Source organism: Prosopis cineraria, unplaced genomic scaffold, assembly GCF_029017545.1.
Source record: "Prosopis cineraria cultivar Desert tree isolate PC_DT_omini unplaced genomic scaffold, ASM2901754v1 PC12, whole genome shotgun sequence".
Classification (NCBI taxonomy): Eukaryota; Viridiplantae; Streptophyta; class Magnoliopsida; order Fabales; family Fabaceae; genus Prosopis; species Prosopis cineraria.
In genome coordinates, this window is record NW_026555343.1 from 1,453,896 (window position 1) to 1,516,661 (window position 62,766).

Below are 62,766 nucleotides of genomic sequence, written 5' to 3' on the forward strand. Positions count from 1 at the left end.
CTGTTGGATGCTTCGACAAATCCAACCATACGTTGCTGACAGATCATGTGATGTATTATAGGATCTGCACAGATAAAAAAAAAAAAAAAGAATAATAGAGTAGAGACAGGCAGAAAAATTTAAACACACTGAACCCAAACATTCCATTTTAATTTTAAAAAAATATTAAATGCATATGAATTCAATTCAAGCATATCTACAACATAATTCGACAAAGAAAGTATAATAAAATATAGAGAGCATTTGATCATTTGTTCAGACAGACGTTCGATGGAGATTTTGCAGCCATATATTCCTCATTTATATACAACTTACGAAGCTTGTATCCAAGCTCCTTTCTGTTTAGTAACTTCATGTCCCCTCCTCCTCCTCCCTCTCTCTTCAATATTATAAAGTATTTTTTAATATATTTAAAAATATAAAATATTTTACATTTTTCAAATACAATTCACAAGATTTTTTTAAAAATATTATTAATTAAAGAGTGTAATTAATAACGTTTTCAAATTGAGGTGTCTTATTAAATAATAAGGATAGGCATATTAATAGTGCATAATTTGAAAAAAAATTAACTAACTCATTATTAGAAATGTCTTATAATACATAATGGACAGAATATATACACTTCTACCATTGAAAAATGTAAATTATTTTTAATTGAATCTCACCTCAATCATCTTTTCATACTTATTTCTATTTAATATAATATCTTACTTTAAAATAAATATTATATGATTTATTTATTATGAACTTTTTTTGAAAAAAATACAATAATTACACATTGAAATACTTAAAATATCTTACATTTTTAAATATACAACCTCTCAAAAAATATATTTAACATATACACACTTTATGCGAGTAATACAATTTTTGTAAATTTTATGTTTGGCCCGACAAAAAAATATTTGTTGAAGAGATTTTATCACTAATACTTAATTTTGGTCTATTTTTGTTTTGATTAAGCTTCTATTAAAGATTGGGAGTGACTTATTTCGCCGGTGCTGAAATGATATAAAAAACAATGTAAGGGGAACTAATTCTAGAGCAATATTTAATTTGAAATCGAACTTAATTTCAAATTTTTCTGCTTTTTTTTGATAAATTTATTAGCTTAAAATCCATAAAATAAACCATATGAAATGAAATGTACCTAATTTCCACCCAACACGCAAGATAATGGTAAAATATGGGAGAAAAATCATGAAAGAGTGGATTTTAATTTTTTGGACGAGAAAATAGAGTGATTTTTAACAACTTAGTCATGGTGCAATGTAAGCCAAACATAAAGTGAAGACCAAGGCAATTCCTAAAAGACTTTAAAGTGAACCACAGAGAAGAGTACGTACCTTGAGGAATTGAGCAACACCACGTCGTGGTCCTTGTGATTGTGAAGTGAAACTGGGCAGGCCTCTCAAAATCATTAGTGTGTGTGTGTGTGTGTTTAAACACACGTGCGCATATATAGGCCACGGTTCAATTCTTCCCACTCAAATTAAAGCTTCTTTCTCCTTTCCAATATTTGTGCTGAGGTGGCTGTACAAGGTCATGTACTTCATTCTACAAGATATTTTTTCTAGGTAACTATTCAATGAATAGTGTCGTTAGAGTAGATGTCTTAAATTAATTCAATTTTAATATGTTTTATTGATATCAATGATAATTTTAAATCTTATTAATTCTACCTAAAAATTTAATAAATTTTTAATTTTAACCTTATTAAATATGTATATTTTAATAATATTTTTTTTTAACATTTCATGAAAGATAAAATGAAAAGTTTATAATGAAAATTCAATAATGTGATTTATGAATGAGACTGAACAAAATTCTTCTCTTTGCCTTACAATAGAATGGGAGGGAGTATCAAGTTTCTGTATGATGTTGTGTTAAAAATTTGTTCGGATAGCTCTATTATTTCTGTAGACTTAATGATTAACTCAATATGAACGATATTGGTCTTCAGAGTTTAATGTTCATCATTCAATCTTTAATCGATTATAATGAATTACTCTTCCTTAATTTCTTTTTTATCATTGTCTTCCTCGCTTTTGTCTATCACTTATGATGGCACTATCAGGATATCGAAGCTATAGTTTCGTGTATTTTGATTGTCCTTTTTAAGAGAAACATATACATTTAAATAATCTTCCGCTTTTACAAATAATGATAATATAATGTTTGAAGTATTTAAATCAATAATTTTAGGATTTGAGTTGGGTAATTTTCCCCTTATTTTGCGTGCCATGCATGTTTGTTTCTCCTGACTCCCCTCGATTTCCAGGAAGCTTCCTACGAATGCCGTACTATACATACGTACGTTTTCTGACTTCCTGATAAGCTCACAAAATAAGTGAAAGCATATCCGACTTTAGATAAGCTTTCATATAATAATTGGCATGAAATTTAAACAATACATCATATCATTCATAAATTATAATTTTAAATATATTATCATTTATGAAAAAACATGACTTTAGGTCCTTACACTTTACTCGAGTTCTGCTATAGCTCTATGCACTTTTTTTATGCATTGTAGGTTTTTATATTTTTATTTTTCAGTATTCTAAAGAGACTTGAAATATATAAAAATAAAAGTGTAGGGATGTAAAATATTAAAAAAAATGTAAAAACTTATAATAAAACTTGAACAAAATGCAGGGACCCAAAGTCATATTTTTTCTTATAAAATTTATAGTTTTAACCTTTAACCAAGAGTAATTTTTATAACAAGTAAATTTTTGGAAAAATGAAAATTAAGAATTCCATATAAAAATATTAATGATATTTACAAATTTTAAATTATTAAAATTTTAATAATAATTGATGGTCCTTACTTGCAATTAAAGAATGTGAATAGTCATCTAGAAAATAAACAAAATAAACTTGAGATTATTTGTAATGATAGTTGAAAATGTACGAGAATCAATTGTAAATCTTAATTTTTTGCTATCAACATACAAATAGAAATAAAGAAAATACATTTGAGATTATTTATAATGTTAGTTAAAAGTTTGTGAATCACAAAAATCACTTGTAAATTTTTGTTGTCAACATATATATAATTCACCTGAGAAATTTACAAACTACACTTGAAATTACTTGTAACATTAGTTGAGAATTTACATGAATCAATTGTGTATCACAAGCTAATTACTCGTGATTTTTTGCTATCACGTGGAAAATCAATAAAAAATACTTGGAAGTCTTTGTAGCATTAGTTGAAAATTTATACAAGTTTGTAGTGAATTTCAAGTTAAGCAACTAAAGATAATTTATTGCAAGTGAGAATCATGGTTTGTTATTAAAATGTTAATAATTTTGGGTTTTTAATGTTTTTATAGAATCCCTAATTATCATTTTTCCTAAATTTAATTTTTTTAATTGTTTCAAATCTTAATATTGCGGTTCTGTGGCATATTTGGACTTCCCAATGGAGTATCTGTCTTTGTTTCTTTGAAGAATGATTTTGGAGCCAATATTGAGTCCGTACAAGGCCTTTTGTGGTCTTCAAGTGTTTCAAAGCTTCCTTCGAAGTGTTCAATAGCTTTCAGTGTTTCAATGATTGCCATTTATATACTTCCTCCATCTGCTTGATTGATTTAAGTCCTAATTATTTTTAAAAAACGCAACAACAAAAAAACAAAAATCTATATATTTTATATTTAAAAATTAGTTTTTACTTTTCAATATCACCCTCAATTAATTGCCATGAGAATGGAGATTGGAGCGTGTGTGTGTATAAGGTACGGGTATAAATTAATTTAATGATTATTTTTAATATAAAAATATCAAGCTTTGAACCCTTACTATAGTTGATGAAAATGCATCTGTCACTGACGATTTAATAATAATAATAATAATAATAATAATAATAATAAGTGATGTTAATGCATTATACATCCCTCCAAAGTTGTTGTACACAGTTCACAAACTCACAAGTTCTGTACCATAGGAAGATCATTCTGCAAGACTGTAACTATATAATAGATAAAATGCATCACAGAATATTATGATAATTAAAAGTTTTGAATTATTAAAATTAAATTAAATTTAAAATAAAAATTGTGCGGATTAAAATTAATTTTTTTAGTAAAAAAAATAAGTTCAAATAATAGGAAGCTTCCTCGAAGCTGCACACTTCGTCGCGTATATAACTTGAGTACATGGCACACATCACGGTACGCCCCCAGCTCCTCCTACCTCGAGAGTCACGGGAAATACATGCAAGCCTCTCCCGCCTTCTTCAACAATAACAAAACAGCCAATCTTCCACTCACTCTTCTCAGTCTTTTCTTTCTCTGAAACCAACCAAGAAGCTTGAAAATGGCGTCTCACCAAGAAGCAATCAGGCTCATGGAGAACGGAAACTTCAAGGGATTATCGGCCGGAAAGGAGATCATGAGGCATGGCCGTTCCGCTCGCAAAATGTCCTCTTCCTCCTTGCGCAAGAAATCTGACCCCAGGCTTGTCTCCAAAGTTCGCTGCGCCTTGCTCCGAAATTTGCTGGCCAATCTGCAAGAGGTCATTCTGGGGACTAAGCTTTCCGTCCTTTTCCCTGCGATTCCTCTCGCCATTGCTGCTGATTGCTATGGATTCTCACAAGTGAGTACTCCTGTTGCTTTTCCTTGTTGAATCATCATCACGGCATTTTTAGGTTTTGTTTTGCAGGCGGACGGATGTAATGGGAGGGTTGAAAACCGGTAATGAAATGGATTCTCACGGATTTCATTCCAATCATGGCAAAATAATGATTTGCCTCATTGCGTGTTGAATTATGCTCATACCGATTATAACCAAAATATATCATTAAATTTCTCGACGCACTGGTTAAATGATTTACCAGTTCAATCAGTATTACTTGAAATTTAATACTATATTGAAAACTATAGTTGTCTTATTATTATAAGGCTAACCGCTTAATCACGCGAGAGCACAAGAGCTCTTGGATGGAAGTCTAATTACATGCCAAATATATATATATATATATATATATATATATCCGTCTTAGAGAAAAACAGTCTTAAATATTTGATATTATATACTTTTATAGATATACATATACAAATATATACTCCCTCTACTTTTAATATAAGACCAAACTTGGGGAAAAAATTTTAATTCTTAATATTAGACAAAGAGCAATTACTGTTTTTTTTAATTTTATCCCTTAATTTATTTATTGTTATTTGAATTTCCAGAATATAATTTATTATGGTTATTAATTGCAAAAAAGATAAAATTAAAATTATATGTCTTTTAATAATTTCAAGAATATAACTGCCTTTTTTCAATAAGCTTGAAGTTGGTTAACTCTGTATTATATTAAGAATTGGAGTAGTACATAACACAACCTGATACAACAATAAATGACACGAAAAGAATGGAGTGTTTGAAAATATTAAAAACCATGGCTTTGAATTCTAAAATTAAGTATTAAATTTATTCAAACAGGCACCATCATATTGAAACTTCGTGAAGCGTGCCTCTTTTACAATTCCAATAATATATACAACGTATAAAAAATTTAATTTAATACTGATGGGGTATCTTAGGATTTTGATGAATGGCAATTATGCTTTTTTTTTTTTTGTTTGCCAGAAATGAATGGCAAGTATGCTGGGTATTGAAAATCTGCTGGAATTAATATTTAGTAATTTGCACATGAAAATGATACTTGTAGTAATTTGCTAGTTTTATGGCTCACTATCTGCAGCCCTGGGTTTTTGCGTTGAGCTTGCTAGGACTTACACCCCTTGCTGAACGAATCAGCTTCCTGACTGAGTAAGGAAATAAATTCCATCAATTTTTTATTATTCTCTTCATTCAATGTCTAATATCTCTGCATGGAATTAATGCTGATTATATTTAATTTTCTGTTCCATAATTATCATGCGCAGGCAAGTTGCTTATTACACAGGCCCCACAGGTATGATCCTTCTTGAAATATAATTAAATCTAATCCTTCTTCAGTCTCTCAAAATAAGTCTTGATTTTTACTTTTTCTTAAATATAAATCTTAATAATACAAATTTTTATTTATAATTAATTAGTATTTAATATGTTTTCAAAAAGAATTCTGGATAGAAAATATACTATCCACCCTTAAATTTTTATTAGTACATGCACTCTTACCTATAATAGATGGTAGAAATGTCAAAAACTATTATATATATATATAAAGTATTATGTAAGGTAAAAAAATTAACTCTTAAGCTATATATTTAGAAGTGTCTATAATTCTAAACTTATTTTTTGTATAATTTTTTCTTTTAACATTTGAAAATATCATAATCGAATCCTTACTATTAATAAAAAATTTTGATCATTTATTAATTAAAAAAATACCAAAATGGACCAATAAATTTTTTTATTCTTTTCTATAATTTTTGAGTTATTTTTTATAATTTTTAATATTTTTCTGGTATTTTTTGGCCTAATGATTAAAGTTAGTTTTTATTAATCATAGAAATCAGATTATTGAAAAAGAATACGGTACCCAAAAATAAATGTACAATGGAGACAAGGACCGATAATTTAGAGCTCAATTTGTTCATTTATGTACTCCAGACGATAGAAATTACTAGTACGATTCCAGGGCAGTGTTTGAAGTTCTCGTCATTTCATCATTTGTTAGTTATCACAAATTCGTGTGGCAGCAGCAGCAGGCAATCCATATATATATATATATATATATATATATATTTTTTAGCCGAAAATCTCGTTCCTTCTTTTAAAGAGAAAAAATGAAGATAATTTTCAACAAATTGAGTTCTCGACCAAAAATTAATTTAAAAACAATTATTATTTTCTTATATATAACTTTAATTTTTATAAATGAGAAAAACATAAATCAACATTTCAATTTTTATAAAAAAATATTTAGAAATTATTTAATATATTTTTAGTTAAGAGTATATATGGGATTATTATGGTTATTTAATAATTTTTCTTTCTATTTTGCTATTATTTTCATTCTACCAAATTCTAAAAAGTTGAATTTTTATAATATACTGAATATTATTTCATTCTATTTATTTTTATTTTTGTTCACAACTTTATTTTCGTAAAAATTAATTCACAAACTAAATAAGGTGAAGCGTTTGTCATTATTTCGGTTTTTTTTTTTGGTCATCACATTTTATCTAATACCATGTTTTTGGAATTTGTCAAATCAATGAATCCGCAGGATTAGAAATAAAAGGAAAAAAAAAAAAGAAGGTTGCCTCCAAATCCACGAAAAAATTAGCATTAGCAAAGCAATGCTCTAACATATTTTGGGTGCGACTGATTATCATTGTTTTGGAAAGTACTAGTAAATATAGTGTCAAAATTATTGAAATTGGTCCTCTATGTTGCTGATTTACAGTGGGAGGGCTTCTGAATGCGACATGCGGAAATGCGACAGAGCTGATAATAGCAATATTTGCTCTCAACAACAACAAAATAGCTGTGGTCAAGTATTCTCTCTTAGGTTCCATCCTTTCAAACCTTCTCTTAGTCCTTGGAACCTCTCTTTTCTGTGGTGGCATAGCAAACCTTTCACAGCCACAAAAATATGACAGAGTAAGTCCATGCATCCCATTTTAGCTTTATAAATATAACAGTAAAAATGTGACAATTAACTGCATCTTTTAAGGGCTTTTTTTTTTTTTTAATCAGAGAATGTAGGTTATTTAGGGTAGGGGAAAAAGCACTCATTTTTCTTAGACCTGGTGAAATGATGACAATAACTTATGGTAACCATTGAAATGTGTGTTTTGGTTATCTATTATTTTGCAGAGACAAGCAGACGTGAACTCACTCATGCTTCTGCTGGCATTATTGTGCCACTTGCTGCCAATGTTATTCAGATATGCTACTTCCTCAACTGCTCTCGCTTCAGACCCATCTCTCCAATTATCAAGAGCTGCAAGTATTGTCATGCTGGTTGCATATTTTGCTTACCTTATATTTCAACTCTGGACACATCGCCAATTATTCGAAGCCCCGGATGTAAGCGATCGACTTCCTAAACTATGAAATATATATGAAGCTGCCTGTTATTCTAAGATGTACTGTTATGGCAATATCTAACCAGAAATAGTCATCTCAGGAGGACCAAGATAGCGACAATGTTTCAGAAGAAGCGGCAGTGATAGGATTCTGGAGTGGGTTTGCCTGGCTGGTAGGGATGACTGTGATCATAGCATTGTTGTCTGAGTATGTGGTAAAGACGATAGAGGTAATTAAACATCATTTTGAATTTGTTCTAAAATGCATGATTATATTAGGCATCTTTTGAATGGAGACGTGTTAGGTAGGAATGACCTCAACCCCATGCATGTGAGAGAGAGGAAATGTGAAACATTTAAGTCCCACATGGGTCATGTTTTGTGCTATCTTCAAGAGCATCTGGAATGATCTTTCAACATAATAAAGGATCAAGTAGTGGACAGACCCACCTAATAATATGGCTGAAAGCTGTACATTTTATCCATGATTTAGCACTTTTTGAGTCTTGGCTATTGTAATTACTGATAACTACGATTCCTTCTCTGAACAGGATGCGTCAGACTCGTGGGGTCTGTCTGTCAGCTTCCTCAGCATAATTTTACTACCAATAGTGGGCAATGCAGCTGAACATGCAGGAGCAATCATTTTTGCTTTCAAGAACAAGCTGGTAAGAACTTGAAGACTTTGGGAAATTCCAACCTCAATTTTAAGATAAGGTTCTAAACTCTAACCTATTTGCAATTCATGGCTTTATAGGACATCTCTTTGGGTGTTGCTTTGGGCTCTGCAACTCAAATTAGCTTGTTTGTGGTAAGAATTCACCTACATACATAAATTAATGAAGTTTTTTCATTCAGATTTCCTTCGTGGGTTGGTAAAAGACAGAGAAATGTGATCACAATGTAGGTTCCCTTTTGTGTGATTGTTTCTTGGATAATGGGCAACAAAATGGATCTTAACTTCAACGTCATTGAAACGGGTTCACTTGCTTTGGCCATTATAGCAACTGCCTTCACTTTACAGGTAAAAGTTACTCTCATGTTTTGACTCTTTTAATCTCATTCTATCTTTTGAATATTCAAACTGATTCTTCTTCTCTCTGAAATTTGAATAGGATGGAACGTCCCATTACATGAAAGGTTTTATTCTCCTGCTCTGCTACGTTGTCATTGGGACATGCTTTTTTCTGCAGAGATCACCATTCAGTAAGTTTCATTAGCCTATGCCTTTCTTGTGCATGATTAGAAGTAAATGTTGGTTGGTGCTATGTGTAAGGAAAGAGTGAAAGGATATATATCCCATTGAATCAGTAAAGATGTTGATGAACTCAACGAGTTAAAGTTGTTTTTTAGATCAGAAAATGGTTGATGAAAAGAAAGGTCTCATAAATCTCCTTGATACCTCAAGCTATTCGGAATCTAAACAGTAATTTATATCTAAAATTTAATCTCATTTCTGCGACAGACCAAGCTCATCTTGGAAACATGGTACCTAAATCAACAACCGATGCAGTTTTCACAGCTTAATTTGTGGTAAGTCCATGTTCTTTACCGTAAGTAGTCATTATTATCAATGTGACTCTTCAACTCACACAAACAATTTACATTATTCTATCATTTTCTTTTATTTGAGTCTTGTCCTATATGTCCCATTCCGCAATGTGGATCTCAATGGAGGAATTTGATAGCAGGCTCATGGTGATCTCTTTGGATTGCCTCCTTGAGGATGAGGTGAAGGGAAAAGCAGAATCTAAACTCACAACAGATTCAATGGATTGGTTATTCTTTGATTCCAATTCGTATCTTTCATTGTCTCTAGATAGAATTGCTTTGCGAGGAGCTACTTCATTGCGGGCTGTGTAGAGATCCCCTCGAGCTAGTATTTGGTTGGCGTGATATTAATTTTCATCTTTATATTATCACAGGGTTGTATCTATATATATATCTAAGGGGTGTTTGCCTCATGTATTGCTATGTATCAGATCTCAATAATTGAAAGTTGTTCTTCGGCGTTCTATACCAAGTTTTGAAGCTTTATTCATTTTGATCCCTACAGTCTACATTCTTGAGCTTTGCTGAATCTCTTGAAGCGGCAAAAAATTTGGGTGATAATTGATTATGAAACAAAAACTGAAAACGAATTATTAAGAGCCTATTTATTTACTCTTCTTAAAAACTGTTTTTTTATTTTAATATTTTTAAAACAAAAAACTTGTTTGGTTAATGATTCTTTAATTTTTGTCTTGAAAACAGTTTTTAATTTTTTGTTTTTAAGTACAAGAAAACCAAAACAATTTTTAGCTGTTTCTATTCTTTTTTTTTTTTTAAGTTTCACAGAGAAAAAGCAGGAAACAAGAAATGAGAATTGTTCCATTAATGGCAAACGTTGTATCTTTGTCCTGATAAAAAAGAATCACCTATCTCACAAATTTATAAAACTGTTTTTGGATTACTATTACCAAACAAGTTTTTCTTTATTTGTTCTCAAAAGCAGTTTTTAAAATTGTTTTATAAAACAACTTTTGAAAAAAAAAATGAAAACAACAACAACCAAACAAGCCCTAAATCATTTGATAGTTCAGCTACTGAAATAAATAAAAAAAGTTATTGGAAATGATTGTTTTGATCTTTAAAACTTGACAAAAGGACTTCTCTGAAACTTTTAAATTCGTTTTCCTGATAGAAAAGAGTGAAATATAATAGATTAAAAAAATAAAGATAAAAATAAAATGATCAAATAAAATATGTGAACATAATTATAAAGATAAGAGATAATTTTATTTATGAAGTTGGAAATTATAATTCATAAAATTTTTAGAGGGTATAATAATTTTTACATTTAAAGTATATATTAATGAATTTTATTAGGTTTGTTATAAAGGAAAGAGTAATTTACTTTATTGTTGTCTTGATTTTTTAATTTAATTTATTTTATTCTTTTCTAAAAACCAAACAGAATCTTTTGGTAAGGATAACCTTTTGCCGTTAATTATTTTATTTTACTAACAAAACATAATATTTGACTAATTAAATATCTCATCTTATCAAACAAAAACTATACCTCCCTGGAATTGTTTCTTAGAACAGAATAGAGAAAATTGTATCTAATGAGCTTCCAAGAATGTTAGAACTTGTGTGGCAACCTCTTTTAAAAATATTTTTTTTAAGCCAAAAACCAAAAAAATTATTTGACGTGTTTTTAAAAAAGATTTTAAAAAATAAAAAAACTAAATATTCTTTTAAAAAATAGAAAAATGAAAAAATATTTTAAGTACTTTGAAACTATTGTTATTGAAAATAAAAAAATGCAAAAAATATTTTTTATTATTATTTTATTTTCAAGACATGTTCTATAAAATGTTAATTTTTAAAATATAAAACAAAAAGTTTCAAACAAGCTTTTGATTCTATTATAATTTTAAATTAAAAAACATGATTTTTACACAATATTTTATTTTAATTTCTTAAATTTATAAAATATTTTTTTAATTCTTTAATTTTAGTATTATTAATTTTATCACAATAAATTTTTACATAAAATTTTTAAATATTAACAAAACATTATCAAATATTAATATATTAAGTTTAATTTTAAAAAAAAATAATAAAGATTGACACATACAAAATTATTTGCAACAAATAATTTTAAGGTTAGAGGATTAAAAAGATACTTTACAAAATTAAAGAATCAAATTAAAACCTTATATAAAGTTAGAGAATTAAAAAAATACTTTAATCTTTTTATATTTATTTATTACATTTTTAATTCTCATTTTTACATTTCCAATATTTAGGCTTTTAATTTTTGAATAGTTATCACAAATGTTTTTAATTTCAATTTTTTATGTTTTTAATACTTATCTTTAATTTTTTTTTGCAGTATTGACAATATAAAAATAATATTGCAAGTATAAGCTATTACTACCAATAAATTACAAAATTGACTACTAAATCTAATGAAAAATGTTTACTAAAAATTAGAAAAAAACGAGTGCTAAAAAATCTGAAAGATAAATACTGAAAAATTAACATTCAAAATTTCAATTCTCACATGACATTTTGTTTTAATTTCAAAATTTGAAAATAATTAATATTTTCAGATGGTCCTTAAATATCGTTTTTACAAATGTGTCGTAGGCGTAAAGTGGAAAACAGAGTTGCCTAGTTGTTGCTCCTTCCGGGGCGATCATTTCCCATCTCAGACGAGGAAGCTTTCGACTTTCTTCTGCTTCGTTGTCGATCATCTTTTATTATAATCCTGTGGTTGTGTTTGTCGTTAGTTAACAATTTTCTGGTAAGTGTAATCGAGAATTTTTGCAAATTTCGTTTATTTTTCAATCTTGCTGTGGGGTTTGCTAGAACCTAGAGCTTTGTAGGTTTTTCATTTTATTTTTCGATATTGCTGAAGTCCTGTAATTTTCATGTCGTTGGATTATTGTGCCTGTACTATGGATGTTTTCGTTTTTGTTCATGTTACCTGATTGAGCTCCTGGGATAATGTAACTGGTAGATGGGAAAGGTCAAATTTGTGGAACCTGAGTGTAATGTAGACTAGTAGAGCCATTTCTTAGAAGTTTTCAAGGCAAATATTGTCTTAAGGAGATGGGTTTACCGCGTTGGAACAAGATATTCGAGGCTCGACCAAGCTTTACCCTTGATGAGAATCAGGAAAACTGAAAGAGTTAATAGAGAGGGATCATTTGCTTACCTTCTTGAATTCTTCCTCGATCACTGAACACTTTTAAAGTAAAATTTTATTAGTTTCATTAGCAGAACTTACATAGTAGTTAATGCTAACCAACTCTGCGACTGGAATGGTTTTAGTGAACTGTTAAATTTCTGTTTTCACTAATGTGTTTGTAAAAGATTAATCATGAGTTATAAGCTTCTTTCTTTATCTTCTTTCATTTCCTTTAGATTGTGATTCCGCAGGATGCAACTTTCTTTTAATCATATGTAATAGTTGGGTCCTTTTGGACCTTTTCTATAACAACTTATTTAAGAGGGATGGGACTTTAAGAAGCCAGATCCAGCTTCCTCCAGTGGCTTCAGCCATGGTATTGATACTGAAAGACTTGAATAATTGAAGTAGTTTTTTGAAATCTTGCTTGAGTGCTTCCACCATCGCTTTCTTCTTCCTTAAGATTGAGAAGCAGAATTGTGATCTTTTGATGAAAAGGAGTTGAAGACTTGAAGTTTATGACCTTGTATTTCCCCAGGGATCTCTGTTTGAATCATAACAAAGGATGGCTATTCTCCTTAGGGTAACCCTAGGGAGGTTTCATTCAAGACACTCAGAAAATATTGCTTGAACAAGAGCTCCATTTTGATCCTTTACTTCCTTTGCATTGCATGTTTGCTTGTCTAAACAATGGTTGACCATCCCTCTTGAATTGACTTGTTATGCCCTGTACAGGGAGTCTTCTTTGGAGTCGGGTTTTGTTGGGTTAGGAAGCTAGCATATGTAGATTCTTGTTACAAGAAATTGTTAAGCTCTCACCCTGCCAGATCCCTGTTATTGGGTCTTGTTCAATAAGATTGATTTTAAACCACTGTCAAGATTTTATCTTGTCTTATTTTCTTAGCCTTCCAATTACATCTAAGCAGTGCCTTTATATTCTTTTACCATTAAATTCCTATTATCATTTAATTTGGTTGACCTCGAATTAAGGTATTTTTTATTTATAAAGTCTCAGTACTCATGAATACCGGCAGCTCTTAAGTTTAAACAAACATTCATAATCTCAGGCGTTATTCCTGAACTTTTTTAGATGTGTATGTTTCTTAGACTCATTTGGTTTATGGAGTCTTTAAATTTCTTTTTGTGTAAATCCACATTAAAAATATTGAGGTTGGGTGGCTCTGATTTGTCAGTGCTTTTAGTTTCTCTAGCTTGACCTGAATTATTTTCCTTGATCTTTAACCATGAACATCTATCCTCTACTTTCTTGGTGTTGCTTGTATTTATAGTGTGATTAAGCCTTGTGCTTCAGTAAAATGATTTTCTGTCTATCTCTGATGAATTTTTATTGACTCTTAGAGTTAGGACTGATGTTTGCCCAGAAGAAGGGTCGGGAGACTTCATAGTAGCATTTTTTTAATGCTGTGTTTTTCTTGCTATAACTTTTTAATTCAGTTTATAACTTTTTTCCCCTTAGCTGACAGTATATCATATAGATATATCAATTTTTTTAATGTTAACCTAAGATCCGTTTACAAGGAAATATTTTTAATTCCTATATTTCTCCTTTTGCTTTGAATTAATTGCCAGATATCAATATGTCTCGAAGATATGATAGCCGTACAACCATCTTCTCCCCTGAAGGTCGTCTTTACCAAGTTGAGTATGCAATGGAGGCCATTGGCAACGCAGGTACTGCCATAGGGATCTTATCAAAAGATGGGGTTGTCTTGGTTGGTGAGAAAAAGGTAACATCTAAGCTTCTGCAAACCTCAACCTCAACGGAGAAGATGTATAAGATTGATGATCATGTTGCTTGTGCTGTGGCTGGTATAATGTCGGATGCCAATATCCTAATCAATACTGCTAGGGTCCAAGCACAACGCTATACTTATGCTTACCAAGAGCCTATGCCAGTAGAACAATTGGTTCAATCCCTCTGTGATACTAAACAAGGGTACACACAATTTGGTGGTCTTCGGCCATTTGGAGTCTCATTCCTTTTTGCAGGATGGGACAAAAATTTTGGTTTTCAACTTTACATGAGTGACCCTAGTGGAAATTATGGTGGTTGGAAAGCTGCAGCTATTGGTGCGAACAATCAGGCAGCTCAATCAATACTTAAACAAGATTACAAGGATGATATCACAAGGGAAGAAGCTGTGCAACTTGCTCTTAAAGTACTCAGTAAAACTATGGACAGCACAAGTTTGACATCAGATAAGCTCGAATTAGCTGAGGTTTTCCTGTCACCTTCTGGAAAGGTTAAGTATCAAGTTTGCTCGCCTGAGACGCTGACTAAGCTTTTGGTGAAGTCTGGGGTTACACAGCCAGCAACGGACACTGCCTAGTTGGCAGATCCATTGTTGATGCAGCTCAAACCATCCATTTGGTTTGAAATCTGGATTACCTAAGCCTTTCTGTAATGTTCTTTACAAAATAGGCCATAAACTGTTCGAATGATGTTTCAGAATTGTTTAAACTAATGGTTTTCGATATCACGTTTATTTTATCATATTCTCAAAACTCAGCATTTTAGATTAGATCTATTTAATCTATTACGCTTTGGTTTACTTATTTATTTGGTGCGTTGTAGTTCCTAAGAATCAAGACTTTGAAGGTAGCCTATTTTTCTTGGGATGGCAGCTCCGAAATGTGAGGGCTGGAGGCATCGGCTTTAGGAGTGTTCATCAGCTTGGTTTGGCCACTTGCATTGGGTCCAGTCACTTTGAGTTGAGCTTGATTGGGCCAATTCTTTAAAAAGGACCGAAATTGGGCCAACTTAGTTGTGACGCTTGGCCTGGTTTGGGGGTCCTCCCCTCTGAGAAAAAAAAGAAATTGTTTGATTTGTCCTTGTACTTCTTTATATCTCAAGTTATATTTTTACCAAAACTTATAATTGAATAGCGACTGCTTAGTTATTTTTTATCTTTTAATTTTATTTACAATTACAATCATAATTATAGCTATAATTTTTAACTTGGATGGTATTAAAACAATAATATTTGAATTCATATTACACCACATAAACAATCTTAATTTTTTCATAAAAAATTATGGGACCCAGTGAGAGAGGCTTGCGTTTATCTGTATGCAGTTCCCCAGCCACCATGAGTCCCTCATTACCCTTCGAGAGTTCTGTTGACCTCACGGGGATTAAGAAACACTGCTCTAGCAAACACGGCGAGAAGAAATGGAAGTGCGGGAAGGATTGAAAGAAATACGCCGTTCAATCTGGTTGGAAAGCACATTCCAAGACTTGTGTTACCAGAGAATACAGATGCTCGGTGGCACTCTTTTCTCCAGGTAATTAATACTCGATTGATTCATCAATAATTTTCCCTCGCCGTCTCTCCAAGTTCTCGAGTAGCCGCCTTGCGTAGTTGCCTTTTGCCATCGCCACTCGTCTGATTCGTCCTGCCCTTGCCTGTCTGTCCTCAGCCTCTCACGGCGAAGCGAGAGCATCCCCTACCTGCAGTCTGCCCACTCAAAGTCTCACACTAAGCGAAGCGAAGTTCGAAGCTCAGACCTCATTGCAGTCAGCCCATCGTCGACTGGAAGTTCAGGTAATCAGGTCCTTCCTCCTCCTCCCCCCCCCCCCGGGTACCTTTCTCTTTCCTCTTTGTTTGTTTCTTCGGTTTTCCTCTTTGAAGCTTTGTTCCAATCTGAAAAATATGCTGTTAGTTATTAATTTACTGAAATATGCTGTTACTGGAATCCCCGATTGAAAATATGCTGTTAGAAATTAGAAAATACCCTTGCTCTGGCTCTATCATTATCATCCTTGACATTAGTTGGCAGTCATGCATTATTTTTGTGGAAGCTAAGGCTCTGATTGACGCAGGTCTTAGTTTTGAAGAATTGAAAATGAGACTGGGATCAATGGTAAAGGTTTTAAAAATAATTTGGTACGTAGGAATATTGTCAAGAATTTTTTTTTTCATTTTTTTAATTAAATATAAATTATAAAATGATAAAGATGCCTTTAAAATAATAAAAACATTAAAAAAAACCCTAAAAAACATGCGATCACTCCTTCAGCCGTTCATTTCTTCTTCCCGCCAGATGAACTTCTGCGACAGCGAACTCGAGAGATCTCCGGCTTCTATTTCCGATCGTCGAGCTCCATATTGCGAAGGGGTTCTGGTTTGCTCTGTGAAACAATCTATAAAATCCCTCGGTTCAGGGTTTCGTTCGCGCCGTTCTGATTTTTCTCAGCTCCATCAACTCGTAAGCGCCTCCAAGACGAAAATGAAGAGCCAAGGAGAGCGTGTCAGGTATGCTTTGAAGCCTTCGAACGAAGCCTTTCATTTACTTTACTTTCCCTTATTGTTTGTGTACTTTGGGATCTCAGTAGGGCTTCGTTCATAAGCAGGTGCAATTTTTAGCACTGTCAAGAGTATTGATCATTAGAAATGTCTTTTTTTTTTTTTTGAATTTCAACCAAGAACCTCTCCATATTGATTCGCATTTGAAATGCTCAGAAATATTTCTGCCTTGCACTTTTCAATTCTGCCACTTTCTCGTTTATCCCTTACCTATTGCGAAGTACAGACTCCTCATAATGCGATGATTGTATTTTATGTCTTTAGGAGATAGGTTTGCTGCATTGGAATAATACATTTGAGGCCTAGACTTGTTGGCAATCATATTTGAAGTATGTCAATTTGGGTATAACATTCGAAACATGTAAGAATTCCAGTATTTGGTATGACATAATCTAACTAAAGTATCCTAAATTTGTCATATATGACTCATTCTCAAATATCTTAGTCAAAGGATTTGGGTAATTCGATGCCCACTGAGGCACTGACCAAGTTCTGCCGTTTTTTTTTTTTTTAAAACTGAGGCCCGATTTTGCTTCGTCGATCCTCCCCTTTCATTCTTCGTCTCTACCCCTAAGGCCAAATCCGTCATGTCACTATGTCTCTCCTCCATTGCCGCCGGTGGCGCCTCCTTAGTCACAGTTTTGGCGTCTTCTTCTCCCACGATTTAGTCTTCTTCTTCTTCTCATATGCACCCACCCGTGTTGCTGAGTTTCGTTTCCTTATTTTATATGCATATGCACAAGGCTAGAGGTTCCGTTCTACACCGTCTCTTCAATTTGAATGAGTGGCTCTTTATGCTTTATATTTATTTATATAGTAAGTATTCTTATTGCCTTGAGGCGGACCCTGCTTTAAAGGATGCTTTTTGAGGTTATTCAGCTATGTTAGGGTCAAGTAATTTATTGATGAAGCCGACTTTCTTGATGATAGGAATAGCCGTTCTCTTAGTTCAATCCTGTCTTATCTGCTGAGCCTAGCGAAATTGGCTGTGTCCTGTATGTTATGTTAATGTTACTGATTTAATAATTTTTTTTTTCATTTCAATGGCTTGGTTACTGATTTACTATTATGGGCATTTAGATAATATATTTTTAGTTTTTAGATTTAGATGTTTGAGTGTGACTGTTATGGTGCTCTGTTTGCCCCCTGCACAGTTGAACACTTGTTTTGTTTTAAATTTTTGTTAGCTCTCCTCATATTAAAATTGTAGGAAATTGTTCACAATTTTTCTATATAAATTAGATCGGCATCGGCTTCTAATTCTAAATAAGGTAGTAGCTCAAGGAATGTGAATTCTTGGTATTAATCTAGTAATGAAAGACCGAAAGAGGGTGTTCCTTTGTGGGCTTATGTGACTTTGGTACCTTGAGAAAATAAAGGGGAGGTGGAAATAGAACTTGGAAGCATAACTATTGTAATAAGCAATATAATGGCTCTTATTTTAGAGTTAAATTTCATTTGTTGAGGATCTCTCTTTCAAGAAAGAGTAAGAAAAGTTAGTTTTTGTTCATTAAAATATTTGTCTTCTTTCAAGAAAGAGTGAGAAGTGTTCCATTGGAGAAAGTAGATTGTAGGAAATCAGTGGAGATTGTTGGGAAATAGATGATGTTGGAAGTCTTGAAGTTGCAAATTTGTCTCTAGATGAGCCAAATTTGGGGAGAGAACTTATAGGAGAAAGTAGTGGTGTCAATGAAGCACATAATAATTAATTTGAGTTGATTATTATCTTTTTTTCATTTGATATTGCTTAGTTGCTTAACTGCTTATTGCATTGTATTATTTTTGACTTTATACATGAAATTATGAAAATATGCGTGTGTATCTAAATATTTAATATTTAATTATTTCTATAGCCATACTTGTCTCTTAAATTTTTGGAAATTGCCGTATCCATGTATCATGCTGTATTGTAGCCAATACTCATACCCGTATTGGTGGTTCATACTTCTCTCACTTGATGAGATATCAGAAAAGCCAGAGAAAGTTAATGAAGAAATATGATTTGTTTACCAACTTGAATTCTTCTCAGCACTTTCAGAGTTGCTTAAAGATGACAAACTCTGGGACTATCATGGTTGTGGTAAACTATCCTAAGCTTCTGTTCTTTTACACTTGTGGGCTGATCAATGATTAAGCCTGAGCAGTAAGCTAGTTTCTTTGTCTTATTTCATTTCCTTTTTAGGTTGTGTTCTCATGGAAGCAATGTCTTTTTACGATCTGTAATTGTGGGTCATTTTCAACCTGACTTAAGTGAGGATGGCATAACTTTTGGGCTGACTTATATCTCAGATGTACTAAACCATTATTTTATTTTTTTACAACAGGAAAAAACTGAAACCTTTTTTCACTTCTCCATTAATTGGCAAATCATGAACCAATGCTTGTACTAGTTCAATAATTACTTTGGTTTTAAAGGGAAAATTGATTTTTAGTTCTTCAATTTTTAACTCACTTGTAATTCTGTCCTTCAACTATAATTTATTGCGACTCAATCTCTCAATTTTTGACTCGCCTATGACTCAGTTCTTCAGTTTTTGACTCGTTAATGACTCAATCTCTCAACTTTTGTTAGTTCTCTTTTTTCATGTTAGCTTAGATCCCACAATCAAAGAGCAAGAGGAGGGTATTTTAGAGCAAGATGTGAGCATTTTTTGTATCCCTCTTATTTGATGAGGATAATTTTTTTAAAAAATAAAAAATAAGGATTGAGTTATAAGTGATTCAAAAGTTGAGGAATTGAGTTGCAAATCATAGTTGAGGGACTAAGTCACGAGGAGTCATAGTTGAGGGACTGAGTTATAAGTGAGTTAAAAGTTGAAGGACTAAAAGATTAATTTTTTCAGTTTTAAAAACTGAAAATTTGATAATGAGATTCTTGATCTAATTTGGCATGTTCTACTTCCACGTTCTGTAAATTTGTATTGTTCTGTTTGCGGGCTTTTTTGGAATCAAAGTGGGTGTCATGTTTTTACAGCAGAGCCCCTTCAAACCATGCAAGCTTTGGTTTTGACTTTTGAAGACAGGAATGAAGAATTCATCTCAAGCGGGGAAAAAGTAACTTCTAGAATATGGAAGGATGCTCAAACGAGCGAGGTTTCCTGAATTCAATTCTTGCATTGTGGGAAGCCAATGGCATCCGTTGGTGGGATTTCTCATCAGAAGGAATCTAGATTGACAGCAACAGACACTAGACAATCAAGAACCTTGAATAGTGTATTTTTCTGCAGAACAAGAAGATAATTTGTCCCATTTTGACAGTTGTAACATAGCATGCCAGTGAAGTCTTTGTTACCCACCTTGACTTTCAAGCAACTTAATCAAATACATGCTCAGCTCATAATAAGACCTAAGCCCCAAATATTTAATCCATTACTGGGAGTCTTTGCAAATTCATCCAGCCCACAAAATGCCCTTCTTCTCTACAACTTAATGCTCTACTTCCCATTCTCCCATAATCATTACACTTTCACTCTCGCTCTCAAGGCTTGTTCTTTCCTGCATGCACACACAAAAGGGCTTGAAGTTCATGGTCATGTAATTAAATCTGGTCATTATTCTGATATCTTCATTCAGAACTGCTTGCTTCACTTCTATTTTGTGGAACATGATGTCATTTCTGCCTCAAAAATATTTGAATCCATATCTTTCCCAGACGTTGTTTCATGGACATCCATAATTTCTGGCCTCTCGAAGTGTGGTTTTGAATCAGAAGCCATCAGGAAATTTTCATCAATGGACGTAAAGCCTAATTCAGCTACTCTTGTTAGTGCATTGTCTGCTTGTTCTTGCATGAAAGCTTTAGCACTAGGTAAAGCTATTCATGCATATGGATTGAAAAGAATGATAGATAATAACATTGTTTTTGATAATGCAATGTTGGATATGTATGCAAGATGTGGATCTTTGGTTAATGCAGAGCACTTATTTGCTAATATGTTGAAGAAAGACGTGGTTTCCTGGACAACAATGGTGGGGGCTTATGCTCAAGGAGGTTGTTGTGAAGAGGCTGTTGATTTATTTAAAAAAATGGTACTAGAAGGAGAGGCTGTGCCAAATGAGGTGACAGTTGTCGCTGTATTGTCAGCATGTGCGTCTATAGGTGCTTTGAGTTTGGGCCAATGGATCTACTCCTACATTAAAAGAAGATCTGACCTTGTAGTAGAAGCCGTTGTAGGAAATGCATTGCTTAACATGTTTGCTAAATGTGGAGATATGAACATAGCAATTCAGATTTTTAACATGCTTGAACATAAGGATATTATCTCTTGGGGTACTCTCATTTGTGGCTTGGCTATGAATGGCCATGGAAAGCACACAGTGCAGCTCTTTTCTCGCATGTTGATTCATGGTGTTCCCCCAGATGATGTGACCTTCGTTGGCCTATTGTCTGCATGCAGCCATTCAGGTCTAGTAAACAAAGGAATCATGTTCTTCAAAGCCATGAGAGATTATTATGGCATCATACCACAAATGCAGCATTATTGTTGCGTGCTAGACATGTATGGACGAGCAGGACTCTTTGAGGAAGCAGAGGCTTTCCTTAAGGGCATGCCTGTTGAAGCCAAGGGTCCTGTTTGGGTGGCTCTTCTTCAAGCCTGCAAAATTCATGGCAATGAGGAGATGTTGGATTGGATCAAGAGAAACCTTGATGAAAATGTTGGCGTTGGTACGCTTGCTTTATTATCTAATCATTATGCAAGTTCTGAACGATGGGATGATGCTAATAAGGTTCGTGGTAGGATGAGAAGCATTGGATTGAAGAAAATGGCAGGATGTAGCTGGATTGAGCTTGAGACTAGAAATGAAATTTTGGATTTAGATTTGTGCGGTTCTTGGTAAGGACATGGAAAGTGGAATCAAATAGCAGAGTATTTTGTTTATAAATACAACACTATGCAATTTTTAAGATGGTTCTGATTTTATGGATTGAATTGCATATTGTTTGTACAAAAATTCCATAATGGAATAAAGAATGATTTATTTAATCTCATATTTATATTGTTGTTCAATTTCTAAATACAGAATTAAGCATTCAGCATTTGCTTATCAAAAGCGTCCGTTTGATTGTTGAAGGTTAACACGTATGTTTTATGTTAATGGTATTTACTGATTATATATATATATTTTTTTGTTGATTGATTTTTATACAGACTTTGATTGATACTGACAATATAAATATTACTGTTAGTTATTTGATTGGATGATGTTTTATTCAATTATTTGATATATAAGTAAAGAACTTGTCTTCACTGCATCCTTGCTACAGTGCTAAATTGGCAAAAGTGCATATTTGCTCTTTTAACTTTACATAAAATTTTTAGTTTTGTTCATTAAAAGTATTTTTTAAAATTCTCTAATTCTGAAGAAGTTAATTTTATTTATTGAAATTACTAACGTTGTAATTTTAAATGTTCATAAAGTATTCTCAAATGCTGTTCGTGCAAAAGTCATTTTTGACGTTGATCTTTTTGAAAGGCTTATGACTATTGATTTTGACTTCAAACATGTCTTCGATGAAGGACAAAAAAGTGAACCTGGATATCCCTTCTTTCCTTGTTTCTCATGCGAAAGTTCATACATCCCAAGCATTTTTGTGTGGAACAGAATTGGGCACAAGTACAGACCTCTGAATGCTTGTCTCTGTGTCATCTACTGTTTAGAAAATCCACAAAAGCTTGCTTGGCAACCTGTCATTGCTCGTAATGGATGTAGGAAGGATTGGCGCAAACTTTTTTTCTTACAGTTCGTGGATTTTGATTCGCTTACTGCAGGACCTCTGCAAGGAAATCTTCTTCATATTTTTGAAACTTTGGCATTCTTGATTCTGCTCTGAAACAATGTAGACTTCAAGTGCTTGGTCGAGCACATGAGTATACTGCTGGATATCCACCAAAGGTGAATTCTACTCCAACAGATATGGAAACTTCTGCAAAAGCTAAGGAGATGTTAGTAGCTCTTGATGCGAACCAAAGATCACATGAAGAATCTCGTGAAGACGCTCCAAAACGTACAATGTGTAAACGACGCTGGTCTGATGATGGCAGCTTTGCTTATGCAACGTTTTCTACTTGAAGGAAGATGGTTCAAGATGGATTGTTCTGCTCATTACAAATCAGAGACAACCTTGCTGATAACGCTGATAGTGGGTCTGGGGAGGCTACCCATGCAAAGCACCCCCAAGGGCCATGAAGATCTTAAGCTGGAATTGCTGTGGTTTCAAGAAGTCGACGGCAATTCATCGATGTAAAAAACATCTTGCTTATTTTCAACCCGATCTACTTTTTCTTACGGAGATTATGTTGCCGTGTAATGTTGTCTTTAAATGTCTAGCTTCTTTTGGGTACAGTCCAATACGTAGTGTTGACTCTGATCACACTAAAAGGGGTTTAGTTTTGCCTTGCTGTAATGGTTCTCTACTTTCTTGTACTGTTGAAGATGTAACCCCCGACTGGATGCACTTTAAAATATCTATGGATGGTACTTCCTGCTACTTAACGTGCGTATATGGATTCCTAAAAACTTCTTTAAAAGTTGTTTTATGGGACTGGATGATCAATACTGCAAACCATATCACAAATCTTGGGCGCAATGACGAATACTCCCCCATGTTTCAAAATTTCTTTTACAAATGGGTGTGCTATTGTTTATGAAAAACGGTGAAATCACTTTTAATGTCCCCACTTTTAAATAAAATTTTAGTTATGCCCCCATAAAGGAATTTCTAGATTCATTCTTGCTTGGGCTCCATTGGTGATTTAAACATTGTTTTGAACTTGATGATAAATTCTCAAAAAATGTGAGCTGCTTTGGTTTGTCAAGATTTGCGAATGTTTTAAATTCATGCAAACTTTCAGAGGTTCCCAATTATGGGCAACATTTTACGTGGACCAACAATCGCTCTGGTGTTGACAATGTGTGGGCTAGGGTAGATAAAGCTCCATATAATATACAATGGTCTTTGAAATTTCTAGATACAAGATGCCTGTCTCTTTTAGTAGCTGCTTCGAATCATTCACCCGTCATTCTTAATACCAGCAGATTCCACAATAAGATTGCATTGAACTTTCAAAAATTTGAATTTTTTTGGGAGAAGTTCCAGCACACATCACAAATTATTTCGACTGCAAGGAATGAAGTAATTGAAGGTTCTCCTGCTTTCGAAGTGGTAAACTAAACTGAAAAGAATTATGCGTAGCCTGTGTGACTAGAACAAAACCTTGGTTGGTTCCATTGGTTACCACATTAAACATATTAAGCATTCTTTAACTAGAACACAAGCTACTTTGAATAATCCATTAACCCAAGAATTTGAAAAGCAATTGAGACATGAGTTGGACTTCCTACATGACTGTGAAGAAATGCTATGGTCTTAGAGTTAAAATGACCTGGATGATTCAAGGTGATCGCAACATGGAATTCTTTCACGCTACATTTAAGAAGAGGCAGGCCAGCAAACACATTTATAGAATTCTGGATGAACAACATAATTGGATAGAGGACGCAGATGAGTTCCTGGCAGATGCTGTTTCTTACTTTCATAAGATGTATTCTACTAATTTCCATCAACCTTCGCCAACGGATATAGATGAGGCCCTCCAAATCTTTGAAGAAATGAACATACCAATATTGACATATGAGCATAAAGCCCTCCTCATAATGCATTGGGTTTTGAAGGCTTCCACACTCGTTTTTTCCATAAAAATGGGTCCCTACTCAAAGATGATTATGCATGATGGCTCATCGTTTCCAAAGTACAGGTCATCTACTCCAGGAGCTCAAGAAAATGGTGATTACTCTGATTCCTAAAGCCCCTCCTACAATGACATTTTGGGACGATTTGACCTATAGGCCTCTGTAATGTTACTTATAAGATTATCTCTAAGGTCTTAAGGTTTTGTGCAATTGATTCAGGGAACTTTGCATCATTATATAATTCCATACCAAAGTGCTTTGGTAAGAGGTTGACTTAGTTTAGATAACATTTTGGTCACCTCACAAGCTCTTCATAAAGTACTAACACTAGAAGAGGGAAATATGTATGGATGGTTTTCAAAGTTAATTTTGTGAAGGCATACAACACCATTTCTTGGGAATTTATACATATGGTGTTAACAAGGATGGGTTTTCCTATGTCTTGGATTCAAATGATGATGCAATGTATATCTACAGTTTCCTACCAGATATCCATTATGGCCAGTTGTCAAGTTCTTTTTCCCTTGCCAGAGATCTAAGGCAAGAAAATCCTTTCTCTCCTTATTTTTTTATTTTAGGTTTTGTCAGCAATTATTGAATACTTTTAATTAAAAAGTACATGGGAAGCTATTACTTTAGGAAGAGGTTGCGAAGCAATCTCTCACCTTATGTATGAGGACAATACCAGTTTTTCTGCGAGGCTAACCAAGGTAATTGTGACATAGTTAAAGAGGCACTCAGAATTTACAAAAATCTATATAGTTTAGCTATTAATACATTCAAGTCGTAGCTCATCTTCAGTCAAAATACATCCGCATCTACCAAACATGCATTATCTACCACCTTAGGAGTCAAATATAGCCAACGTTGAGGCAAATACTTGGGTTCCATTAATACAAGCAAATAAAAAACACACATTTATTAGGATCTTTTCAAGAGAGTTAGAAAATAGTTCAGAGTTAGAATAGTCAATTATATCACAAGCAGCTAGACTTACCCTACTTAATCTGTTGCACATTCCTCCCTAATATACCAACTATGTTGTATTCATCTGCCATCTACGTGGTGCAATAAATTAGATAGTATATGCAACAACTTTTTATGGGGGTTAAAGGATGGAAAGAATAGATGTCACCTTCGTAAATGGGAGGACTTATGCACTCCAAAAAGACACAAAGGTCTTGGTACTCAACTCTTTAAACCTTTCAATAATGCTCTCCTGGCTCGTTCGTAATCTTTGGCACCTGGTGAATTCAACCGATGATAACAGTATTTCTCTAACTCTTGGAAAGAGAATTTGTGGTAATCAGGAGGAGGAGGTATTTTGTAATAGTAATGGGATGTCTTGGATATGGCAGGGGATCTTAACATCTCAGTACTTGATTGAACCTTACCTTTCTTAGAAAATTGGCTATGGTACTAATATACCTCTCACCCACTATTTATGGTGACCTATGTTGTCTTCTCTACCGCCTAGTATACAGACAGTGTCGAATCTGATTAAGCATAATAGAGAAGGATGGCATGTAGATACCCTTACTTGTCTTTATTCCTAACAAACCTGTAACAAAATACTCTAGATGAATTTTTCTATTTTTTTAAGGAAGACTCCATCATTTGGAAACAATACAATAGGAACCTACACAGTCAAGCAAGGATATCAACTAGCAAGAAACATTGAGGATGAGATAGAACCTCCCCATATTTAGGACATTCTCTAAAAGATTGATCTACTATATTAAATTTTTTTGTAGATTTGGAAGGTTACGAATCTTGTGATCCCAGTTAGAGATGTCATTAAACAACATCTCAAGAACATTTCTATGCCCTTTTTGTAATGATGTAGATAAAACTATAGATCATTTGTTCCTTAAATGTGGTTGGGCAAGAGCAGTTTGATTTGTTAGTCCACTAGCTATCAAAATTGAGAATATTTCTTCCACCTTCTCCATATCGCTTAAGCAATGGTTGGCTCAAACAAATATAAGAAATACATAGTAGGTAGAGGCTACCAAAACTTCATTTATTATCATCTCGTCCATCCAGCATGTCAAAAATTAAGTTGTTCATGGTAGTAATATCCATCATTTGATCTCCATATTGGCAAGAGTAAGAAGTTTTTCTTGATCTTTCTCAGTTGCACTTTCTAGCTAGAAGATATATAGGAAGGTAAATCTCTTCTTTGTCACCGGTTTGTAATATGTGAGGATCAAGCCCAAAAAGAGGCCCTGACACATGGATGGAAAATTTCATGGCAACATAAGGTAATGAACAATAATAATGGAAATTTTTTGTAGGTTACTGCGCAGGTGTTTTGTGAAAGGAAAATTTATCAAGCGATTCTATTATTAGAAGTAGAGAAATCATAGCACATGGGAGACAGCACTGTCATGTTTCAAGAAATTGTTATGGTGGATACACAATGAAGATTTGAGAGATTAACTATCATTTAAGACTTGACTCAAAATCTTCCGTTTTATGCTGATCAAGCAGGAATCGATTCATCATGATTTGCGAGTTGCATCCACAAACTTTCAATCCCTGCAAGAGATTATTTATAAACCTTTGTTTTTATCTTTCTCAAAGACTTATTCTAGAATAATTATGTTTAACCCTTGTAGTACTTAATTGTAATTTGCTCTTTATTACCCAAAAAAAATTTTATTTTTAAAAATAAATAATGATTGATAAAAAAATATAAATATACATAATTGTAAGAGCTAACATGGTACACAACAAAATTCAAGGGACTTCAAACTATAAAAAATAGAAATTAAAAATATACATACCTTGTATTTTTTTTCAAAATCAAACTAAAATCTTGAATAGAGTTGAAACACTAGCTTGAACTTTTGGGATTTCTAAATCAATCAAATCAATTTTTTATACAAGAAATAGACTTTGTTTATCTTTTAAAATGGCTAAATACATATGGTGATGATTAAAAAAGTGTTCAAAATCAATCTAAATCGATCATATCAAATGAAACTAAAATGGATTAACATGAATTGATCCAAACCAATTATAAACAAGGTTTGCTTTAGTTTTTCTTTTAACCAAACCAATAATTTTGATTTGAAAACTTGAATTAAATTGAACCAAGTCTTATTATATTTATTATATATATTTTTATAAATTTGTTAAAGTATTTTTTCTTTTTCAAGTTTAGTTATTTGTAAATTATTAGTAAAAATAAATTACAATTAATTAAATGTTATTTATAATTGTTTAAGAAAATTTTTTATTTTATAATCAAGTGTTTTAAAGACAATATATTGACTTTTGATAGTTAAATATACTAATTAATTATTAAAAAAATATTTTTTTCATCCTCAAGAGATTTTCATAGTTAATAGTGAAAAATTATTGGTGAGCATAGATAGACATATATTGGTGATTATAAATAATATTTTATTAAAAAAATTCAAACTTAATTTAGACTTAAAGTAAATTGAATTAAATCGGTCAAAAATTGAAACAAATCAATTAGAGAAAAAATTAAATAGATCTCAAATTATAGTCAATTGATTGATTTGGTTTCATCTTATTTTTTTCTCAAAACTAAATCAAATCGCATTGAACCAGTGAATATCTTAAATAATGTTTGAGGTTTTTTTTTTAAGATAAAATGGAATGAGATTGCTAGAAATATTATGCCATTGTTGGGAAAAAAATTTTAAAAAAGGATGGAATAAATTAAAGTAGCCTTTCAAACCGTTCCTTGTCATCCTAAATTTATTTTTCTTGACCCCATGATTTGGGGTTAATTGATGTTAAGGATGAAATGATATGGTATAAATAATATTTTTATAAAATTATTTTATCTTTCTCACTCCTTCACTCTCCTTTACTTTAAAATTTAAAAAATATAATTATATCATATTCAAATTTATTAATTTTATAATTATTTTTAAATAATAATTAACGAAACTCCCAAACAAGGGAATTCTCCTTCCCATTTCATCATGTCCTCTCAAACATGCCCTTAATGAACCACTAATCTCACGTGCTAGAATGATGCCCAATAATATTCTCGGTCTTTCTCGCTCTTGGTTGATTTCCTTCGCTCCACTTTCAGCAAGTCCGATACTGGCTTATCTCCTTTGTGCTTCGTACTAAACCGAAGCATGAGAGAGGAAAAACTCTCTCTCACAACGCGAAAAATTCCAAACCTCACAAATCTTTAAATTATGCCGTTGATCCTGACCACAATGAGCCATTTTGGAAGAAGACCACCCTCAGTTTCGCCACCGCGGATTATGGCGCTCGTGGTTCCCGCGGTGACGATTACAAATTCGCCTGTGTTTCGATAGCTGAGAGGAAAGCTGATAAAGAATTCATGCCGACCCTGGCTCAGCTACTGAAGCATCCGCTGGCCATCGTCGCATTCGTTCCCAAAGATGTTGCCCTTTTCTTTGCCGGGGCCATTGCCGGTGCTGCTTCGAAGACTGTCACAGCTCCGCTGGATCGCATCAAGTTCCTAATGCAGGTGCTGTTTCTGACTTCGCACTCTTAATTCCTGAACTACATTTCTCATACTCGGTCTATTTGGAAACTGCGTGAGCGAGAATTCGATACAACTCTCGTGGCGTCAAAAGTTGAATTTTTGGTAATAAAGCGTGGAGATGAAGACCGGTATATGTAAATAAGGTGTGGAAATTCGAATTTTTTTAAAAAATATTGAGATATAAACTTTCCGTATCGGACTATCGGGAGTCTTTGTTTCCCAGTTAATTGACTTAAATTTGTTTTCATGGTGAAAGAAATTGCAGGTATGTATAATATCTTTATTCAATATGAATGAGTTGTTGCTCTCTAATTTTTTTGCTCGTGCTCGACATCTTGTGTTCCCCCCCACCCTTTTCTTGCAATTTTCTTTTCCTTTTCCTTTCCTTTTTTTTTTTTGGGTATTTTAAAGTTATGTGGTTATCATTTAGCAACGAGATATGCTCCTTGCTGATCAGAAAGCTTTTTGGTTGCTCCTTGCTTATAATTTTTTTTGCAGACTCACGGAGTACGGGTCGGGCAAGAAAGTGCTAAGAAGGCATTTGGTTTCATTGAGGTAGTTAACGTTTGCATCATTTCCTACTATTATTTTATGATCTTTATTCTGCTGTTTTCGCAATAAGCTGGTTGCTTACATGCCACATTTAACTCCCTCTAGACCCGAAACTTTCTTCATCCTTAAATTCTTGTCTTCATTGGTTCTAGATAGCAGGATCAGGGTTCTCATAGAAACAAAACAACTCATACCCAGTCATTTTGTAGATTGCTCATGTCTATCTGGGAATTGTTAACAATGCACTAAGAAGGCACTTAGCTCATAGAAACACAGCAATAAACTTTTAAGGATTAGGGTTCTCACAGAAACGCAATGATATTTTCAATGCATTTAGCTCTTCTGATGAGAACGTTTATCTTAACTATTTATTGGAGCTAACACAAATATGAATTACAGGCTATAACAGTTATAGGGAAGGAAGAAGGCATCAGGGGTTACTGGAAGGGCAGCCTCCCCCAGGTCTCTGCAGTTGATCGAGTTTATTGGTATTCTTTTCTCTAAATAATATTGACTGGTCATTTCATTTGTTTTAGCATTTCTTAATTTGACTTCCAGGTGATTTGGATCATACCTTATAGTGCTGTCCAGCTTTTTGCTTATGAAAACTACAAGGTTACCCCTTAACTATCTCTTAAAATTTTTATGCTAAATATTTCTCTTTCAAGTCTAGATTTCTTTTTTTGGATTTATAGAAAATATTCAGGGGAAAGAATGGTGAGCTTTCTGTTTTTGGAAGACTCGCTGCAGGTGCTTTTGCAGGCATGACATCCACTTTCGTAAGTAATTTATTGAAAAGGATTGTGAGAATAGTCAAACTAATATTTAATGTATTTTATTAGAAAGATTTAGTCCTTCAATATAGGGATATAATTAGATGGGATCATGGGAGTTAATATTTTATTCTTGATTTGATTTGATTTCCTTTATAGTTGTTATTTGTAAACTATATATGTACTATGCATCTGTGACTAATATACAGTTTTCTATGATTAAAAAATACACATGGCGTCAAAGCTGGTTCACTTAGTCGAGATTCCCACTCGCTAATTCCACGAAGCACGACTCATCGATTGGCATTCTCCTTTGGCACAACCGGCGTCACACAACACGTCAGAGTCTAGAGTTGCACGAAGAACGCATGTTGGTTAGCGTTTCTTCTAGGATGGTCTTCTTCCATGAGTGTCTCCTCCTGGTGTAACATCCCTGAGTCACGAGTCGCACAAGAACGCATCTTCATGAGCATTCTCCTTTGGCATGATCATGATCAACTTCAGTGTTTTCCTTGCACTGTGCTACTCCCTCTCTTCAGCTTCCGTCACCAGAATTGCATCACACGTAGGGTCAGATTCGTGCATTCTACACCTTCCAACTATAGGTATTGGCGTTGGCGCAAGGATTGACTTAAACATTAACCCATATGGTGGAACTCCCTAAGGGTTGAGTTCTACCAAAGGGACTTCTACTCTTCTCATCTCAGAAAAATTCAATGGCTGCAACTATCGTGAATGGGCCCAAGCAATCAAACTTGCTATCAGGGGATGAGGCAAGCTGGGTTTAATCATTAGCCACTCTAAGGTTCTAAACACATTAGACTCGAAGGCTATGGTGAAGTAGGAGACTGACAATTCTATGGTAGCTTCATGGCTGATTAATGCTTTGACACCACAAATTCGACGCTCCTTCATGTTTCTTCCAATGGCACAAGATATTTGGGAAGCGGTTAAGGAGTTATATTCGGATGGTGAAGATGGTGCCTGACTTTATGACTTGAAGACACGAAGTTGGCAAATCAAACAAGGTGAATGGGAGGTAACAGAATTCTGGTTGGACCTAGTTGCTATATGGCAAGAAATTGACCTCAACACAAATGAGGAATGGTCTTGTTCCAACAATGCAGTAAGGTACAAGTGTCGTATTGAAGATGAGTGGGTCATTCAATTCTTGGATGGCATTCGTCACTCACTAGATGATGTTTGGAGTCGCATATTGGATCGCACCCCATTATCATCAACCTATGATGCTTTTGCTGAAGTTTGCGGAGAGTCTTCTCGTCGTAAGTTGATGTTACCTACCCCTTCTTTTGTTCCTCCTTCATTTGAATCTTCTGCTTTAGTAAGCAGGCATTCTAATTAAGGACAAAAGGATGCAAAAGGAAAAATTGTGTGTGACCATTGTAAGAATACTGGCTACTTGAAAGGTAAGTGTTAGGATCTCCATAGAAAGCTCCTTGACTAGAAACCTTGTAAAGGTAAGTCTCATGGTTATCAGGCTAAATCTAAGTCTACACAAGACAAACCTACTTCCTTTTTGGCTGTTGATAAGGACCAGTTAAATAAGCTCATTGAAACGCTTTAATCCTTACAATCCATCCAGTCATCTTCTTTATCACATAATGCTTTGGTGGCTAAGAGAGGTAATTCTCATTATCCGTTCAATGTTTGCTCTGCTAAGTCTAAATGGATTGTTGATTATAGGGCCTCTAATCACATGACTATGGATTCTACATTATTTACACCATATGTCCCATATAGTGGACGTGAAAAACTTGATATAACTAATGACACTTCTTCTACTATAGCTAGAAAGGGCAGTATTAGTATTACTGAATTTTTGCAATTGGATTCTGTTCTTCATGTCCCTTATCTTGCTTGTAATTTGTTATCTATAAGCAAGTTGACTAAACAACCTCATTGTAGTGCTCATTTTTTTCTACTCATTCTATTTTCCAAGATCTCTCATCTTGGAAGATGATTGGCATTGCTAAGGAGTGTGATGGATTCTTCTACTTGGATGAATCAACCATGACTAATCTCTAGTCTCATATCTGCTGCAACCTTGCATTTACCTTTGAAAGTGTTAATATTTTGTTATAGCATAAAAGAATAGGTCATCCCAATGTCCACTACTTGAGTCATTTGTTTCCTCATTTTCCATCTAATAAAATTTTTAGTTTTCATTGTGATATTTGTCAATTGGCCAAACATCATCGATCTTCATTTCCGCACTCTCAATACAAGCTCTCTCAACCTTTTGCTATCGTTCATAGTGATGTGTGGGATCCTTCTCGTGTTCCTAATAGAACTCATACCAAGTGGTTTGTTACTTTTATTGATGACCATACTCGTGTGTGCTGGGTATAGCTAATGAAAGATAAGTCTTATGTGACATCTATTTTCATCAAATTCTTTACCATGATATTGAACATTGAACCAATTTCACATATCTATTAAAATTCTCCAAACTGATAACAGCACTGAATATATTCATAAGAGTTCCTATGCTAACTGCCCTTAACAAAATGGGGTGGCTGAACAAAAAAATAGACATTTACGAAGTTGCTCGTTCCCTTCTGTTTACCACAAATGTGTCTAAATACTTCTGGGGACATGCCATTCTTATTGCCACTTATCTCATTAATCGTATACCTTGTAAAATATTGTCCTACTCTATTCCACTTGAGTGTCTTCGCCAAACTCTCTCTCATTGAGACCAATATTCCTTTGAAAATTTTTGGGTGCTCTGCCTTTGTTCATCTCCATTCATCCACCAAACTTGAGCCTCAAGTTGTCAAGTGTGTGTTCTTGGTTTACTCTTCCATCTAGAAAGGGTACAAATGCTTTGATCCTTCTTCCAAGCATCTCTATGTTAGCCATGATGTCACTTTCTCTGAACCTGAGTCTTTTTACCCATCTCCTTCAATTTAGGGGGAGCATTGGAGTGAATTTCAGTTGACTCTTGACCGTGAGCATTCTCCTATTGACTCTCTTAACCACCATACTTCTCTTGATATTTCTCTTGAGCCTGTGCCTGTACCTTGTATGCTAGAAGCAAAAGAAAATGCAGGTTCGGGGGGAGACAAGGATGCTGGTGCCAAGGGTAAAGAGATCAAAGTTTACACACGAAAGATGAAACAAGGTATAAGGGCCCTCATACAGGGCAGTACCAAGATTAGAACTGGTGGGAGATTCTAGGAAAGAAAGTCTCGGAGAGGAAGATAAGAGTATTGATGAAAATCTTGATATGGAGAAGACCTTAGAAGTTGATCTAGAATTGCCAATTCCCCTTAGGAAGAAACCTCGGTCTTGTACACAACATCCCATTCAAAAATACTTGTCATATGAAGCCCTGTCACGTAGTTATGGAGCATTTATTGCTAAATATTAGTATTCTTAATAACATCTAGGTCTTAAAAACAAGGGGATGGAGAGAGGCTATCTTAGAAGAAATGAAAGCATTAGAAGAAAATGGGACTTGGGAGACTGTGCAGAAGCCAAGGTACAACAAGCTAGTAAGTTGCAAATGGATTTTTACCCTAAATATCAGGCTGAGAGGAGCCTCCATAAGTTGAAGGCTCGATTGGTGGCTAAAGGATTCACACAGACTCATGGCGTTGATTACCAGGAAACTTTCGCACCAATGGCAAAATTAAATACTCCCTCCGTCCTAAATTATAAGATACTTTTAGACAAAATCTCACATACCAATAAAACTCATTAAATACACTTTACAACCTTATTTTTTCAAGACAAAAATATAAACTTTCAAAAATATCCTTCATTTAATACTCCATTGATAAAAGAATATTGAAAAAAGAGAATATATGAGAAGGGTAATATTGAAAAAGAATCATTAATGAAACTTTATTTTTATTAACGTGTCTTATATTTTAGGACGTTAAATCTTTCCTAAAAGTGTCTTATAATTTGGAATAGAGGGAGTACTATTTGGGTACTGCTATCTATAGCAGCCAACCTTGAATGGCCGTTACACTGAATGGGCATAAAAAATGCCTTTCTAAATGTAGAATTAAAAGAAGTTTATATGACCTTGCCCCTTGGCTTCATTGAGGGAAGGGTTGACCAAGTATGCAAATTAAAGAAATCTTTATATGGTCTGAAGCAATCCTCGCGAGCTTGGTTTGATAGATTCTCAAAGATCTTAATATTACAAGGCTACCAACAAGGACTATCGGATCATACCATGTTTGTCAAAGTAGAGGGAGGTAAGAGGTGTATTCTGACCATAGTGAAGAAATAACAAGAGTGAAAGCTGCTCTGTGAAGAGAATTCAAGGTCAAGGACCTTGGAGATATGAAGTATTTCCTGGGCATGGAGGTTGCCAGATCAAAGCAGGGTATTTATGTATCTCAAAAAAAAAAAGTACTTTATCTCTTAAAAGAGACAAGTATGCTAGGGTGTAAACCTGTTGAAACCCTTATTGATGTTCCAAGGAAGAAGCAAAAATCTAAGAAGGAAGAGGGCAATTCTGAGGAAGAGGAGGATAAGGAAAAAGAAAAGCTAGCTAACAAAGAGATATCAAAGGTTTTTTGGGAAACTTATCTATCTCTCACACACAAGACCTAACATAGTATTTGCTGTGAGTGTAGCTAGTCAATATATGTTTGAACCAAAGGAAAAACACATGGAAGTGGCATATAAGATCCTGAGGTATTTGAAGAGTACCCCTAGAAGAGGTTTGGTGTTCCAAAAGCATGATCGAAGAACTATAGAAGTATACACAGATGCAGATTTGGGTGGATGTCGTCCATACAGAAGATCGACTACTGGTTATTGCTCATTTGTATAGGGAAATCTTGTTACCTGGAAGAGTTAGAAGCAAAAAGTTGTCTCCTAAAATAGTGCTGAATCTGAGTTAAGGGTACTTGCTCAAAGCACAATGGAAGAACCTTGGTTGAAGAGGGTATTGGAGGAAATCCATGTTTGACTCGATCTCCTACTAAAACTGTATTGTGATAATAAGGCTGCCATCAATATGGCCTTGAATCCTATCCAACATGAGAAGTCTAAGCATGTGGAGATAGACAGACACTTCATTAGAGAGAAGGTGGAAGATGGAATCATATGCCTAACCTTCCTATCGACAAATCTTCAAGCAACAAACATGTTGACTAAAGGGTTGCATAAACTTGCTTTTGAAATTTGCTTGAGCGAGTCGGACATAATTAGTATCTATGATCCAATTTGAGGGAGAGTGTGAAAATAGTCAAACTAATATTTAATATATTTTATTAGAAAGATTTATTCCTTAAATATAGGGATATAATTAGATGGGATCATGGGAGTTAATATTTTATTCTGGATTTGATTTTCTTTCCTTTATAGTTGTTATTTGTAAACTATATATGTACTGTGCATCTGTGAATAATATACAGTTTTCTGTGATTCAAAAATACACAAGGATTTAGTTGTGGGTTTGACAAACATGTTGTCGTGTTACTGTGCTTCATTCCAGCATTATATTGTATTCTACATACCACTATGAACAGTTTTTTTGGGTGAATTAATCTGTTTTTACACTTCTAAATTCTCATGACTCTTTTTAAATTTTATTTAATGCTATTTACAATGCCCACCAATTTATCTAATTTTGTTCATATTGATGTAGGTAACATACCCATTAGATGTCTTGAGATTACGAATAGCTGTTGAACCTGGTTACCGATCAATGACAGGGGTATGGTAGAGCTGGCTTTTGCATATAACTAACATCTGCCTCTGTGAAAATGGTCCTACTGTGGCTTTTCCAGGTTTCCTTGGGCATGTTAAGAGGCGAAGGACTTGCATCTTTCTACAAGGGGTTGGGGCCTTCTCTAATTGCAATAGCTCCTTACATTGCTGTCAATTTCTGTGTTTTTGACTTGTGAGTTCACGGACAATATTTTATCTTCTAAGTAAATTAATAGAGGATGGCTTTGGATATTGTGATTGAAACATCTTAATCATCTCTGAATAATAGATTAAAGAAGTCTTTGCCTGATAAATATCAGAAGAGAACTGAAATCTCACTACTAACAGCTGTTCTTTCAACTTCTCTTGCCACGCTGACATCATACCCTCTAGACACTATGCGAAGACAGATGCAAATTAAGGGTACACCTTACAAGACAGTTGTAGATGCTCTTTCAGGTAGGGATTTCTCCTTTACTCTCAACATGAAATAGTGCCTCACATGCATTTGGTATGTGTCTTTGTATCTACAATCCGTGCTAATTAGTAACAAATATATAAGCTTCAGAGGTTGTTTGACCTTGACATTAGAGGTTAGAAAGTTCGCTTTACTAGAAGGTCTAACTTTTGTGTGAGTGTTTGGTATTTTGCCCAATGTTGTTGGCATTTGTAGCCGCAGGAGCCAAGTCACTTTTCTGGTTCCTGGAATTTAATAGTTCCTTAATCAGACATTCTTGGGATTTTTTGGAATCAGTTTTATATGAATACTTATTGAAGACTTTGAATGCTGAAAATTTATGCATTCGGAGGTACAGAATTGTTGCAATGTATGCAGCAACACCAAGAGGGATTTTATGAATAGGATATGAAATGCTGATACACAAAATATCTTTTATTCAATACTATCAACTAATTTAGATTTGAGGATCGTTAGGTCCTAAATTGGAGATAGTCAGATAGCTCTCCCAACTTGCTTATTTCCATCCGCATGGTATTGGTTTTTATTTCAATTATTGAGAAATATTTCATCTATGAAACTTCTAGAGTGTTTGTATAAGAATTAGGATTTTACATTTCAAAACAACTGAAGATTCTGTTTAATATTGCTATGCTTGTTCAGATTATATATGCATGAAACTCCTGTCTCCTGACAAGGAATTTTGGATTTTAAACACGAAACTAGACCATGCATGCTATAGGTGGGACTCTGTACAGCAAAAAGGCAATTTGATATCGATCACTATAATTTGAATTCAGGCTTAAACAGGTCATAGTCTATCTCGAGTGTGAGACACTTTATTTTATTTTGAAAGATAAGAGCACTTGAAGTTCAATGCCTCAGTAGATTGTGCTATTACCAAATCAATGAATCAACCAATGCAGGTATTATCGAACGGGATGGAGCTATAGGGTTGTACCGGGGTTTTCTGCCCAATGCCTTGAAAAACTTCCCAACCAGCAGGTTCCTCTGATTTTCCGTTGTCTATACAATAAAGATTGTGATCTATTAACCTGATTTTTATTGCAACCTCCTCGTTGCGTCAAACCAATACTTAAACGTTGCCCCCAAACCAACCCCCCCGGGCCAAAAAAAAATAAAAAATAAAACCAATACTTAAATTTTTATCTATTTCAATGGGTTTTTCTTTATTTGCAGAATACATATTTTTTCCATGGGTTTTAATGGTTTCAATCTTTATAACCTTGCCTGGTGATAACTACATTTGTCTTCCCCCCTTGAATAAATCATTGCTTCCTGCTTGTGAAAAATATTAGCGAATCAATATTGTCTTAAGCTGCACTTTTGGCATTAAGATTTTTAAGGAAAACTAATTTTCTTTAGTACTGCATTAAGCATACGCAGTTTGTGTGTACTCCCTCTAGTGCCTATTATAATGTTTCTAACTACCTTATCGAAACCATGGTGAGATGGTTAAAATATTAATTTTTTCTGAAAATAGAATAAATTTCAATTTTACCCTTTTCTAAATGAGAATTTTTTAAATTTATATTACATTCTCTCTCATAGTTAATGAGTTTAAATAGAGGTAATATTGAAAAAATGTAAATTAATACCCCATCAAATACTTTATGTTAAAGACCAAAAAATCCTTCTAGAAGGTGCTCTTGTCCTATAATAGGGACTGGAAGGAGTATATATATAATTATGATTGTGTATATTTACCCTTAATGAATGCTTTATCATCTGATTTTTCCACTGTTTCTCTTTGCAGCATCAGGCTTACTACATATGACATTGTTCAACGCCTAATTGCAGCAAGTGAGGAAGAGTTTCAAACAATCACTGAGGAAAATCGCAAGAAACAAACAAATTCCAAGACTTATTGATGCTGAGAATTGAATTCATATTATCACAACCTATTCATATCCTCTGAAGTTATTGCTCTTGCAGCATCATCCACTAACTATGGGAGTGCTTTCCCTGAACTGTCAGCATCACACACCAACTCATTTCTTAAAACAAAGTTCAATTCATAGAACTATAAATGCATGCAAGCATTCGATTTACACAAGTGACAAACATGCACACAAAAGAAGGGCGGTTTTGCTACTGAAATTTTCTCCAAAATCTCACTGTTGATCTCGTTCTAACCATGTCAGGTGAAAGAACAAGCGAAGATAAGAGCATGCAAATTGGCTTCTAGCTAAAGTGGATGAATATGCTGGCTTAAGTCTATTTTGATGCACTGTGATGTCTATTATGCTAAGTTTGGAAAATAGTCTGGTTATGCGTGTGAAAGTAATTAGACTATATATGTTTTCACTACAGTATGAACAAGGGATGATAGGGTAGCTTCATTTTTTAAAGTATGCATGTGAAACTATAGGGATTGTAACAGGTCTAATATTTGAGTTGGCACAGTGGTATGCGCGAGATTGAAGTCAATTCAGATTGTGCACAAGCTATAAATCTCTTAACCAGAGGAAACAGTGGCGAGCACCCATTCAAAGATGTGATTGAAGAAACTAGGAATTTATTGTTGAGAGAATGGGAGGTTATTTTTAATTGTATTTATAGAGAAAACAGTCTTTGTGCTGCTGGCTTAGAGACACATGCACAGGATATTGATGCTTCTCTTTGCACCTTGGAGCAACCTCACCTTTCATGATGTATTTTTGCTTTTTTCTGATTTTGGATGTATTTTTGTAATGGTTGTTTCATAGTAATATCATAGAATCAGTATTTTCTTAATATATATATATATATATATATAGAAGTTGTGAAATTAATAAATTTACATGTGGAAAGAGCTTTGTGTGTGTGTGTGTGTGTGTGTGTGTGTGTGTGTGTGTGTAAAAGGGAGGCCTAAGCCGAATCCTATACAACCATTATCCACTAGTGCCTGCAATGCTCAAAGGACGGAATTGAGCAAGCAACAAAGTTAACACTTCTTCGCCCATATTGCTAAACGATAGTCCAGTCTCTAGTCTAGTCATAAGGCTCTTTGAGTTGAACAACAGAACTGTAAAAATGGGACTGGAGGCTGGTGTTATTTAAATCCTGAATAGGCTTTTGTTAGATGTATAGGATAGTTTGAATGTGTTTGAACAGTTTTGTGATATCAATTGATGATATGGTCAAACGAAAGTAGAATTTTATCATACTTTTTCCTGGAAGTAGATAACATCTTGACTTTAAGTCCTTAATTATGACAATAGTTTAAATATAAGTATTTAATCAATTGAGTTGGACTATATTTCTGCCCATTAGAACAATCTGTGCTTTTGATTTTGTTTTTGGTAGTGCATTTGGTTTTAAACTTGTGTGGCTATATCTTTTCTATATAAAGGACATGTAGAGGTTTTAAAACAAGTAAAAGAATACCTTAATTTCGTTTTTTTTTTTTAAGAAATTGTGGTGAATTGATAAAGTTATTAAAAATTAAAGTAAAAAAGATTTACTAAATGAATAATAACATGAACTTATAAAATAAAATTTAAAAGAATTGGTACTTTCATGATACTAAAGCTCAAAGTGTTTCTTGGAGTTTGGACGGAATTCATACAAGGAAAGAGCTATTAAGCGAGACCACCCCACCTGCCAATATCATTTGTTAAACACGCATATAGAGAAATTCTTCCATGCTCTAGAAGCATCACATCAACTGTGTACTCTTCAATCAGGTCACAACACATAAACTACTTCAATCCAAGTTGCTATCTAATCTAATTGCAGCTGTCCATTTAATTTTAAGTATTTTAATATATTTAAGTAAAAATTAATAATTTAATTCTTATAATTTTTGACTCAATTAAAACTCAGTCTTCAATAAATTAATCCTTATAATTTTAACTCAACTGAAATTGAATATCTAAATTTTGACTCTTTTAACTCAGTTCCTATAATTTTATCTATTTAAATGTTGGTCCTTACATTTTAAAGAATAAAATTATAAAAAACAAAGTTATTATTAAAATATAACAAATGCTCTTGGGGCTGATTAAATAGAGTTGGACATATTTAACATCCAATTAAAGTAGTAGTATAGCCCATTAGAGAAGAGGAGCAATGCCGGTTTAAGTGAAATGGTGGGTATCAACCCCATCCATCTAGAAATGCCCATCCACCTATCTTGCCCTGAAAATGTAGAGCATGTCCTCATCCATGAAGAACCCTTAGTGCCCTAAAAGAGCAAGAGCAATTATCTCCATCACTTGACAGAAGAGATTTGAATTCAAACACAAAACATCTTATCACAAAACTATTATTCTCTTCTTAAAAAGCTAGCTCAATAGAATGTACAAAGCACTCACTTATATTCTTAGGACTCTCTTCAAGTTTCTCTAATGTGGAATATAATAGCTCTTCTGACCAATCCATAACGCTCTTATCATGAGTGATCCTTATCATAAAGTCATTACTTTCTTCCCAAAAAGCTAACTTAATGAAGTGTGTGGTGCACCTACTTATATACTAATAATTTCGTCCAATGTGAAATGTAACAAACTACTTCCTTCTGCTAAAAAGAAGAAAGCAACCAAACTTGCATAGCTTCATCTAACATAACTTTGTAACTTCAGTGCCTTGAGATTAGTTACGGTTTTGGAAACTTAAACATTTCCTCTACATTGTACTCATTCACGTTTCTTTTAACATGCTTGATTTCTCCAAAAAAATTGAGCCCATTGTGCTGAACAGCCACAATGATCCAAAAAAATTATGATAAAGGATCTTAGGTATCCACAACGCTCAGATCAAGGATTCACTCCTTCGGCATGCTTGGCACACGTGAAGAAGTTTGACCCTTCCATGAGCAATCAGTATTAATTTTTTTTAATTGCTAAAATTATAAGAATTCAGTTGTGTTAAAATTTAAGAAATGGATAAAATTATAAAAACCGAGTTATGTTAAGTGAGTTAAAAACTAGCATGCCCAAAATGTGGAGGCCAATGGTTAATTTTTCATATTTCATGTAACTGATCTTCCCCGTCCCATGTTCATCATGTAGATTGTTTTTTTTTTTTTTTAAACCACCATATCATGTAACTGTCAAAAGCTTACACACTCACGCACGCACGCACGCACACAAAGCATTGTATACGTGCGTGTGTGTTGGATGTGTATTGGCTCCTCTCTCCTGCGTCCACCTTCCTCGTTAATCTCCTTTGCGTTGTGCTTCATCCTGAACCAAACCATGAGAGAGGAAAGAGTCCTTTTCGCAACGCGAAGCATTCCAAACCTCTCAAACTCTTTGAACAATGTCGTTGACCCCGAAGACCATGAACCGTTGTGGAAGAAGATCACCCTCAGTCTCGCCACCGACGGTTATGGCGAGGTTGGTTCCCGCGGCGATGATTGCAAATTCGCCTGTGTTTCGATAGCAGAGAGGAAAGTTGAAAAACAATTCAGGCCGACGCTGGCTCAGCTCCTGAAGCATCCACTGGCCGTTGTCACATTCGTGCCCAGAGATGTTTGCGTGTTCTTTGCCGGAGCCATTGCCGGTGCTACTGCCAAGACTGTCACTGCTCCGCTGGACCGCATCAAGATCCTTATGCAGGTGCTGTCTCTGACTTGACACGGTTAATTCCTCACCTGCATTTGTTATACTTGTTTATTTTCGAGAATTGTAATGGCTGAAATTCGCTACATTTTTCGAAGCGTGGACAATTCAATTTTTTGTCGTTAAGCTTGGAGATTGAAACCAGTAAATGTAAATTAGTGTGGAAGTTCGATATTTTGTCAACATTGACTGGATATAAGCTTTCGCTAGTTTCAACTTTGTTTTCATGGTAAAAGAAATTGGAGCTATGTCCAATATCTTTATTCAATTTAAATGAGTTGATGCTCTCTATAATTTTTTTTTGGGGCCAAGATGCTCTCTGTAATTTGTTTGGACGTCATTGACATATCGTGGCCTTCTTTTTCCAGTTTCTCTTTTCATTTTTTTCTTTCTCCTTTCCTTTTTTTTTTTTTTGGTAAATTTTTTATACTGGTGTCCTGATCATTTAGCTAAGAGATATGCGCCTTTGCTGATCAGAAAAGTTTTTGCTTTGTTCTTGTGCGTATAGATCGCTGACTGTTTTAATACGGCATTATGTGTTTGCAGACTCATGGAATACGAATAGGGCAAGAAAGTGCTAAGAAGGCAATTGGATTCATTGAGGTATTTGATGATTGCATCGTTTCCTATTTTATATGTGCAGTTTGTTTTTATTTATTTTATGGTAGCTAATAGCATGGAGGCATTAAAAGTGTTGATCTTTCTTTTGTTGTTTTATAAGAAGCTGATTGCTTATGTGCCATGTGTAACCTCCTTCGAGCCATTGGCCTGAAATTTTTTTTCTTTTATCCTAAAATCCTTGTGTTCATTTCATGGGTTCCACTTCCAGACAGCAGGAGCAGGGTTCTTAAGGAAACCAACGCACCTGCAGACTGCTGTCATTTTCCAGATTTCTCAAATATAATTGGGTACTTTTAGGATTGATGGCTTTGATGTTTCCTGGTTATTGATTCGATTCCTGTGACCAAGTATAGTGGACTATTCATTGAACACTTTAAAATATGGCCTATATGATGAAATATTAGTTATTGAAATTCCTTCTAAATGAAAGTGGAACAAGATGGTTGCAAGATAGTTTGTTTTCTGTTTGGTGTTAAACGTGCTTATTCAGTTGTTGCTCGCTATCAATCAACCATTCTTGGGTTTGTTGAAGTTGTTTGCTCTTAAATTGGTAGAACTTGATTTTTGTACCTATCTAATTGAAAGATAATTTACTAAATTTTCAGTATTAAAATTGCCAACTAACTTATCATAAGGTTCCCTTTTGTCACTAGATGCATACTCTTGGCAAAAGATTTGTATGTACTGGTCAGTTGATGCTGAATTTTTAGTCTTCCCTATCTCTTTGCCCCAACCTTTAATGTATCTTGTCAGTAAATGCTCTTTTGATTGGAGCATTTATCCAAGAATTTTATTGGAGCTAACTCTAATACGAATTACAGGCTATAACAGTTATAGCAAAAGAAGAAGGCATCAAGGGCTACTGGAAGGGCAACGTTCCCCAGGTCTCTGCAAATGTTAAGTCTATTGGTATCTATTTCTCCAAATAATATTGACTGGTCATTTCATTTTAGTGTTTCTTCTTTTGTATCCCAGGTGATTCGGATCATACCCTATAGTGCTGTCCAGCTTTTTGCTTATGAAACCTGTAAGGTAACCAACCCCCTGACTATCTCGTTAAATGTTTCAATGCTAAATATTTCTTGCCCATGTCTAGAGTTATCCTTTTGGATTTCTAGAAAATATTCAGGGGAAAGAATGGCGAGCTCTCTGTTTTTGGAAGACTTGCTGCAGGTGCTTTTGCAGGCATGGCATCCACTCTTGTAAGTAACTTATTTCAAAGGTCTTGTAGGATTGACAGCCATGTTATTACGTTATTGTGCTTCATTCCAGCATTTTATTACAGTATACTCTATATATCACTGTGAATTTATTTATTGTTATTTATAACTATAATATCTATCAATGCATCTAATTTTCTTTTCATGACTACGTAGATAACATACCCATTAGATGTCTTGAGATTACGATTAGCAGTTGAACCAGGTTATCGAACCATGACAGAGGTATGATAGGCCTGGCTTTTTTATCTCACAAAGATCTGCCTCTTTAAAAATGGAGCAAACTTTGGCTTTTCTAGGTTGCTTTGGGCATGCTAAGAGATGAAGGATTTGCATCTTTCTATTATGGCTTGTGGCCTTCCCTAATTGGAATAGCTCCTTATATTGCTGTCAACTTTTGTGTTTTTGACTTGTGAGTTCGCGGATAATCTTTTTTTCTTCTTAGCAAATTAAAAGAGAATGGCTTGGATATTGAAATTGAAACATCTTGATCATCTTTGAATGATAGATTAAAGAAGTCTTTGCCTGAAAAATATCAAAAGAGAACTGAAACCTCCCTACTAACAGCTGTACTTTCGGCTTCTCTCGCCACAATTACATGCTACCCTCTAGACACTGTGCGAAGACAGATGCAAATTAAGGGTACACCTTACAACACGTTCTAGATGCTCTTACAGGTGGGCGTTGCTTCTCTTTGCTTTCAACATAAAATAGTTTTCTTGCATACACAGTTGGTATATGTGTGTATGCTTATCTCCGTATTTTGTGTGCTAATTAGTGACAAATGTATAAGCTTCACAGGTTATTTAACATTAGAGGTTTGAAAGTCTAATATTCTAAAAGGTCTAGCTTGTGTTTTAGTGTTTAGTCTTTCGGTCACGGTTGTTGGCATTTATAGCTGTTGTCAAGTCACTTTATGGGTGCCTGGAATTAAATATTTCTTAATCAGACATTGTTAGAATTTTTGAGCAATCAGTTTTATATGAATGCTTATGTACTTAAAATTTGTCTCTGTCATCAGCAGATGTCAGTCACTGAATCACGATAATGTATTCCCTCTGGTCTTTATTGTGGGACACTTTCGATGGTTTCATGCATTTTTAGAAAAGTTAATTTTTTTTTTAATATCCTAAAAAAAATTAGATGTATTTTTATTTTTATCCTTGACTTTAAATAATGATACAACTATATTAAATACCTTCATGCTAATCAAGAAAGGGAAAAAAAGTGATTTAATTATTATAAGGTATTCTATATTTTGGACCAATAATTACTTTTAGAAGGTGTCTTATAAATAGGATCGGAGGGTATAGTATTCCAATTCTTGACTGGAAATTGAATGGGTAATAACCTATTTGGTAGGAGGGATCAGGACTCCAGTTGAGAGTTGCTTTAACGGAATGAGGTCTACTGTTACATTTTCTTCCATACAGTGTTTTCCTTTTCATCTTGAATTTTCTACCCAAAATTTTTCATAGGTGGTGTTATTATAATATAAAATAGGGTAAGATTTGGAAATAGGTTTGATCACCCAAGTGATTCAAATTCAAGTATATTATGAGCGTTATTTTGTAGCCGTTTACTGGGGCATGATGGTGCTATGTCTATGGTTTATAGAAGTTATTTATTTTTATCACTTTAGTGAGGAGAGAGGGCATGCAAGAAACATAGCTTGGTCCTATCAAAGGCCTTCAAAATCAATTTCAGCTGACCGTGCCAGATTCTCTTTCTGCTATTAAAAATATTTCATCGATGAAACTTCTGGCGAGTTTATATAGGAATTATGATTTTGTGTGTGACGCTCTACATCTTGAAATAATTTTAGATTCTATTTAATTTTTCAATGATTTTTAGATTATATGCATGAAACTCCTAACAAGAAATTGTGGCCTTTAAGCATGAAACTAGCCCATATATATTTTCTGTGAGGAACTCTATACAGGTAAAAGGCAATTTAAATATAAATATCAATCAATATACTTGGAATTCTGGCTTAACCAGGTTGTAGCCTCTTGTTGCGGATATATTTTAATTTATTTAGAAGATTAGAGTGCTTGAAGTTTACTGCCTCATAGTATGTGCTATTAGCAATTCAATAATCCCCTTAATGCAGGTATTGCGGAACGGGATGGAATTATTGGTTTATACCGGGGTTTTGTGCCCAATGCCTTGAAAAACCTACCGAGCAGCAGGTACTTCTGATCTTCTATTGTCCATACTCCCTCCATTTCTAATCACTGGGCTAAGTTAAAAAGCCTTGTTTAGTTCAAAATATAGAGCAAAAATGTAGTGTTGATATTTTTTACAATCTTACCCCTTCTTTATTATTTCTGGTCTCATTATGTTTCATGGGGATTGGTACAGCATTTTGTTGTGGACTTTAATTTTAGTGAAAGGAAAAATTGAAAGATATATGGTTTTTTTAAAAAAGTTTAAGGATGCTAACTGCCACGCCGTAAAAACCGCGAAGTAGTTAACCTTGCCTTGTAATTAGGACCAGAGGCAGTATCAATAAAGATTATGATCTATTGACTTGATTGTTATTGCAACCTTCTCATTGCCTGGGGATAACCTCATTTTCTTCTGAACACGTCATTCCATCCCGCTTGTTAAAATATAAGTAGCTCAAGTATTGTCTTAAGCTAGGCCTTTGGTGTTATGATCGCTAAGACATGCTCATTTTCTTTTCTACTATGCTAAGCATGCATATTGATGAAAAGTAGAGTTAATTATGATCGTGTATATTTTACCCTGAATCACGTTTTGTGCTTCCTCGTTTGATTTCTCTACTGTTTCTCTGTGCAGCATCAGGCTAACCGCATATGACATTGTCAAACGCCTAATTGCAGCCAGTGAGAAAGAGTTTCAAACTATCACAGAGGAAAATCGTAAGAAACAAACAAATACCAAGACTCAGTGATGCTGAAAGTATAATTCATATTGTCGGAGCCTATCTTTTCCTCCGAGGATATTGCTCTTGTAGCATCACCTACTAGTTATAGGAGTTTTTTCACTCCTGAACTGCCAGCTTTGCTGGCAATGTTGTTGTAGGGCGGAAAAAATCAAAAAGTGCTCTCTGCGAGGTACTTCAGTCCATCTATGATCCGTGAAGAAGTTTTCATAAAGCAATCAATAATTTGGTGCTCAGTTCGAGGGAAAAAATCCACTACAATATCTTTACTCATCCGAGAAACTGAGTCTAAGGAACTCCATCCAACTTGTCTTTTTTTGTACCAATGCGAAGTGAACCTTGTAGGAGAAACGGTCGTTTTAAGTGCTTTGTAAATACTATATTGATATGCTCAATTCATTTTTAGGTAGCTGTATTTAATTCTGCCATGTTGTATTTGTCAAACTGAGTGCTGGAAATATTATACAGGTTAATCCAAGTTCTTTTGTTCTTTAGCTTATCATGACTTATTTACATGACATTATCCTTATTTATTGTTCTACCGAAATCAATGGACTCATCAGTGTCCTATGGGCAACATTATAATAACTTATGCTCACAGATACTGCAGCATTATCAACCTGTTATACAAAATTCTGAAGAAAAAATATCCTGCTTAGTGACATACATGTAATATTCAAGTGCAGACTTCTATTGTTATTTAATTTTTTTCACAGTACGAATTCTGCATTTTTTTCCAGTGAAACACTGCAGTGTCTTTCATATATCTCACAGGTGTAGGAGACATCTCAGTGACTTTCCAGAGACCAAAAGATCAAAGGCTTTGTTAATGTCATCAAAGGGAAGCTCGTGAGTGATGAACCCGTCCAGCTTCACCACCTGCGAAGTTAGAGCCATGACAAGTAAGTATTATCATGTGATCATACTTTTTTATATGAATATAATTCTAAAATAGTTTATACAATGATGATGTAACATTAAATTAATGAAAGATAAGGGGGGATGTGTTGGATGATTATTACTCCTTGCAAGCATTGTTTGGCAAAAAGTGGGAGGTGGGTCCTTCCTTTGAAGCCTCCAAAGACCGAAGCAACAATTCTGCGACCATCAAACAGCTCCATTGGATGAATTGGAAGCATTTGTGGGGTTGCATGAATTCCAAGTATTACTGTCAATCCCCATCCCTGTTTCACCCAAATATATTTGTCAAACTAAGTCACACCACTTTTAAATTTTACAGATAACATAACTTCCAGCCCTTAAACTTAGTCTCAATTACCTATTTAATTCCTGAAATTTGTTTTCCTTTAACGCAAGTCTATGTGACTCATTAAATATTTGTAAGAATTGAGTTGAATCAAATCAAGAAATTAGATTGAATAGTTATAAGTTAAGATATTATAGGGAATGAGTTGTTTCAAATCAATGTTCAGGAACTGGATCAATAATCCTTGTCGTTAGTATATATGAAAAAGAAATGAATACCTCATGAACAGACAAGAAGGCATTTCGGAGGACATCAGAGTTTCCTACACATTCAAAGCTATAGTCTACTCCTCCTCCGGTCATTTCTCTTATCCTCTGCCAATGATATAGTATTTATCATGAGGAAAAAATTATTTGCGATAATTTTTTTTAAGCATCAATCCTTGCTCAATATTATATGTAAGATAGTATCATTGCTTAGAGAGAAAGGACGAACCTCGAAGACAGGCTTCTCTTCATCCCTTGGATTTATGAAATCCGTCACTCCCATGTCCCGGGCTTCCACCACGTTCAAAGTGTGTTAGTTATATTTTTTATTACAACGTAGTAAAATCTAACCATCTAAATTTTTATTGAAACGAAACAATAATTTTAATGCGTTGATGAAAAAAACAAACAAGAATTTAGTAATTGATAAATTATTTGATACGTAGATGGCTATAATAGTAAAAAAAAAAAAAAAAAAAAAAGAATCTATACATATGTGAGGAAGATACCTTTGGTGAATTTGTCGGGGTTGATGTCTATGCCGATTATCTTGGATGCCCCTCTTGCTCGAGCACCTTCTGCCACCTGAGTCAATTTGGATACAATATATTTAAAAAAAAAAATGCAGAGTCAACCACATCATTTGAAAAGAGAAAATGCAGAAATATCAGAGACTAAAAAAAAAAAATGATTGAATGCAATTTGCAAGAGGATGGAGAAGGAGAACTGACAGCAAGGCCCACAGCTCCCAAACCGAAGACAGCAACATTGGATGCCGATTGCACATTGGCAGTGTTCCATGCTGCTCCTACCCCTGCGCGGTTCATTTATAGTGTCTTTCAATTATCATACTCCAACTATTTTATTACTGTCACTGTTCATTTTGAATCGATTATCGTTCAACCGGTTAGGATATTAGTTTAAAAAGTTAAAACTCTAGTCATTATAATTACACTGATTATAAATAAAATATTTCATTAAATTGATCAAAACATTAATTAATTAATTTATTAGTTTAACTAATCAAATTGACCTAAATTTTAACATCAGGTCAAATGATGAATCACAGTAAAAAGACATATTCCTGAATCACAGTAAAAAGACATATTCTCTCTGTTCAGAAGTGTAATATATTTTTTAAAAGGTTCAATGTTAAAAAATATAAAATATTTTTAATATTTTAAGGTGTTATTATTATTTTTTTAAGTGCCCTTAATGAATGAATTATTTTATATTTATTTTAAAATAAAATATTTTATTAAATAGAAATAAATATAAAAATATGATGTTAATTTAAGAATAAATAATTATTTTATTGTAGAGTAATATTTGATTAAAACTGCATTATATTTTGTAAGGGACGGAATAAAAATAAAGGCTGGTTCCGAGAGATCAAATAATGGACCATTTCTTTTGTTCTCATCACAATACAGGCGACGAAAATTCATTAACTTCCCAGTTCCCCCCTCAGGGACAACTGGCAGCCCACGTGTTCTGAGCCAATCTCATTCTCCCCACTTGTCCCCCATGTATGCTATTCATTTTAAAAAAAAAAAACAAACTTGGATTAATTAGCCTCATTTGATCAGCTTAATTAAAAGTATTCACCTCCAGCTTTAAATATGTGGCAAGGAATAAATTTTTTGATGAAAAGTACTCCTACCTGTAATTATTATAAAATATTTTTAACCATTTTATGTATATTAAAAAATTTAATATTATAAAAAAAATGAAATATACTTTCATTTTTACTGTTAATTTTAAATAATAATAATATAATTATATTAAATATCTTCACGCTAATTAAAAAGAGATAAAATTTAAAAAATAATTTAATTATTACAAGATGTTTTATATTTTAAAATAAAAATTATTTTTAAAAAAATATTTTATAAATAATATTAAAGAGAGTATGGTTTAAAAAGAAAAATGTTTGCAAGTTATTGATGGGGCTAGCCTGGATAAAAGACATAAATTACGGAAGCAAAAGGAGGGGGTTAAAAAAAGGGAAACAATGCATTGTCTTCGTTGCAATTCATTCAATGTTCAATGTCTGGCTTACCTCATCATAATTCCCGTCAACCAATAGTCTAATTAATTCTATCAGGAAAATATTTGAAAAAGTAGAACAAAAACTTTCTCCCAACTCATCTCTGTCAGTTTGTATCAATCTAGTCTGGCTGTTCTGTTGACATAATCACACGCAAATACAAGAAACTGGGGTACTTTGTTCTTTAATCAGTTGATGTGACTACTGAATCAAATATTTCTTATTTGATTTTTTTTTTAATGGCCAATTTCCCCAACATATTGCCGTGTCAACCAGCAGAAATGCAAAAACAGACAAGAAAAATAATACTATTTAATTAAACCTTTTAATGCTCCGCTTCGCACGCAAGATGAGGTTGTTTAAGTAAGATACTAATGTTTTTGAAATAATCAACCATAATATTGTCAAACAATTAAAACATTCATGTGCCATTGTTTTACGAAAACTTAGTACAGTAGTCGATGAAGATCACATATATAATATATATATATAAGCATAATTTTCTCATAAGTTCTTAAATTATATAATTTGTCAAGATTATATATTTTTTATCTTGAAAAAATGCCGAATGTCATACAAAGAAAAACGATTTTTTATAAATTGAGAAAAAATAGAAAAAAGTTTATTTTATTATTAATTTTTAATAAAAAATATATACTTTAATTTTTTAAAAAAATAAAAGAAACTACAAAAGTTTAATATTGTTTACTTCAGGCTGCGTGTGTGTATCAAGAGAAACTCACATGCAATCTTTTCTTTTTTCATTATAGAATTTAATTTCTAATATTTTAAAAATGAGTATGTAATTCAAATAAGACTAATAAAAATTGTCTTAGACCCAAAAAAGTAATGAAAAATGATATGATTTATTCAAATAAATTTAAAGCCAAGTCAGAGATGGTGAATGAATTGGCCATATATTAAAATTTTAAAATAGTAGTCAAATTACCCATTGCCCCTTCCCATGGGCTGAGTAAGGGACGTTCACGTCGTTGCAATGGCATCCGTGGAAGAGAACAAAGCGATTGTCAGTTTCAAGATCATTGACTGTGCTGTGCTTTCGTGTTTGAACTCTTAATCAGGATACTAAAAATTTGACCGGCCAATTTCAAGGTGAACTTAGTAACGTTACCTGTGGACACGCCGCAACTTAGTAAGGTGAGATTTTTGAGGCTGTGGTGATCAACGCCGGTGAGCTTGACGACGCAAGCGGAGTCGACGACGGTGTACTCGGTGAAGGTGGAGGTGTTGAGGAAGTGGAAGATGGGGTTGCCGGTGTCGGCGGCGGTGAAGCGGGTGGCGCCGTCGGCCACCATGTGCTTCTTCATGGGGTTGACTCCGAAGTTGTGACACATGTTGGTACGGTCACACTTGCACAAGTTGCAGTCCCCACACTCGCCGTTGAATATGGGAATCACATAATCTCCCTCCATCACATTCTTTACTCCTTCCCCTACGCTCTCCACTATCCTGCATTTATTATTCTATCATTCATTCATATCCCATGCATCAACCGTCAATTTTCTATATCTTTTAATCAACCGTATTTATTTGCAATGAATTGTATTATAGTTATCCTAATTACTATCAGCCAATATGGGAGAAGGGGGTGGGGGACCCACAGAGATCATTATCTCTCAAATTTTTAATTTTTTAATATTATATACACTCCCTCTAAATCATAATACAAGACATTTGATAGTATTCTTTTAGTTTGATTTATAAAAAAAAAGATTAATTTTAATTCTATTCTATTCATAAAGCATTTTACTATTTTCTCTTATCATTTTTATCTTTTTACTCTTATTAAATATTAAAAAAATTGAGTAATAAATGTAAAACTTTATTAAATTTTAATACAAAGTTCATGAAGTTTAAATTAGTTTTGATGAAACATGTTAAAAATGACTTATAAATAAAATTTATAGGAATACCTTACACTTTTGAAAAAGTTAATTAAAACCTTAAATTCTTAAAAAAAATTATATTTTTTCAATTATACCCTCATCAAATAACTTTTACATAAGTGTTTAATAATGATAATTATAACTTCAATACATCATTGTTTTATAAAAAATAATAAATGAAATAAGAGTACAGATATATAGTTGAGAAAATAATCACAAACTACCTAATGTCCCGAGCCAAAGACAGACTTAATTAAGAAACATGTATATTTAAATTTCTTACCCGCACGCTTCGTGGCCAAGAATCCTAGGGTAAGCCCTTTGAGCTTCATTCTGTCCAGAAAAATAGATGAAATCAAATGTTGTGACGATCCAAATATTGTTGTTGGTATAAGGATAGAGTCTCGATCGGGATCGTTACATGATTGAAAATTGAGAACATAAATATAGAAACCCCCCCCCCCGGAAAAAAAAAAAAAAAAAACAGAGAGAAGAAGAATTGAAGAATATTGATTGGAAGCGTAGCATACCTCGCCAAGCCAGGCACTGAGATCTGTATGGCAGATGGAAGTGAAGAGGATCTTGATTCGGACCTCCATTTTCTGGGGAGGATCAACTTTGACCTCTTCTATTACCAACGGCTCTCCGGCTCCATGAGCCACCGCAGCTTCATACATATCAGAATCTCAGAAAATGGAAATCACTGAGTCTGTATATGTGAGGATATTATTTTGGTGAATATGATTACCTCTGCAAGTAATGATCTTGCCCTTTGTATCGCTCAGACTCAAGTGCTCCAGTCCCATCTTCTTCTTCTTCTGCTGCTTCTGCTTCTGCTTCTGCTTAATCGCTTCTCTGATTTTTTTGCAATGGAAAGTCGGCAAATATCTCTATATTTATATTTCAACTTTCAAGCATTGAAGACAAAAATGGCAACTATGGTAATTAAGGGTTATTTTTTCCATTAGTCTTCCCTCTTTGGCTCCATCTGTATTGGCTAGTTGCATACGTAGGGTGGGGTTTCTGTATTTATGACTTAATATTATATTCTTTATTGTCTTTAATATAAAGGAAATTTTAGAATTTGTTTTAAATATAATATAATATAATATAAAGTTAAGAGTAATTAATTTTTTTTAATGTTACCCGTTCTAATTTGTTATAAATAATTTGAATTATTAGATAACAATTCTTTTTTGTCTTTTTGAAAAAATTAGTCAACAATTTATTATTGTTATTATAAGTAAAGCAAAGTAAAATTAAAAAATTACATTTTTTTAACAATTTTATACTATAACTATTATTTTTTTACTAAGCACAAAATTGATTGAGTTTGCTTTGTAAAATAATGGATACGAGAGTAAATTGAGGCTTAAACTAGATGTTAAAAAATGTCTAGATCTTAAATTTATTTTTTATGCAATATTCTTTTTCAACTTTAAAAAATAATATAATGCAGTTCCTATTATTAATAAAAGTTAATTTTAACCCCTAATATATCAAAAAAATTATAGAAAAAGACTAACAAAATTTTCTTAGTCATTTTTTTTGGGTCACTCTCTATAATTTTTGGATTTTTACTATATATTTTAGATTTTTTAATCTTTTATGTCTTTTTTAGTATTTTTTTATCAACCAATAGTTAAAAATAATTTTTATTAATAACAAGGCCATATTATATTATTTTTAAAAGTTAAAAAAAATATTACATAAAAAAATGAGTCTAAGGTTTTAAACATTCTTGAATATATAGTTTAGGGGTTAATTTTCACTTTTACTTTAAACTAATATATACTTATTTCAGTTTTTTTATAAGATACCTTTTAAAAGTAATTTTTAGTTTACAATATAGAATATTTTATAATGAATAAACCACCTTTTTTCAGTTTCACCCCTCTTTGATTAACATGAACTTATTTAAAGTTAAGGATAAAAATAAAAGTACATATTATTTTTTATTATATCAATAAAAAACTAATTTTAATGATTGAAAATGTTTTATAATAAAGACCGGAATATAGAATCTTTTAAATACTTTTTTTGAACTTTTTTCTAAGTTTTCATGTCATAAGCCTTTTTTATTCAATGTTATTCAGAATTAATTGTTTAGTTATAAAGCGTACTAGCAGTTTCTAAAAAAATCATTTCTCAATTAACTTTAACAATCATCCTTAATCCGAGTAATTTGGTTAAAGTTGTGGTATGAAAAAAGAATTGAGGGAGTATTAGATATTTATCATAATTAATTCAGAATTTTAACAAAATAAACAAGGAAGATCAGATTCATTTATGTAGAAAATTCAAGAACGCAACTTAATTACAACTTCGTTATCTGTGTACAGTATCTAATTCCCTTACTGAATGCACACATATATTAATGGAAAATGTCTTTGTCAATTTATGAGCATCATCAAGGAATGTGGAAATAAAATGGGAATAAAGTTTCTTTCTTTCGTGCAAGACTAATTCAACGGCTGAAAATTAGTAATAAGATAAATGAAGTCCATCTCTCTGTTTTTTTTCCACCAAAGACTTCGATGTTTCGGGCAATTTGACCCTAATACTGTATAAAATAAATTTATTTACCCAAATATTATACGTTTAAAAATATTTTTTTGAATACTATAACTATGTAACTTGGTTTGCATCAAACTGATATCTAAATTTTTTTTTTCAAACTTACCATTCTTCCACTACATAGCTCAGCTTCTATGAGATAAAGTTCCACTTAAATTGAAAAAAAGAACACAGGATGTGACAGGCATAATGGGCAGGCTTTGCCACCCATTTCCCTTATCTTTTTCCTTCTTCTCTCTTTCCACCCTCCTTCCTTGAGTTGTATGTATGAGTGAAGAGTGAAATGTGAGTGCATGTTCATTTAAAAAATTTGTTTGTATTTTGTAGGTGGCATAACCTATGTAATTATAATTAAAAAAATTATAAGATAACTGTTTTATATTGTAATATAAATTTAAATAAATATGAATTCATATTTACTAGTTTTATATTATTTAAATAAGTGTTATTTTATTCTAAAAATTTCCAATAATCACATGAAACTTTAAAAGATAAGCATATTATTTATAAAATAATTTTTTATGATTAGGAACAAATGAATTATTGTTTATAAATATTTGTAGCATATAAATCATTTTAAGGGACTAAAATTAATAAAATTTTATGTAAATTTAAATGATTAAAAACATATTTTTATCTAGAATTTTAATAGAGAAAAAATGCTAGAAGAAATCCTAAAAATCAAAATTTGTACATGCCAAGAAAATAGTTAAAATAACTGATATTTAAAATTTGATCAGATTATTCATTTATATCAGTAAATTAATTATTATTATTTTTGTTTTTAAACTTTTTGAGTAGAAACCGTTGTTGTCATTAAGTCTTTTTATTTCTTGTTTATAATTATTTAAAATTTTTTATAAATCATAAGCTTATCTTTTAAAGTTTCATGCTATTATTGAAAATTTTTAAAATAAAACTTATTTAAATAATATAAAATTAGAAAATATGAATTCATATTTATTTAAATTTACAAAATCCTATATTACAATTTAAAAAAGTTATTTTATAATTTTTATAATTATATAGTTTATTCTACCTGCAAAATGCAAACAAATTTCTTTAAATGAAGATATACTCACATTTCACTCTTCACTCGTACACACAACTCAATGATGGAGGGTGAAAGGAGAGGAGAACAGAAAATATGGGGGGCAATGGGTGGTAAGCCTACCTATTATTAGAGCTATCAATTAGGATTAGTTTGATTTTAAAAAGTCGACCTTTAAAGAGTTAGAGCCTAAACGAACTGATCATACTAAATTCGAGTGTGCTTTAAGGTTCTCTTTTATAAGGTCCGACCTTAGCTCTCAAAGCTGAAGGGCCTCGACCCTTTTTTTTATTTTTTTCAATTTAAAATTCTAAAAATATATTTATAATCCTAAAAAAATTATTATACATAAAATTAAGTTTTAAAAAATAAATTTAAATTAATTTACACCATAATAAATAAAAAATTTAAACATTCAAGTCCAATATCAAATAGCAACATTAAAATTAATACGAATAAAAATTAAAATTGGCTAATATTGCTAGCTAAATCTTAACGAATGAATGAAGGAGGGACAAATGAATCTAATATGTTCATTTCTTTTTATTATATATTTAATCTTCTATTTTTTTATATTATAACTTTTTTAAGAAAATAAAAGGGTTTAAAAGGGCCGGTCCGACGAACTCGATCCTAATAAACAACTCTATCTATTATAAAGTCACATCTGTGTCTTTTTCTTTTTAATTCAAGTGAAACTTGGTCTCTTAGAAGCCAAGTTTCATACGGCACGTTTGTCGAAAAATTTAGACATCAATTTGACACAAACTGAGTTTTACACTTGTAGTATTTAGAGAATTATTTTTGAATGTATAGCATTTGGGTAAATAAGTTTTTTCTTGTATAGTATTGGGGTCAAATTGCTGATGTTTTCAGTAATATATTATATTAATATTTTTAAATTTAATTTTTTAACATAAATCAATATATTCCATTAAGATAAAACGTTAGTACATAAAACCCTACAAACTAAAACGTTACAATACAAAACAAGCAAAACAGTGATAGTAGGAATTAAACAATACAATGCAGACAAGACATGTAAATCTAACAAACAACTGAATAACAATCTACAGAAAGGAACACGCATGATCCCACCATTACGAATTTGCTCTTATATATGTATACATAGACACACACATACATAAGATGATCATGTAATACAAACAACATAATAAAAGGAATGAAAACTTTTTAGGCTGGGTAAAGCTAGTAATTTGAGTGGGGTGAGTGCCACATCCCAAGATTGATTTTTGAGTATTGATTAGGAGGCAATTAATTAATTCTCTAGATAAATAAATTATCCCAAAATAAAACTAAGAATATGTTTTGTATAATATTATGATCATCTTTTAAATCCATTGAGGTATATTTAAAATTAATTAACAGTGAGGTCTGTTAGAGTAATTTTAGCCACTAACTTATTATTATTATTTTTGTAATTCATAAAAACCTTGCATCTTCCATTATCTTTTGCGTGACATAGGCCGAGGAAAGTAAAAGAAAAGAAAAGAATTATAGCTTTCATTTCCTTTTCCTTGCCCTTGCATGGCGTGGCATTTGGGGTTGAAATTTTTTAGGGATGTTTTTCAAAATTTCATCTTCTCACCTTCTCTACTTTTTTCATAACACACAAGGGGGAAAAAAGTTGATTCAAGGCTTATTACGATTTTGCAAATTTTGGACAATACTTTCCCTTTGTTATTGGTAGGAAATGAAGGGTTTGGGTTTTTCGACATGGTATAGGCTTTGAGGCTTCTATCTGGAATTATTTTAAGAAAATAAATGTTTGGATTTTGGGGTGAAGGGTCTTGCATTTTTCTCCTCTCTACTTTACTTTTTATAAAGTTACTTTAAAATTCCAAATGAAGAATGAAAAAGCAAAATCATAATTGAAAATATAGATGGATAAAATATCAGATTAAGAACTTGGAGGAAGTGATTTTTAACTTGAAATTTCGGTGGAAAAAGATCTATATATTTTGTGCTTGTTTGTTTGTGTTTTTTTTTTCTTGCCAAAATGCTTTTTTGTGTTGTTACTTGTGAGATTATTCTCCTGTGATTTTTTTTAATTATTGTTTTTTTTTTCCTTCTTTACTGTGTTGGCTAATAGCAAAGTAAATGGCAAGAAATAGTTGCATATGTTGCCCATAATGTTTGCATGTAAAATTTCTCGTTTGCTTTCCATATTTGAGGTTTTGATATATCTAGGAATTGATAATTTTTTCTTATGATTGGTATTATGTTGTGGTAAATTTAAAAACACTAAATTATGAGCATTAATTGGTTGAGCAAGGTGGCTAGTATTGATATATTTGAGTGGTTATATGGAGGAATATGAGAAGAAATTTGACAAGTAATAAACAAAATAAGGGAGGCATTGTCACAATAAATTGGATGATATTTCAAGCATGATAAGGTTTCTAAATGATTTTGCAAAATTCTATCTTAGGAATTGAACATCATAAAAAGTTGGTTATTTACTTTTTATTATTTTTGCGGTCATTGCTCTAATTCTTAATCAGGTGCTAGCATTAGTATTGTCTCAACTTGAAATTTTAGGGCTATCTCAACTAAGTAATGTAGATGTTTTTCTTGTATACGTCTAAAGTCACCGATATTTTAAATGCTCCCTTGTTTATTTATGTGTTGCCGAACTCATTTTCTTAGATAGCAAGAAGAATTAATTGATTGCTGTGGAAGCTTATAAAGTATTTTAAGAAGAAAAAGGCAATAAGCTTTATTATTGAATCTTTTAATTTTGATAATTGTTCACCAAACTTATTGCAACAGTAGATATTTACATTATATTCATGAGGTTTACTTACATTTATTCAATTTGAAGTTATGGATATATGTACTTAGTCATATAATAAATAGTTAGATAACGTTAGCAGGTGTGATTTATCTAGTAATAAGAAAGCTTTGGTTGATGTCGGGTTATAGAAATTGTTGATGCAATTCATTTTATGTATAAATAGTTTTTCTTTCGTACTTCCTTATTTATTTCTTCTAAGTAATTGTGTTGTAACGTTAGTTATATGCAAACAATTTAATTTATTACAATACTAGAATTTTCATCTCACTTGTAATTTTCTTTTTAAAATTTTTTTTTGTTGCAGGTCAAATCATAGATGGGCAAGGAAAGAAAAAACAAGGAATTAAATTATATATATACATAATCCTTGCATGCTAGTTCTTTTGATGGAACGTAATATGTGTGTCTGTAATCCTTGCATGCTTTCTTTTGATGGAATGTAAATATTGGTATAGATAATTTTTTTGGCACTTTTTGTAAATGGTTGGTAATTATCAAGTGATGATGTAAGAATTTTTCTTCTATTTAAATTTTTAAGTTACGTGCACACATGTATGTTCACTCATATACTCTCAATATCATTTTGAAGAAATGACAATAATTTTTTTTGAATTATATAAATGATAATTTGGTCATTTAAAATATTATAATTTTATTGAAGTTTTTTTAAAAAATTTGTCATTAATAAATTTATATAAATGATCAAATTGCTCTTATTGAAGATAAAACAATTCATAAATTTTATTTAAATAATTATAATTTTTTTTATATTCATAACAATACAATAGCAAATTAAAAATTGAACATGCAAAGCAATAATTTATTATTGTATTGTTGTGAATATAAGAAGGAAAGTTGTGATTATTTAAACAAAACTTGTGAATCATTTTATTTTCAACAAGGACAATTTAATTATTTATATAAATTTATTAATGAAAGATAAGTCTCTAGAAACTTTAATAAAATTATGACATTTTGAAAGATTAAATTATTATTTACATAATTCAAAAAAATTAATATCATTTTCTCTATTATTTTCCATTCATTTCAACGTGACTGCACCAGGCTAATAAGTCCCTAATGAAAGCTTCATGGAGTTTGAGTATTTAACATTGAGGCTATTTAGACTGGGCTTATTTCGACTTACATGAATTGTTGAATTTTTGTTAATTTTTTTTAAAAATAAATTTTAATTTTTACTTTAAAATTAATATTTTTATTTTACAAAAATATAAAATATAATCAAATATATGGTCAATTAGTATAGAATGAACTAGAATATAAAATATTAATTAATATTTAGTATTTAATATTTAATATATATATATATATATATTTTAAAAAAAATAGTAAAATTGTATTTAGGTATTCTAAGCCCCTAACCCGCTTCGGGCTAGCCTGGATGAAGGGACAAATTTAGAATTAATCACATGAGGGCTATATTAAAATTTTCTCTAAATGTGAGGGGCCATAACTAAATTTTTATCAAATACGAGGAGCTAATAGCAATTTTACAGTTTTTTATAAATAAAATTATATTTATTTTAAAAAAAATTTGGGCTGGGGGACCGCAGCCCCCACTAGGCACTAGCCCTCCTATATCCGTCACTGCCTAGTTTATAAGCTTTAAGGCAAGGCAGACCTTCCAAAAAGTGCTATGAGGATGAAGATGAAAACATATCAACAAAAAAAGATATACATTATTAAAACCAAAAACAATTTGATTGATTGAACCAAGACATGGACTAGTTTCACAATATATGTTATTTACAATTGATTTGATCGTAGTTTAATTATAATTTTAATAATTAAATTTTGAACTAATATCTTCTAGTTTGACTAATCACGCTTAAAATACACGAGATATATGTCATTTGCCGCCTTATGTGGACTTAGTCTTACCCTGTCTCATGCACGTGATTAACAATTCAATGTTACATCAGAACTCGGAAGGGCGTCGAAATTTGAGAGGGCCCAAACTGCACGTGCTTTGCTCTGCCAATTGCAGAAGCATTTGTGCTGCCTTTGGCTTTCGATGGGGGCCAAAAATAATAATAATAATAAAGAAAATGATACTTAAATTTTAAAAATTTAAATTAATGATAATTAAAATTTTAACAACGTTTTTTAAAAAAAATTATAAATATCAATTTAAAAAATTAAAAATAAAAATTTTTGTTACTGTTTATAAACTATATTGAATACTTAAATACTTATTTATAGTTAAAACTTCTGAATCTGTAATTATTTCGGTCGGTATTTTTAACCTTTTTATAAAAAAAATTTTTGAAATCTAACTGTTACTAATTTAAAATTCTAGAATCTAACAGTCATTCTTGCAAGAAAATATTTTTATGATGATAGATTGATAAATGGTAAAGTTTTTTGTTAAAAAGAGACACTCCAGCGTATGCTCGAGGTTCTGTTTATAACAAATTTGATTCTATTATTTGAAGGATCACCCCGTTTTTTGTTTTATTTTGTTTAAGTTGACTCGAGTTTCTGTATATTTTGATTATATGATTAAGTCATTCTGATGTGGTTTCAAAACTTTTTTTAAAAAAATAGATATGGTATAAAACTTAAAAAAGAATTCACTTTATTCACAAGTAGATATATCATCACTTAAAGTTTTAATTTTAATTTAACTGTCTACTCTCTTTTCTTAAAAATAAATTAACTAATCAAGTGTGGTAATATTTTAAAAATAATTTATTAATTAATATATTATAATAAATAAAATTTAAATAAAAGTAATCATAAATTTTATTCACTAATTTAATCCTTTATTATATTAAGTGCTTCTATTTCATTAAATTTTTCACACGTTTGAAATATTTTTTATCTAACTTATATATGTATATATAAATAAATAACTTACTTAACTAAAAAATTAAAATATGAATTTAAAAAATCTAAAAATATATGAATTATTTTTTGGGCTAACCTAAATTTTTTTTAACTCTAAAAAGGAGTGTTTTGGTCTTTTTTTTTAAAAAAGTGATTTAATGGTAAACTCAAATAAAGTTGTGGTGAATGGGAGAAGCTTTTATTATTTAAACAAATAGTTGAGATATTCAAATCCTGACTCTGTGCATGTTACGTAGCAATTTATTTGAAAGAAATCTTAACATTGCTCTTGGTACTTTGAGAAGATATTATCTGTAGCTGGTATAACCTACTTCTTATATTTAATAAAAACAATTAAGTAGTTGAAAACAAAATATTAAAAATGAAAATAATATTTTTTGTCATGTAACTGATGATTTTAAGAAGGGTTGCAATAAATTTTGGTAAAAGGAAAGTTAAGATAAATATTAATTAGAGATGTGTTTTGTGGGAAAAAAAGAAAAAAAAATTAAAGATGTGTTCGATGATGTCACAAGGGGAAGCGATCAAATTCAAATGAATGCTGCCTAAACAAGAAGGAAAAGTAAGTAGAGGAGATTATAAATCTCCCATGGCATTAATTTGCGAATAGATGAAAAATGTATAAAAACAATTCCACGAGTTATGTAAATTTATGATATGATCTTAGTATGTATAATTGATATATGGTGATGTATGATAACCAATTTGGAATCCTAAACTAGTCTTGAAATCATAATTTTAATATGCATGACTGATGCTGTAAAGTCTCCCTTATTATTCTCCAATTAACCCAAATTTCAAGGTAATCAAGGGAATATTTCAAAAGATTATTAAGTGTATAAATTTTACAAAATGGGAATCCCAAGTTTTTAAAATTGAAACATTACAGTAAAGCTTTGCAATTCAAAATTAGATTAACTAGATGTATGTGAAAGCATGGGATCGCTCATAAGTTAAAGCATTTGCATAAAATATGAAAATAATAAAAATTGTACAAAAAATCAGACGTGCCTATCTCA

At 32.5% G+C, this 62,766-nt stretch overlaps 5 protein-coding genes and 1 pseudogene across 14 annotated transcripts; 5 read left to right on the forward strand and 1 right to left on the reverse strand.

Annotated features, from left to right (window-relative positions):
- The first annotated feature begins 4,172 nt into the window (after nucleotides 1-4,172).
- LOC129288568 (vacuolar cation/proton exchanger 3-like) lies at nucleotides 4,173-10,017 on the forward strand. 3 transcript variants are annotated; one of them, XM_054925203.1, is made up of 12 exons: nucleotides 4,173-4,605; nucleotides 5,717-5,784; nucleotides 5,901-5,929; nucleotides 7,370-7,566; nucleotides 7,783-7,995; nucleotides 8,096-8,224; nucleotides 8,546-8,662; nucleotides 8,752-8,805; nucleotides 8,902-9,018; nucleotides 9,110-9,200; nucleotides 9,460-9,527; nucleotides 9,628-10,017. In XM_054925203.1, the coding sequence occupies exons 1-11, from the start codon at nucleotides 4,327-4,329 to the stop codon at nucleotides 9,519-9,521; spliced, it is 1,356 nt and encodes a 451-aa protein (XP_054781178.1). In that variant the 5' UTR covers nucleotides 4,173-4,326; the 3' UTR covers nucleotides 9,522-9,527; nucleotides 9,628-10,017. The 3 variants fall into 3 exon arrangements, with proteins under 3 accessions (XP_054781178.1, XP_054781177.1, XP_054781176.1); XM_054925202.1 differs by having other exon boundaries at nucleotides 9,683-10,017; XM_054925201.1 differs by having other exon boundaries at nucleotides 9,686-10,017.
- Nucleotides 10,018-12,129: 2,112 nt separating this feature from the next.
- On the forward strand, nucleotides 12,130-15,190 carry LOC129288657 (proteasome subunit alpha type-4). Its single transcript, XM_054925346.1, has 2 exons — nucleotides 12,130-12,288; nucleotides 14,266-15,190. The coding sequence occupies exon 2, from the start codon at nucleotides 14,274-14,276 to the stop codon at nucleotides 15,024-15,026; it is 753 nt and encodes a 250-aa protein (XP_054781321.1). The 5' UTR covers nucleotides 12,130-12,288; nucleotides 14,266-14,273; the 3' UTR covers nucleotides 15,027-15,190.
- Nucleotides 15,191-15,727: 537 nt separating this feature from the next.
- Nucleotides 15,728-22,012, forward strand: LOC129288656 (pentatricopeptide repeat-containing protein At1g08070, chloroplastic-like). 8 transcript variants are annotated; one of them, XM_054925339.1, is made up of 4 exons: nucleotides 15,728-16,241; nucleotides 16,741-16,952; nucleotides 18,973-19,146; nucleotides 19,978-22,012. In XM_054925339.1, exon 4 carries the CDS (start codon nucleotides 20,274-20,276, stop codon nucleotides 21,840-21,842), a length of 1,569 nt encoding a protein of 522 aa, XP_054781314.1. In that variant the 5' UTR covers nucleotides 15,728-16,241; nucleotides 16,741-16,952; nucleotides 18,973-19,146; nucleotides 19,978-20,273; the 3' UTR covers nucleotides 21,843-22,012. The 8 variants fall into 8 exon arrangements, with proteins under 8 accessions (XP_054781314.1, XP_054781313.1, XP_054781317.1 ...); XM_054925338.1 differs by having other exon boundaries at nucleotides 18,973-19,083; XM_054925342.1 differs by having other exon boundaries at nucleotides 18,973-19,083; nucleotides 19,981-22,012.
- A 6,740-nt stretch (nucleotides 22,013-28,752) lies between these two features.
- On the forward strand, nucleotides 28,753-39,438 carry LOC129288191 (probable envelope ADP,ATP carrier protein, chloroplastic; the record flags this gene model as incomplete). The annotated part of the gene is made up of 10 exons (XM_054924654.1): nucleotides 28,753-29,184; nucleotides 29,701-29,757; nucleotides 30,154-30,216; nucleotides 30,313-30,369; nucleotides 30,450-30,533; nucleotides 36,163-36,231; nucleotides 36,305-36,417; nucleotides 36,514-36,683; nucleotides 37,608-37,686; nucleotides 38,459-39,438. Coding segments are annotated over 10 exons (1,239 nt in total), but the record flags the coding sequence as incomplete, so codon positions are not given.
- A 2,350-nt stretch (nucleotides 39,439-41,788) lies between these two features.
- LOC129288294 (probable envelope ADP,ATP carrier protein, chloroplastic) lies at nucleotides 41,789-47,497 on the forward strand (annotated as a pseudogene).
- A 70-nt stretch (nucleotides 47,498-47,567) lies between these two features.
- LOC129288295 (alcohol dehydrogenase-like 4) lies at nucleotides 47,568-53,343 on the reverse strand. Its single transcript, XM_054924808.1, has 10 exons — nucleotides 53,179-53,343; nucleotides 52,961-53,097; nucleotides 52,714-52,763; nucleotides 51,656-51,993; nucleotides 49,205-49,287; nucleotides 48,983-49,058; nucleotides 48,703-48,764; nucleotides 48,486-48,581; nucleotides 48,023-48,184; nucleotides 47,568-47,879 (listed from the first exon to the last, which is right to left on the reverse strand). The coding sequence occupies exons 1-10, from the start codon at nucleotides 53,234-53,236 to the stop codon at nucleotides 47,769-47,771; spliced, it is 1,173 nt and encodes a 390-aa protein (XP_054780783.1). The 5' UTR covers nucleotides 53,237-53,343; the 3' UTR covers nucleotides 47,568-47,768.
- Nucleotides 53,344-62,766: the final 9,423 nt, after the last annotated feature.

Bases quoted from the DNA above. Each gene is read 5' to 3' on its own strand.
- LOC129288657 (XM_054925346.1), top strand. From the start codon at position 14,274: ATGTCTCGAAGATATGATAGCCGTACAACCATCTTCTCCCCTGAAGGT.
- LOC129288568 (XM_054925203.1), top strand. From the start codon at position 4,327: ATGGCGTCTCACCAAGAAGCAATCAGGCTCATGGAGAACGGAAACTTC. The intron at 8,806-8,901 runs GTAAGAATTCAC...ATCACAATGTAG, and splicing joins CTCAAATTAGCTTGTTTGTG to GTTCCCTTTTGTGTGATTGT. The intron at 9,201-9,459 runs GTAAGTTTCATT...TTTCTGCGACAG, and splicing joins TCTGCAGAGATCACCATTCA to ACCAAGCTCATCTTGGAAAC.
- LOC129288295 (XM_054924808.1), bottom strand. From the start codon at position 53,236: ATGGGACTGGAGCACTTGAGTCTGAGCGATACAAAGGGCAAGATCATT. The intron at 51,994-52,713 runs GTAAGAAATTTA...TAATAAATGCAG, and splicing joins CTTGGCCACGAAGCGTGCGG to GATAGTGGAGAGCGTAGGGG. The intron at 48,765-48,982 runs GTATCTTCCTCA...ACGTGGTGGAAG, and splicing joins CCCCGACAAATTCACCAAAG to CCCGGGACATGGGAGTGACG.
- LOC129288656 (XM_054925339.1), top strand. From the start codon at position 20,274: ATGCCAGTGAAGTCTTTGTTACCCACCTTGACTTTCAAGCAACTTAAT.